This window comes from Xenopus laevis, chromosome 2S, assembly GCF_017654675.1.
Source record: "Xenopus laevis strain J_2021 chromosome 2S, Xenopus_laevis_v10.1, whole genome shotgun sequence".
NCBI classification, from domain to species: domain Eukaryota; kingdom Metazoa; phylum Chordata; class Amphibia; order Anura; family Pipidae; genus Xenopus; species Xenopus laevis.
Genome location: NC_054374.1, coordinates 107,749,245 through 107,816,536, shown reverse-complemented (window position 1 = coordinate 107,816,536; position 67,292 = coordinate 107,749,245). Strand labels below are relative to the sequence as shown.

At 39.8% G+C, this 67,292-nt stretch overlaps 2 protein-coding genes and 1 long non-coding RNA gene across 6 annotated transcripts; 1 reads left to right on the top strand and 2 right to left on the bottom strand.

Moving 5' to 3' along the window:
• Positions 1–11,881: 11,881 nt before the first annotated feature.
• On the bottom strand, positions 11,882–14,519 carry LOC121400658. The gene is made up of 2 exons (XR_005965885.1): positions 12,988–14,519; positions 11,882–12,725 (listed from the first exon to the last, which is right to left on the bottom strand). It is a non-coding gene; the product is annotated as an uncharacterized LOC121400658 (long non-coding RNA).
• A 1,986-nt stretch (positions 14,520–16,505) lies between these two features.
• On the top strand, positions 16,506–29,747 carry ing1.S (inhibitor of growth family member 1 S homeolog; the record flags this gene model as incomplete). Its single annotated transcript, NM_001096708.1, is given in 2 exon segments — positions 16,506–16,924; positions 28,173–29,747. Coding segments are annotated over 2 exon segments (840 nt in total). The 3' UTR covers positions 28,877–29,747.
• Positions 29,748–41,792: 12,045 nt separating this feature from the next.
• On the bottom strand, positions 41,793–64,488 carry ankrd10.S (ankyrin repeat domain 10 S homeolog). Of its 4 annotated transcripts, none has more exons than XM_041584252.1 (7): positions 64,086–64,488; positions 62,344–62,520; positions 60,359–60,450; positions 48,428–48,663; positions 47,693–47,791; positions 43,769–44,284; positions 41,793–43,248 (listed from the first exon to the last, which is right to left on the bottom strand). In XM_041584252.1, exons 1-6 carry the CDS (start codon positions 64,287–64,289, stop codon positions 43,845–43,847), a joined length of 1,248 nt encoding a protein of 415 aa, XP_041440186.1. In that variant the 5' UTR covers positions 64,290–64,488; the 3' UTR covers positions 41,793–43,248; positions 43,769–43,844. The 4 variants fall into 4 exon arrangements, with proteins under 4 accessions (XP_041440186.1, XP_041440187.1, XP_041440188.1 ...); XM_041584253.1 differs by having other exon boundaries at positions 62,368–62,520; positions 64,086–64,486; XM_041584254.1 differs by lacking the exon at positions 62,344–62,520.
• Between the last annotated feature and the right edge of the window lie 2,804 nt (positions 64,489–67,292).

Genomic DNA, 67,292 nt, shown 5'->3' with positions numbered 1-67,292 from the left:
CGTGTAGTTCCAGCCTAAAATACTTTTGAAAAAGTCCTACTTGTAGGTTTTTTTTGCTAGACAGCTCTTCACATCATCTAGGCAAAGATCAAAGGTATATTAGAACTAAGGGGGTTATTTACTAAAGTCAGTTTTTTTCTGGATGGAGTTTTAAAGGGGAAAACAATTTTTTGTGGAAAAAAAAGATTAATTATACCCCAAAGCTGCTAAAAGTCTGAATAAAAATGTACCCTACCTGCCGGGGTCATGTAGAAGTCAATGGTAGATCTGAGGCATCAAATCTGAAAGTCTTTTCCCACAGTAGATTTTTTCGAGTTCATAAGGTAAAAATGTGAATGGCAGTTTGGTTGAAGTTGTTTTACTAAAATAATGAGAGATTTTCAGATTTTAGTAAATAACCCCCTCATTGTCCATAAAAAAAAAACTAAGAATACATGTAAAGTAACAGATTGCTACAAGAATAGTAATAAAGAGTAATTTGATTATTTCACAAATGAATTGATTATATAGTTTATCATTTTCAAAATATGAAACTTTTATTACATTTTTTTCTGCAAGGGAGCAGGTTGGTTTCCAATCAGCCACAGGTCTGCAACGCCTCTCTTAAATCTGTCACTTTCTAGTGACAAAGCATAATCAAGCTCTCTTATTGCCAAGACTGAAATTCCCACAATGCATTGCATGTTCTGTAACAGACTTGGAAAAAGACATGCAGTGCATTGTGGGAATTGTAGTCTTGGCTGACATTTGCTATTTTGTTGTAAAACATATTCTCTTAGCAATTTATGAGTCTGTGTTTAGTAAGATTAAGAAGTAGTTATTTTGACTCTCCTTGAAATTACTATCCATTAATTATGAATTTTATTATATAAAGGGTTATTTCAACAACTTTACAATACAGTGTCATGTGATTTGCATTTATTTGCATGGTACTTACCAGTATGAAGGAAATAGTTTCCCCACTGTGTGCTCTGGTGTTATGCCTCACGATGAGCAATTTTATTTTCACGATGAGGGAAAAGCAAGATCAATCCCACCAGTGTGAATGTCTAGATGTTTGCCAAATACAGAACTAGAGGAAGAATACAAAAAAAGTGGTAGCTCTTTAAAAGCGATAATTGTAATAATGCCAAGATACCAAAAAGCCCAGCATTTTGCTTAGACAGGAAACATGATGGCAATGGTGGTGATGGTGATCGTTATGGCAATCTTTAATTGATAAACTATAACATCATGACATCTGAAAACCTGAACGAAAGGCAAATTACACTTGGAGGTGCCAAAAGTTAGGGATTCCCAAGTGATTATATTTACTTACCGACACCCTGGGCCAGTGCTCCTATCAGCAGAAATCTGCACCAGCCTGGGGTTCTTCCAGTGAGCACCACAGAGCGATTCTCTTCCTGCTTCCTCGGTCTTCTCACTGCTGCGCATGCACAGTAGAGCAAAAAGCTGAACTTAAACGAAAAAGCCGGCTATTTCGTTCTACTGTACATGCTTCTACCCCAGTAAATTTCAAAACCAAAGTAGAAGGAAGAGGATTGTTCCGTGGTGTTCAGTGGAAGAACCCCAGGCCAGTGCAGATTTCTGCTGATAAGAGCACCGGTCTGGGGTGTCAGCTAAGTAAATATAATCTCTTTGGTGTGCCTAAATTTTGGCACCCGCAATGTAAATTGCCTTTTCTGCCCAGCGACAAATCTCCTCTTCTTCGGGGCGACTAATCTCCTTGAACTGCCTCCCACCGGCAATTCGTTTTTCTGCAGTAGCCCGAAGTTGCCCAACGAGGAAACTTCGGCGACTTCGGAAAACGAAGTGCTTTGCTCATAATGTATCATCATAATTAACCCAGTATTCAAGAATGATTAAATATAGTAAATGCAAATTTTTAGTTATACATGTCTTTAATATAAATGTTATCATCATATGCACACTATAGTCACTCCACACTCCAGTATAGAGGGTTCTCTCCCTGTCTTGGACATTGACAATATTGCAATAGATTATGCACTATATACTATACTACTTTTTCTCCTTTCGTAGTTACTATAACACAGTTGTGCATAGGCCTGTTCTGTATTATTTTTACGCATGAATTGGCTTTAAACGGTTATTGCATTGTCAAATAAATTTTTACACTGAATTCCACAGATTAATAAGATCATTTAAAAGCATTCTTCACAATAGTATTCCTGTAACTAAAGTGACTAACCATTAAATATAAGTAATACTCATAGCTATAATAGCCTGAGCATGAGACAAGGCATATCTATATTCTCCCTCTGCCTACATCTTTTTAGTTCTCCCATCTCTTTCAAGTTAACTACATAAAGAAGTTGCAGTCTACAAATTTTCAAAAGGATTTGAGGGTGAAAATGCACATTGGCATGGAGGCATAGAGGTATTCGGCCCTCTCCTCGTCCGCGTGTTTGAGTGGCAAGGTGAAAGATCAGCTTTGGGAGTAGCAGAACCGCTAATGTAAGCATTCACAGCAGTACTAAAGAGAGTGGTAAAGTATGGGGGTAACATTCTAAAAGAGGAAAGTGCAACAACTGTGTGTAATGTAAGCCGGAGTACAAAGCCTGGCAAAAGACTACACAAAAACTGCTTTTTGCTTCCCAAACCAATATGCCATTATCATTTTCTTATAAAATAACAGAACCGCCTCACCTTTATGCCCTCAAAAAAATGTTATTAACTGGTTTCAAAGATTAAAATGGATTCCAGAACCTGAGTCACATAACATCACAACTGTGTCCCTTTCCCAATTATACAATGATCCATACACTGGTTTAAAGTGGTTTCTTTTTCTAACACCATGGATTTAGACTGGGCCAATATCCATGTGGTTTTTAACAGAACTAATTTGGACATGTCAATGAATTTTTATGGGACCCTATATAATCGATGAACGCAACTGATGAATTGATAATGAGTTTTAGATGTATTTAATGTCAATGTAATTTCATATGAATTCGATAATGAATTTCTAGATGAATTTTATGCTAATGAAATTCCAAGCGATTTTGTATATAAACATATGCACTTTACAACATATTAGAGATATTTAATGTGCAAATTTAGTAAGAGAATTAATAAATTGCTAATTGTAAATATGCATTAATTCATGTGAACTCTTGAGTAATTGGTGGACTGTGTGATCTCAAATTAATTTAAATAAAGATTAAAATATTGAAGTAAAATTACCGAGTGCAGACTAAGAGATACTTTTGTCTATAGTCTAAATTTGAAACATATCTCCCGCACCACCCCAAAATGTTGGTAGAGTAACTATTCAAATTTATTAGTACAGTGCACCGCCACTTGTTTAAAATCTGATTTTAGGGGCTTTGTTAACTCTATTATAGTCGATCAATTCAAGCTAGCCTTGAAGAACTAACCTTTGATCAGAGCCCTACTTAGCTCTTAAGCTGGCCATAGATGTAAAGATTTTTAAAAGATCCAATCGTTATCGTGAGACCACGCTTATCTCGAAATGATCGTTTAAATGTTCGATGTGTCCATCAACTAAAAAGACCATTTCAGGCGATATTGCCAGCAAAACTGAAGGGTAGCTGCCTGCTTGGCCCTGCAAACATAGATAGATTGCACTGGGACTGATAAAGATTTTTAAACCTGGCCAATCAATTTTCTGACATATGTCGGACGAAAAATCGTAAGATGTACAATCGTTCGAATCCCACTAACCGCTTGATAATTTGACAGATTGGTCGGACTGCACTGAAATCCGTCGTTCATCAAAGAAGAATCTTTGCATCTATGGGGACCTTTACAATGGTAACATATATAGGAAAAATAGTTCCAAGAAATCTAGATAGCAAAGTGAGATTTAGGGTAAAAACATAACTTGACCTTTAAGCTGGGCCTATTGCTGTATCCACAAAAGAATATAGGCATTCTTTCCCAATTTTACAGTAACTGTCATTCAGGTTTAGCCCCCCTGTACCTTTTCAAGGCTTAAACCCCCATTTTAAAATAAATCCAAACTGCTTCTCGAGCAATTTTTCACAAGCTCCAATATGAGGATTGTGAAAAAGGTTTGTATTAATCTAATTAGAGCATGCAATTTTTGTTCCAGAGCCTTCTTGTTTCAATAAGAGGCTTTCCAATTAAACTTGCAGCCAGGCTTGTGCCATTGTAATTGTTCTTTGCTGCCATAATCCCTATTCATTCATTCTGATTTCAGAGTAGAATAAATCACAGAGGTAGCCTAGCAACATGGCCTGTTGTATGGGGGAGTGTCCTGGTTAGGGTGGAAAGTTGAAAAATATACAGAATATAGAATTCCTAGAAAGGGATTTTGTGTTCTGAACAGTGACAAAGCCCTGAATAGCTTCAATTCTATGACATTTAATACACATCCAAAAAATTAGGGATGCACCGAATCCAGGATTCAGTTCGGTATTCGGCCAGGATTCGGCCAAATCCTTGAGCCTGGCCGAACCGAATCCGAATCCGAATCCTTGAAATCATGTGACTTTTCGTCACAAAACATAGAAGTAAATTTTTTTTTACTATTTTTCCCTTCCCCTCGCTGATTTGCATATGCAAATTAGGGTTTGGATTCGGTCCGGTATTCGGCCGAATCTTTCACGAAGGATTCGGGGTTCGGCCTAATCCAAAAAAGTGGATTCGGTGCATTCCTAAAACAAATATAAATTAAGAATAAATTCATGACAGGGAGTGCTCTTCCGAGGCCCTAATGTCCAGTGAAAATTTAACCTTTACAGTCAATTATCGCTTCATAAGCAAGGAATTGCCAGAAGAAACACAAAAGTGCTCTGGCAGGGGTTTAGTAATTGGAATCTGCTTTTTTTGTCCTTCATACAGGATGTCAGCTATTAAAATGGCTTCTGTTCTTTTATCAAGCAGCAAGAAATTATTTTTTTGTTGGTCAGCTTTAACTATTGAAAGGATTCTACTTTCCTGAGTGATACAATAGACCTGGCCTTTGCTTGCCCTTTCCATTTTTTAAAAGTTGGCTTGTTAAGATCACCCCAGGACACCTTGGCTTTGAGATTTGCCTAGTTTAGTTCGACCCACTTCAGTACAAAAAATATGTGCCATAAAAACATTAGCATACACTTTCTAACGAATAATACAATGTAATTTAATGAGACTGTGTACTTTTGTCTGGGTATCTGTTTGAAACAGATGTTAGCTAGAGCTAGAGAAAAAGTCAGTAACCTTGCAAAGTTTTGGCATGCAATATAGTAATTACTGAAAGAGAATTTGTTATGTTAAGATTAAAATATAAAAAAATAAGAAAACAAAAGGTTTTAGAGAGGCAGGGGTATTAGTTCTATTGTCATTGTCTATAAGCCTTTTACACAGAAAGCTGTAAAATATGCCATTGCCATTTCCTTGTTGTTCAGTTTAGGCACACAAATAAAGTTTTTCTTTTTAATAATAAGTAATTGATGATAAATCAAGCCAGCATTATCCTACAATAAAGGAAAACAATAAAATGTTTTTTAGTAGTCCTAAGGCACAATATCTGTACTTTCTTTGTTCACTAGTAACTTAATAGACTATTTCTTTGCAACCTGGCCTTGTTGCCGTATGAGGATGCTTATCTGTTTTTTTTTTAAAGTATAAGGTAGAATCAATAATGTTTAACCAATTGTAAATACAGGAGTGTACAATGACATGTATATGTAAACTGCCCAATATACCAGAGCTAGGAAGCAATGCCACTTTAGGAACTTACCAATACTTCCATCTATCTACCTATCTGTTGAGAAATACACATACAGTATTCAAAAGTAAAATATTGGTATATCATACCACATTAGAATGTAGAGCTCCCATTTCCCATCCTCCGTAATAACCTGAGTAGGATGCACCCAATGTGTAAAATACAGAATTATCGAGTAAGTAAAGGACACACATTTTAATGAGCACTCAATAGTATGTATATTGTATACAGTTAACCGACACTTATTAGGACTGCAAGTTGGAGAAATGATCACATAAGTAAACAGTTTAAGTGATTTTACTTCATTACTGTTCATCAACATAGAAAACCAAAAATGTTATACTGAGATCAAAGAATACACCAGCTACTATTGCCCATAGGAATGTTATCCTATTTAAGGAATAAATAATAATAAAATGGAAACTGCACCAGGTGCTCTATGAATGGTTCAAAAAAAGAACACATATTTAATAATAAATTCCATTTATCCACTGCTTAGATGTTCAATCTGCCTATGAAATACTTATTACAGGCTACTTGTAAATTCACTGTGCCCCTATCAGTGCTGCTCAAAGAGCCCAAATAATATTGGTAGTGAGTCAGGCACTAATCCATTGGTCCAAAATATTGCTGCTGTGTCCCCAAGAACGTGTCCACTACCAAAACTTAGTACGTTCCATTGAATGTTACCAGAAGCATATTGCTTTGTCACCAAAACACGAATAACAGAATGTGCAGAGTCATGTAGTAGGCACTTTTCAGAGAAACAGTAGCAAAACCTGGGGTACCCATGATAAAGGAGCATATTTATCCTTTATAAGTATGTGAAAAATAGAGACCAAATACACCACACACTGCTGTCTGATCACCAGGCGTCACTGGGTAAAAACTGAATAATTATTAAGCTTTTTAGGCCATATCTTTCATAAAGGATTATGCCAAATCCTGAACTGAAGGGAGAAAAAAAAGCATGTGTTTTGGTTCAACCGCAGTAAAAAGCCACGGCATAAAGGTGAAGGATGTTTGGAAAAGTTGCATACTGCGCTGAGCACTAACATTTAAAAATAAATGATTTGACTGCTGAAAGAAGTTGATAAATTTCAGACAAACGAACAAATTCATCAGCTTGATGAATGTTTCGACTGGCACAGGAAAGTGCTGAGAAATGGGGGAGAAATGATCCATGCACGAGATTTGAACCTATGCTTCAAGATATTAATATGCAAGATATTAATATGCTTAAAAGGTTTTATAATAATCTGACCCTTATTTGTGATGTTGACGTGACAGGGTGTATTCACAGCACAAATAAAATAAACCGGTAACCCTGACTTTACCTGTACTTTATATGACCACAGAAATCCTTGACCAGCCTGAAAGAATCTATGGTAATATTTATAGGGGTTGTTCACCTTTAAGTTAACTTTTAGTACGATGTAGAAAGTGATATTCTAAGACAATGTGCAATTGGTTTTTATTTCATTATTTGTGATTTTTGAGTTATTAAGCTTTTTATTCAGCAGCTCTCAGATTGCAATTTCAGCAATCTGGTTGCTATAGTCCAAATTAGCCTAACAACCATGCATTGATTTGAAAGAGACTGGAATGCATCTAGGAGAAGCCTGAATAGAAAGATGAGCAATAAAAAGTAGCAATAACAATATATTTGTAGCCTTGCAGAGCATTTACTTTTAGATAGGGTCAGTGAGCCACATTTGAAAGCTGGAAAAGAATCGGAAGAAGGCAGTAAATAATTAAAGGGATCCTGTCATCGGAAAACATGTTTTTTTCAAAACATACTGTATCAGTTAATAGTGCTACTCCAGCAGACTGAAATCCATTTCTCAAAAGAGCAAACAGATTTTTTTATATTCAATTTTGAAATCTGACATGGGGCTAGACATATTGTCAATTTCCCAGCTGCCCCTGGTCATGTGACTTGTGCCTGCACATTAGGAGAGAAATGCTTTCTGGCAGGCTGCTGTTTTTCCTTCTCAATGTAACTGAATGTGTCTCAGTGAGACATGGGATTTTACTATTGAGTGTTGTTCTTCTGCAGCTGTTATCTTGTGTTAGGGAGCTGCTATCTGGTTACCTTCCCATTGTTCTTTTGTTTGGCTGCTGGGGGGGGAGGGAGGGGTGATATCACTCCAACTTGCAGTACAGCAGTAAAGAGTGATTGAAGTTTATCAGAGCACAGTCACATGACTTGGGACAGCTGGGAAATTGACAATTTGTCTAGCCCCATGTCAGATTTCAAAATTGAATATAAAAAATCTGTTTGCTCTTTTGAAAAATGGATTTCACTGCAGAATTCTGCTGGAGCAGCACTATTAACTGATGCGTTTTGAATAAAAAAAAATTTCCCATGACAGTATCACTTTAATGTTTTTTACATCTCACGACTGCATTGTAGGAAGTAAACCACTTTACTAATGCTGTATGTGGTAAACGCACATAGGTAAATCACTTTGTCAGTATTGTAATCATTACATTTTTAACAATATGTTATACACTGACAGAATTCATATTATCAGTATACAATTTATATATGGTGTTTGCCTGTCAGTTCTCAACCAATCGTTTAGCTGGGGAAACCACAGAATTAACACCACCCCATGGCTGGCAGTAGTATTAATTAGCATCAATGTGCACAAATGAAAGCAGACAGAAAGGACAAAAGGGGCAACCCTAGCATGAGAGTAGGCAGAATGGGCACATTGGCACTCAACCCAAGTTGATGGAAACTAGTATTTTCACAGAACCTCTGTAAGTGCATGTATTTGTATTATTAAGGGGTGGTTCAACATTTAAGTTAACATTTAGTATGTTATAGAATGGCCAATTCTAAGGACTATTTCAGTTGGTCTTCATTATTTATTTTTTTAGTTTTTAAATTGTTTGTCTTCTTTTTTTACTCTTTCCAGCTTTCAAATGTGGGTCAATGACCCCATCTAAAAAAAAAAAAATGCTCTGTAAGGCTACAAATGTATTGTTATTGCTACTTTTTATTACTCATTTGTATATTCAGACCCTCTCCAATTCATATTTCAGTCTCTTATGCAAATCAATCTATAATTGCTAGGGTATTTTGGACCATAGCAACCAAATTGCTGAAATTGCAAACTGGAGAGCTGCTGAATAGAATGCTTAAACAAAAAGTTTAAAAACCACAAATAATAAAAAATGAAAACAGAAAATGAAAAGAATTGTATCAGAATATCACCCTTTACATCATACTAAAAGTTAACTCAAAGGTGAACAACCCCTTTAAGCACAAATGGTATATTGTGCACAAGCTATGAGCCCTTTATTTGGTGAGGCACACTATTGCAATTGAATTGTGGTAAACGAATGCACTGTGGGTAAAAACATGGTGATTTCTGTACATTTACAACACACTGCACTTGTGTTCATAAAATATAGGTAAATTAAGCAAATGTGAGATAACCTTGAATGAGAACTATGAAAATGAAACGCACACGTGCAAATACTAGTACGTGGGGTTTTCCGGATAAGGGGTCTTTCCATAATTTGGATTTTCATACTTTGTCTTCTAAAAAACATGTAAACATTTAATAAACCCAGCAGGGTCGTTTTGCTACCAATTTGGATTTATGCAGCTTAGTTACAGGCAAGAACAAGGTATAAATGAGCCCATAGTAATGTACCCATAGTGCCCTGGTGCTACTTATCCGTATCTAAAATAAGAACATTAAAGTGAAGAGATTTCAACCCCTGTAAAATTTCCAATCAATGTGTCCATGTTGCGTTTGTATGTTTATATATTGGGCTGTTGGCACATGACTGTTTAGGATTGCTGCAGTCATCTCTGGGAGAACCACTGAGATCAAAGGACCTTACTGCATTGGCGAAGGTGCTTCATATCATGAATGAGAAACACTTCTCCTTGTGGAGTTAACTGCCTATTGGTTTGGAACATGGAAATCAGTGCGGCCCATGACATGCCACATACTGTTAGGGTCTATTTAAGGCAGCAGGTTTCAGGGGCTGCCAGTCGGTGTGGGCACTGTATTTAATTTGGTAATGCAGCAATCACAAACAGCTTTCTATTATGGTAAAGTCCAAAGGAGGTCACTAATTTTAAAAAGAAATATGGCACTTGATAAATTATTGTAAATGTTGGGGGGGGGCGCGTGACTTTTTTCAGATTAAGATAAAATTCATTTTAGTATTTTTCTGCTTTTTAGTTACCAGAACTCAAATCCCTTTTCCATTAGTATTTCCTACTTTTGCATCTATAGAATGCAACTGTTTATAGGATGTTCCATTTATAATGAAATACGTATGCATTAAAGGGCATCAGGAGGCCAATTCACTGGGAAGTGGGAGGGGGTCCAATTGGTTATGCTAACCATATTCCCAGTGTTTTCTTGCACTACCTTGGGTTAGTGCATGCACAATATAGTGATTTTGCTAATTTTACCTTACTGCACTAGAACAAGTCCAAGGCAGTGCAAGGAAACAATGGGATTATAGACAAATATGGAAGTTTTGCTCTACTACAAAGTATCCTGAGATGGATAGAATGCCAGGCCAGGGTCCAAGATTCCTAAAGGTGAGTAACAAGTTGGCACCCTAATTATGTGGCTTAGGAAAAAGGAAAGCATTTCTAAAACTATCTAAGTGCTGAACTAACATTTTCCTTTCCATTTTCCCTAGTGTTCCAGGTGTCCAAAGCGCAGTCATAATCTCACAAACCAGAAGTTCTACTCTACTGCCCATATGTGTGTGCCCAAGGGAGGGTGAATAGAAGTTAAGTTAATGTCACCTCATAACTTTGTTTTTCTCCTCTAGTACATTTCTTAGAGAACCAGCCTGGGGTTAAAATTTACCAATTTATTTCCCTAGGGGGAACCCCCCCCCCCAAAAAAATTAAATAGACTAGCGATTCACCAAATCTTTAATTTAATAAACATATACTAAATCGTACAGCTGTCATTTGCACATGCAAATTTGAGAAAATGTATTAAAAATGCATTTTGAACAAAGAAATTGTATAGATCATTTGTCTAGAGCTGTTCTTAATAATTCACTTGAATTCAGGAAAAAAGTGCTCTGATCTGGCAGGATCCCATGTTTGGTGCATCACAATTTAGTGCCTATAAATTGCATTTTAGAAATGAAAATAAGAATTGTTTTCTACACATGCAAAGACTATTCCTTTGACCATATACCTCTGCTCTCCCCCCCCAGCAGCATTGTACCTTTCCCTCTGCTCCCCCCAGCAGCCCTGTATCTATCCCTCTGCTTTCCCCCAATAGCCCTGTACCTGTCCTTCTGCTTCCCTCCAGTAGCCCTGTACCTAACCCTCTGCTCTCCCCCAGTAGCCCTGTACCTATCCCTCTTCCCCCCCAGCAGCCCATTACTTATCCCTCTGCACTCCCCCCAAAAGCCATGTACCTATCCCTCTGCTCTCTTCCAGCAGCCCTGAACCTATCCCTCTGCTCTACCCCCAGAAGCCCTGTACCTATCCCTCTGCTCCCCCAGCAGCCCTTTATATATCCCTCTGCTCCCCCCAGCAGCCCTGTACCTATCCCTCTGTTCCCCCTCAGCAGCCCTGTACCAGTCCATCTGCTCCCCCATTAGGGTTGCCACCTTTTCTGGAAAAAAATACCGGCCTTCCTATATATTTCTCGTTTTCCCTATTAATAACATTAGAATCAGCCATCATTTTTACCAGCCAGGTGGCAACCCTATCCCCCAGCAGCCCTTTATATATCCCTCTGTTCCCCCCTCAGCAGCCGTTTACTTATCCCTCTGCTCTCCCCCAGTAGCCCTGTACCTGTCCCTCTGCTTCAAATGGATAAGTATGCACTTCCCCCAGATACCTCACCACTAGCATTGTACATTTTGGTTTTCCCCTTCCTCTCCTTTCTCCCCCTAAGCCCTTTATTGTCCAGTTGTGCCATTAGATTTTCCCTTCTGCCTTGTCTCTTTTTACTTCAGTTACTTCTTGTTCTACTCCTGCAGATTAAGTTTTCTCTTTAACGTTCCCCATAAAATCCTGCCCATTACTTTTCAAAAATGAAGATGGCCAGGCAATAGTGTTCTAACATCAGCCTTGGGACCCCAACAGTATAATGAAATTAAGAACTGTACCCGCAGTCCCCTTAACCCCAGAAAAATGTCAAAAACAACTGGTTTAGCTTAACCTGTGAATCACAAGTTTATTAATAAGATACATTAGATGGAAAGTAGATGGATTCCCTCCCACCTGTGGATCCCAGATAAACTCCTGGTGGAGGGGCTGCACAAAGGCAGAGCTTAGGATGGGAGAGGGGCCTCTATGCCACTTCCCTGAGAGCCGCAGCTGGGTAGTGAGCCCTTTGATCCTGAGGGAGGCAAAAAAAAACCTCTGAGAAACTCGGCCCAATCTGCTTTACTAGAGGGAAAAATTCCTTCCTGACCGCTTAATGGTGATCGGATTTGCTCCCAGGATCAATGCCCCAGATCTTGCTGGACAAGAATATGGCTGCATACACATGAGCTTTCCAGCCACTTGGTGTCCTCTGCATTCCTCTCCGTTCCATTTGCCTCCCCGGTGGCCTGCAGACCCCCACACCTGCAGCCCGACAGATGGATGAGAGAGGAATACAGAGGCCTCCTAGTGGCTGTAAGGCTCATGTACATATGCCATCTGAAGGTAAATGTAGCTGCACTGGTGGAAAAGAAGTCTGTCAGGTTATGTCAGTCACAGTAGTCCTATGTCTGTGTGTCTGCTTAAGAAGTCAGTCTGTCTGTCTCTCTATAGTCCTGTGTCAGGATATGAATGTATGTCTGTGTGTGCATCTGTCAGCCTGTATGATGTAATGTGTGTAGTGCTGTGAGTGTGGCTGTATGTGAAGTGTGTGTAGCACCTTGTCATATCATCCTGCCAGTTGGAAAACATTCTGGGTGCTCTGTAGATGGTACATTGGGAAGATGTTGTTCCACTGGGTGATGTTCTTCCTCTGTTGATCTTGCTGGCTGATATCCAGACAAATATCTGTAACAAATAGAGAAAATGGGAATTATTGGGGTTATGTGGCAGAATTTCTGGGTGCATCTCTGACATCAGCCACTGCATTTCCAGTCTGCACTTGTTTCCTCTTCGGAGTGAATATAGGAACTGGTTTTACAGTGAGGGTCTAATGTACCAGAAGTGAGCCAGTACTGTATGAGACTGTGTGCATGTTGATATATATAATATATAACTACCACTATTGTTAGTGTATTTAAGGGTAAATGTAACATCACAATACTCTCACCTGCTACATCCTGAGCATGACCAGATCTCAAAGCTGCCGCCTGCAAGCACCATGAGCTGCTTCTTCTCTATGTTACTGGCACTGATCTCCTGCCTTCTGATGACTTTTGGGAAGAGCCTCTTTCTTAGATGTTTTCTTTGCTGGGGTTCTTGTTTGGTGGTGGAACCAAGTCTGGAAAAGTTTCTGGAAACACTCCTGGCATAAACTTGCACAAGAAGATGTTGTTGGATGATACCAGGTAGGTGATTTTACCCATGCACTCCTGCCATAAGGTTTCTGAACAGTCTCTACGGTCCACTCTATTCCAGATGTCACATTGCAATATTTAGTCTGCAGCTCTAAGGCTGGAGAGGTGTCTCATGGACAGAGCTTGAAGTGAAACTCTCTCACTCAACCCAATTATTCACCTTTAACTGCAGTTCTAGTTCCTGGTTTTATGCCCCAATCTTAAATTAGGTTTTGGGTATCTGACTTACAATTGGGGGAGATGAATACAAGTTTTTTGAATATGAAATACTTCCATTCAACCATGGCCCCTATCACTCTATATATCTGTATAGATAGAAATATCTACAATAATATAATATATATTATTGTACCTCACCCCTCTCTTGCTCCTGTCCTTTATCCACCTCATTGTTTCTTTTTGGATTACTTTTAACCCTTCTCTGGGAATAATGCAGCTTTCCCTTAGACTGAAATAGAATGTATAAACATAGATTCTAATCTCGTGACATTTTGCACAACCTCTTCCTGCTGTTGTTACTCTATTTTTGTACAGTAGAACCCCCATTTTACATTTTTCAGGGGACCAGAAAAAATGGGTGTAACGTCAGGGAAATGTATTATGCATTATATATTGGCGGGACCACAAAAAAGGGTATAACATGGAACAAGCAGTTTGTGTCACTAACAGAATGGCAATGCTATACATGTGCAACAGTTACTACTTTATATATTTATAGAAAAGCTGTTGTTAGGTTTGTGTGAAAACCAAAAAAGTCATTTGTATAACATGTTTTCTTCCTTGGCTACAACATACTGTATATAGTATGCAAGCATTTTGGGTAAAAGGATATTTAAGCTTAGCACCTTTGAATACCCTTAGGTATATGCTTTGTTCTTTGACAAACTGTTCTTATGAGTAGTTGTAATGATACTATAAATGATACTATGAAGCTCAGTACCTTTGGAAACCATTGGGTAAGTTTTGTTGCACTGTCATACCTTTTTGAATGCTAAAATTTGATTAAGTAGATCTAACTGGGCCAAGACAACAGGGCATCCTAGGCAACCTGGCTGGCCACCTCGCTCCCATGTTGTGTGTCTGCTCATCCATGTGCTGTGACATCTCACAGGGGATGCCATGGTGACAGATGAATGGGCATGGGTGGGGACAGCTACAGATGAGGAGGGCAGGGTAGGGCGACAGAGAGGTAGGCAGAAGCAGGGCCGGATTGACATAGAGGGCGCCCCTAGGCCCACTGCCGTTCGTTGCCCCTGTCCCCTCCCTTTTATTCGTGCAAATTTTCATCATCAATGGGGAAATTTAAAAAATTATTGTATCTCCTGTGCATCCCCAGTGTTTTTGAACCAATGTGGGTGTGGTTGGGCAGCATTCCGTCCCCCTAAAATCCTGTCGCCCTAGGCCAGGGCCTAGGTGGCCTTTCCACAAATCTGGGCCTGGGCAGAAGACCCTTTAACAGGTACCTGTCCACCATCCCCCTTTGTGCCGTAGGCAGGCGCCTCTTCTGCCTACCCCTAGTTCCACCCATGAGGCAGATAGATTGAGGGGACTGTAAGCAGAGAAAGTTTCAGGGTGATTAGTCAGCACTTATCAACTTCACAGACTTTCTCTGACTCTGGTAACCTCTGTGTCCACTCAGCAACTGGATTATAGTATCATAGTAAACAACACAGCACCATCCAGGAAACAGGTTTAAAAAGCCTTTATTTTTAACATGTGGCTTTGATCTGTGACAAATTGCAAGTAGCACATCAACGCCATATGTTGAAAATAACGTTTTTAAACCTGTTTCATGGATGGTGCTGTGTTGTATACCGTGATAGAAGAGAACATTTCCCATGTTGAAATGAATGCAATAACACAGAGATGTGGTGCCAAGACATTGCATGTAAATAGTGCCTGGTGACATTGAGAGGATGGTCTAATACTTTTGTCACATTCAGTAACAGTGTGTCTGAACACATAAATAACACACAAACAAGCCACAACCTTTTTATTTAGAAATAAGAGATGGTCCAACTGGCACGTATAGCCACTATCTCCCCTCCCCTTATCCCCAGGCAGCCGTGGTACTGTACAACTTGCTCTTCTATACTTCGCCGCAGTACGTATCAATTGGAAGTGAAGCGGATTCACTGATTGCTATACTTTCTCCGATAGATCTGCCTCCCACACAATCCACCACATGGCAGACATGCGGGCCCTAGGGTTGGCGTTGTTGTCATAACTACTGTAGAACCCGCCCATCTCCACTATGCGCCTACAGTCCAGCTCCTTCCAGGCCCTCAACGGCTAACTCCGCCCACTTTGTACGTCATGCTATCGCGCGCGCTCCTGGGAAACCTGACTGAAAAGAACGCGCCTCACGATGTTCCTATGTGTGGGCGCGCTCGTCACTTATTGGTTGATTTCAAGTCTTCAGGGTCGTGCTGGGATTTGTAGTTCGCTGACTGAATGCAAAGGCATTTTTGTAGCCTTACGTAAACGGGATGTGGTGTGTCGGCTCAATGAGGGTAGGGTTCCAAAGAGCTGGGAAATCGATGCTTTGTCCCTCCAGCCATTAAAAAACTGCAGCTGTAATCATAGGCACAGCTGGCAGTAACAGCAGCGCTGTCAACGTGGTTAAAGGGACAGCACAGACGTGGCTGAAGTATAGTAAGGGCACAATTGTCTCTATGTCTCACTGCAGCACTCTGGCCTTGTTACACATTTAACGCCTGCACCATGAGCAGTATCGGTGTCCATGACAATCATTCCCTCTATATTAGTATGTAAATAGTGACGGCCGCACGTCGGACCTGCCTCTTTCCTCCAGAGGCGGAGCTTCTGTTGATAGCAACACAACTCTGCGCACGCGCAATGCCAGCTATTTAAAGGGGAGGCGAATGTTTCTTAAGTGTTTCAAACTGCTCTCCCTACTTTGTATGTAGCGTATGTGGGAATGAAAGGTCGCATGGCCGCTCCGGGAGGCTAGCGAATGTGACACGGTAATAAGGGACAAATAGCAAAGAGAAGTGAGAGTGTGAAACGGTCGCCATTAGCAGCAGTGCCCACTGTAGCCAATCCTGCCATTATTATAGTGTGTCTCTGAGCCACCTCCATTCACTGCCAAACATCACTTCATCCTTCCTGCCCGCTGCTGCCACTACTGCTGCATTTCTACCCTCTGGCCCCCACCTTTTCCCCACCCCTTCACACACAAACACACCCCACTACCTCCTTCTACTGTCTTCTTCCAGACTTGTCCAGATACACAGCCATTCAATCAGCTGCTGCACTTCTTTTCCTTGTGCCACACAGCAGAAGCCTCCTGCTCTCCCTCCTCACATGTCCATGCACCTCCGCGCCGGCAGCCTCATGCCAGGCTCACCCTGTCGCCTTTCCCTTCCTCGAACAGGCGCTTTTCTTTGTGTTTCGTCCCCTGTGTGTTACTAGTCGGCGAGGAGACGATTTGTTGCAGGAGTGGGGTTGGCAAGTGCTTTGCAGAGGGGTAAGATCCTGGAGCAGACAGGAGCCAGTCGGTGTGTTAGTGCTGGAGACTGCGGCTGCACAAGATGCTGAGCCCGGCAAACGGAGAGCACATTCACATGGTGAACTATGTGGTGGATTATCTGGACTCCATCGAGTCTCTGCCTTTCGACCTGCAAAGAAATGTCTCTCTCATGAGAGAAATCGACGCCAAATACCAAGGTAAGAACGTCTTGTGCCTTCGTGTTTTCACCTCCATGCCCTGAAAGTGGGGTGAACTTTGTCACCCACCCTTCATTCGAGTGTTACTCAAGCATAAGCCTGGCACCCTTTTACCCCTGTGTGCCAACTCTTTAACCTTTTGTCAACGAACTAATGGAAGAGTTAGTAAATACGTGTCGGTGCACTGTCCATATTGAGAGAAGAGTACGGTGTGTACACTCTCCAGCTGCCTGTCATAGGGTGGAACAAAAGGTCCTCTACTCGCTCTCATGAGCACTCACTCTCTCCTCACAGCAACTCGACACTGCCCACGGTTCCCTGTCTGAAAGTCACCTGACCCGGCCTTTTATTATCGCCTCCAATGCGCTAAAATTGTTCTGTGAGCGATTGAGACGTGTGTCGTTTGTGTGTGTGAGAAGTGACTGTTGTGTGGCACTGGAGCAGCCTCAGAGATTACAGCAGAACAACACTGAGGAATGTACAGTCACTAGCAGCAGCAGCAGGATGGCTGTAGTAGTAGTAATGCTAGTAAGGAAAAAGGGCTAGTGATGGGCAGGGTTTCCTCTGCTTCATTTTGTCATTATCGCGGCGCAGAAATGAGAAGCTCGCACTGTGCGTGAACTAAATAGACTTTACGTGAACTAAATAGAATAGGCGCCCACCGCAATGGCTTTCTAGTCTGCTGCCGTCGTGTTCTCTGCGCGTTCCAGCGGCGACTCTGAATACTGTGCAGGTTTTGTTCGGGGGGTTTCAGCTATTGCTGCACTTCACTCGCAGTTGGAAATGTCTGCATTGTCCTACATAAAGCCAGCCCCTCTGTGTATAATATACTCGCACTATACACTCTGCCGCGCCACAGCCTTCAGTGGCAAACATAGCCCATGTCAGCTATAGCAGCTTGTCCTACACAAAGGGACGCGGCTGTACTACTTGCAAACCCTCGCCTTGCTTTACGGCTGTTTAACCAGCCTTTCCCCGATTAAAAATCACTGTAACTAATGACAACAAATGTTGCGGGGTTATAGGGAGTTTCAGTGTGAATAACAACAGCAAGCTGGACGTCTTCTTTGATCCAACATTTTGGAGTTATCGGGCAAATGCGTCACAGGAAGGGCCGCGCTACATTCTTGTGTCTGGGAAACTGTGCAACTGGCAGCCGGTCTGAGGCTCGTTCTCCTCTGCTCGACGTTTTATTTGATAGCTTTAATTTAATCATGACTAGCGCGAGGGCGGCGAATAGTGAGAATAAATGGAATACGTTGTTACAATATTTCCCTTGTATCTATACTGGCTACTGCGTACTTATACCGAAACAATGTGTTACTCAAGAACGTTTCCAGTCAGCGCCAACCGCGCTTTAACCTAGCTGTATCACACACTACTCTTTTTATATGACGGGCCTTGTCAACGTAGTTTAGATAACCCCGCCCCTTTTAATTCATTGGCATTCGCTTTTCGGGTTTGGAAGGTCCCGGGCCGCGTCTGTCATAGTCATTGGTTGTTTTCTTGAAATGACCGGCCCTTTATCGTAACGCCTCATGTTTGACGTATTCTCCACCCTCAAACATCATTTAAATGTGTCCGTCCGCCCTTCGGACTTTTATTGGTTGTGGGAGTAGACTGGCTACTTCCATTCTGGTAGAATCGATTTGCACCAACGCACGAACTAGCCAATGTTTGCTGCGTGACCTAGCGTCAAGTGTTTTGCGGCCATCTTTGTTTTGGGCCAGTGTATTTTAGGGAACCTGGCGAAGAGCTGCATTTGTTATGTCCTGCGTTAAAGGGGAAATCCGACTTCCAAACCAAACTTTGATAAAGAGGCCCACATAACAGAGAAACCCCTAATATACTCATCACAGTTAGTTAGTTCTTTTTCAGCATCTTTTGAAATCCTGGCAGGGAAGAAGGGACTAAAACACTGATGTTACAAATTGTAACAACTTCTCCACAGTTAACAGACAACATGCAGGAACTACATAACCCACAATGCATTGCACTCTAATGTTCTGTTCCTTATTGAAATTACCTGTTCATGGAATTGTGGGGTTTGGAGGATACAGGCTAAGGACAGATGGCTGTTGATACAAAGTAACAGTACCGTAGTTAGCCAGCTCAGCAAAGTAGTCAGAAAGATCAGCAAAAGAGCAGGGGGCTAGGCTTAGGAAACTGTCAGAAACCATTACAAATCATGAAAAGTCTGCATATTTTTTAATTGATGTATATTGCAAAGTTGCTTGAAATTATGTTTACTTTTCAAAAAGCTTAAAGCTGGCCATAGATGCAAAGATCCGATCGTACAAATCATCGTACGATCGGACTTTCCCATCTCCCGACCCGCCACTAACCATTCAGATCAAAGTCTTACCAGTCAGATTAGTTAAAGAACAGATCAGCAATGTTCTGCCCCTGATAGCAATCGTACGATATCTATGTCCAACCAAAGCTGGTGACAGTCTCCCACTGAAAATCGTACGATCGGCAATACACGCAGAGATATTATTGGCAGCCAACAGAAATTTTGTAACCTGTCCAATCGACCAAACGACCGATCTCCGCCGGACGAAAAATGTTGGGACTCTCCACACACGGTTCGAAAATCGTACGAATCCTCGATTCGTACGATCAGATCTTTGGCCAGTCTATGGCCAGCTTAAGTTATGTTTTTGTGGAGTTCCCCTTTAAGTATTCTCTGTACTTATCAAACACCTTTTCCCATTTTGCTTTTGCTGCACCATTGCTGTAAGTGCCACTCTCCACTCTTTATTAAATGAAAAGTGTTTGTTGCAGGACTTGTGTGATATTGCAGCAACTGTGTAAGAGCTCAAAGAATTGTCTTTCAAAACAAAACTTGTCCGTAAGTGGGAGTGTTTACTAGGGCAGCATGTTTGTACTGCTAATTTGCATTGCTGAGGTCTTAGGTTGGATTCCTAGGTTAACATTGCAAAACACTATTTCACCATGCTTTAATTCATTCTACCTTTTGAAAAAAGCACTCCAAGCTCTTTGTTTTTTTTAAATTTAATTATCATTTTATTCTGGAGATAGCACTTTGTAAAAATCACTATAGCACTTTAGAACATACAATAAAAATCTGTACATAGACTTTCTATGGTTCAACACACACATTTGTGTTGCAACACACTGGTAACTGAATATTAACAATATTGTGCTAGATTCTGTATTTGTTTTTCTCCAAAGCCTGTGGCGCTGATCTATAATTTTATGTTGATTAAGGTTCCTAGGTTGTGTGTGGGAGAGAGAAATAAAATATGCTTTGTGGCTTCAGTAATATTTCAAGAACACTGATTATATAGGAAACAAGCCCAGGTTTCTTTTCCATAACACCATGCCCATTTTCTCTTGCCTAAATTGGGGGACACAGGCACCATAGGGGATGAAGATCCTGCAGCTGGAGATTGGACACTAAACAGTTAAACCTTTGACTCCTCCTCCTGCTCTGGGCTTCATCCCCTGCCTCCTCCTACTAACTCCAGTTTCGTTTAGTGTCCTCAGAAGGAGAAGACATAACTTTTGGTGGCTGGAGCAACTGATCACAACTACTTGTTAAGATCACGCCACACTAAGGGGCCATTGATACTTTTCAGGTGCCTCTCCAGCCTTACTTCTTTTTTCCTATGCCCTACAGCCTTCCCGCTCTACGGAGGTCTGCAGGCTTGCTCCTCTCTCCCTGCGCTGCTTCCCGCTCTTCGGAGGCCTGCAGCAGCGCTATACACCCTACTGGATGTATTTTCTAATACAGATACAGATATATGTGGTTCATTCATATATATTTTTATTTGTGTTTGTACAGGGAGAATTTACAAACGGGCTTGGATTAGCTGGCATCGGATGGTGAGTACTATCACCTTTACCCCCTTCCAACTTGCTTCCCTGCTATGCATTCCTTCAACTACCCTCTCTGCATACGCACCGGATTAGGCCTCCCCTCCTACCGCCGCCTTATTGCGCACCTAAATAACCGCGATCTCTCCTTCGCGCCCCAACCTGCGTCTCACGCTGACACGCACTTCCGCATCCGCCCTTCCTCTCTCCGCAGCAGGGATTCCCGCGCTACCTAGGGGAAGCAGACGGCTCCGGTCCCTTGCCTCATCCACCTCGCGCTCCTGCTGCACACAGACGGCTCTCACCAGCTTATTGCTCTCAGGGGGAGTATCTTCCCTATCGGAACGCACTCACCTCCACTACACATAGCGGTCAGGCAAGTAATGCGTTCTCTCAATCTCTGCCTGTTCTTTTTAGTGCATAGGCCAGGACATAGGTTTCCTTACCTCCTTGTGCCTATCTTGTCTCTACAGGTTCTCATACCACAGAGACAACAGCTGCCATCTACCCTGCTTCGGCGGGGGTCCCCTGCCTCCTTCTTTTAAATTAATAAACAAATTAAAAAAAAAAAAAAAAAAAAAAAAAAAAAAAGATTTTTTATTCTCAAGTAAGGAGCATTATGGCAGACAAAACGGAAGAGCCCAGGACATCCAAGTCCTCAGCTCATACCCGTTCACATACCCAGGTTTCTTTTCTGGCTTGCACAAATTGTAAGACAAAATTCAGTTCGGCCTCGACTGATTCTGTGTGTGTGGCCTGTAGACCATCAGATACCTCGCCACCCCCTCTGGCTAGCACTTCTGATTCTGAATTGGTTAAGGCCTTATCCCTCTCACTTGCAGGCATCCAACATCTAGCCCGCATCCCTGAGACTTTAGACAAGGTACTTGAACGCTTATCTCAACCTTCCAGGTTAGACGATCGCCCCACGGGCACCAAACGCCTTGCACCTCCACCCCCTGACTCCCCAGAGGAACAATTTACCCCCTCTGACGAGGAAGGTCTAGCCCTTTCCGAAGAGGACTCTGACCAGGAACACATTGATCCAGATCTAGACACTCCTAGAACCCAAAAGGAAGTTGAAGGTCTCATACAGGCGGTCCTCAGTACTCTTAATATCGAAGATACCGTTACTGAAGTGGAACCTGCTAAAAATATCTTCAAGAGACACAAGAAGTGCTCCTATGTGTTCCCAGCATACGATCAGCTTGACGAACTCATCAAAGCCCAATGGAAACACCCGGACCATAGAGTGCAGGTTTCAAGGCGATTCTCACAGACTTATCCCTTTCCACAAGAGTGCACTGAACTCTGGACCTCACCCCCGGCAGTAGACCCACCTGTCTCCAGACTATCCAGAAATACCACTATCCCAGTGGCGGACGCTGCAGCTTTCAAAGACCCTATAGACAAACGACTTGAGGGGTTTTGCAAATCTGCCTTCACTGCATCGGGTTCAGCCTTTCGACCTATCTTCGCTATCGCTTGGGTAGCTAAGGCCATGGAGGTATGGGTGGAACAAGCAGCTCAGCTTATTGGATCGGAGGAGCCTACTACAGACAACCTCCTTTCCCAGATCGCGGACGCAACCTCTTATATTGGCGATGCAGCAATGGATGCAGCGAAGATGGTGGCTCGGGCTTCAGCACAATCTGTGGCCGCCCGGAGGTTCCTGTGGCTAAAAACTTGGTCCGCCGACCTTATGTCAAAAAGATCTTTAGTTAGCCTACCTTTTCAGGGCAAACTACTTTTTGGAGCCGAACTTGACAAAATAATCTCCCAGGCAACGGGTGGCAAAAGCACCCTTCTTCCACAGACGAGATCCAAGAGACCACCTTTCAAACGACGCCCATTTTTTCGTCCCTTTCGGCAGACCCAACGGTCAAAGCCGCAAGCGGATAAAACCAGCTCCAGCTTTCGTTCCCGCTACCAAAACAAGCAGAGATCTTCTTGGTCATCCTCTAAAGCCCCAACAAAGCCTACTCCTGACAAGTCCAATTCTGCATGAAGGGGTGCCCACCCCCGAGGGGATTCCTTTAGGAGGCCGCCTCAAATCCTTTCGGGAGGTGTGGACCAGAAAAATACGGGACCAATGGGTACTTCGGGTCGTCTCACAAGGACTATTGATAGACTTTACCCAACTCCCCCCCCACCGATTCTTCATCTCACGTCTCACATCTCGCACTCACAGCAGAACTCTGTTCCTCTCGGTCCTCCAGGACCTAGCCAAGGCCGGCACGATTCAACCAGTTCCACCGGCGGACAGAGGAAGAGGATACTATTCCAACCTCTTTATGGTACCCAAAAAGGACGGGTCTCTCAGGCCGGTCCTAGACCTCAAGGACCTCAATCCCTTCGTAAAAAAGCTCCACTTCAAGATGGAATCAATTCAATCAGTTTTGGCGTCCATGGAAGAAGGCGAGTTTATGTCTGTCATCGACATCAAAGACGCCTACCTCCACATACCCATTCACCCAGCCCACCACCGGTTCCTCAGATTCTTTGTCAACGGTCAACATTGGCAGTTTGTGGCGCTCCCCTTCGGACTATCGTCTGCCCCTCGCACATTCACCAAGGTGATGGCGGCAGCATTGGAGGAGTTACGTCTCCAGGGAATTCCCGTCATCCCCTATTTGGACGATCTTCTCGTCAAAGGTCCATCCGAAGCCGTTGCACAGCATCATACAACCTTGGTGCTGCAGGCATTGACCGACTTGGGGTGGTTGATCAACTTCAAGAAGTCCACTCTATCTCCTCTGCAAAGGACGGAATACCTGGGACTCATACTAGACTCCAGGAACGGGAAAGCCTTTCTCCCGCGAGACAAGTCAACCACCCTACAACACAGGGTGAGAACCCTCCTTCACGCACCTACCGTGACCCTTCGGACGGCTATGCAAACCCTGGGAACGATGGTGGCATCCTTTCCTGCGATTCCCTATGCTCAGTTTCATACCAGACCTCTCCAACACGCCATCCTGCGTCAACAACGCAAGGATCGGCACGATCTCGATCGCCCGATTGTCCTCCAACACCAAGTGAAGCTGTCCCTCGGCTGGTGGCTGCAGCCTCTCCGCACCGCCGCAGGCAGACCCTTCCCTCCCCACCACTGGCTAGTCCTCACAACAGACGCCAGTCTCAGGGGGTGGGGAGGCGTCCTAGAACAAACCACAATCCAAGGACTTTGGGACCAGGAGGAGAGACAGCTACCCATCAATCTCCTGGAACTGAGAGCGATTCGTTACTCTCTAGAACATCTGACGTCCCTGCTCCACGGCCGAGCGGTTCGGGTCCAGTCCGACAACGTTACAGCAGTGGCGTACATCAACCACCAGGGCGGCACCAGAAGCCTGGCGGCCCTTCGGGAAGCAGACAGCATCCTCCAGTGGGCAGAGAACAACGTACCGGCCATCTCGGCGGTCCACATACCTGGGATAGACAACTGGATGGCGGACTACCTGAGCAGGGAAACCCTAGATCAGGGGGAGTGGAGCCTTCACCAGGACGTTTTTCAACTTCTCGTGGCCAAATGGGGCCTACCTGCAATCGATCTGATGGCGTCCCGGAACAACAGAAAGGTTCAAAGATTCGTGGCACGAAGTCTAGATCCACTCGCACACGCAGTGGACGCTCTGGTGATCCCGTGGCCGTTCCCCTTGGCCTACATCTTTCCTCCACTGGCGCTTCTGCCAAAGGTCGTCAAGAAGGTCAAACGGGAAGGAGCTCCAACCATCCTGGTAGCACCATACTGGCCCAGGAGGGCTTGGTTTGCGGACATAGTAGCGTTGGCCGCAGACGCTCCCTTCCACCTTCCACAGCGGAAGGACCTCCTCACTCAGGGGCCCATTCCTCACCCGAATTCTCATCAGGTGGCTTTAACGGCGTGGCTCTTGAAGCCCTAGTCCTCCGAAGAGCGGGCGCTCCTTCGACGGCCTTGCCCACCATGCTCAGGGCACGGAAACCTGTTTCTGCCAAGATATACCACAGGGTGTGGAAGACATTCATCGCTTGGTGCGAACATTTGGGCAAGGACCCTCAGCGGGCAAAGGAGAGGGAGGTCCTCTCCTTCTTACAGGATGGCCTATCTAAGGGTCTGGCAGTTAGCTCTTTGAAGGTTCAAGTCTCGGCGTTGTCCGTTCTACTCCAACAAAAGCTGGCCTTGAGGAGTAACATCAAGACGTTCATTCAGGGAGCGACTCGTCTGCATCCTCCGTATCGTTATCCGGTACCACCATGGGACCTTAACCTGGTCCTTTCCGTCCTACAGGAGGATCCTTACGAACCTATTGACAACCTTCCTTTGTCCACACTTACTGAAAAGGTGGTCTTCCTCTTGGCCATCACTTCCGCCAGGAGGGTTTCGGAACTTGCTGCTTTGTCGTGCAGGTCACCATTCACCATCATACACGCGGACAAGGTGGTTCTCCGACCTACTCCGGACTTTCTCCCTAAGGTCGTTTCCGAATTTCACCTTAACCAGGACATTGTGGTCCCTTCCTTGTGCCCATCTCCCAAGAATCCAGCAGAGTGCAAGCTACACAACCTTGATGTGGTTCGAGCTATCACGTCTTACTTAGCAGCTACTCAGACAGTCCGGAAGACGGATGCACTGTTTATTATTCCGCATGGACCCAGACGTGGCTCTAAGGCAGCCAAGACGACATTGGCTAAGTGGATTCGTGCCACCATCATCAGAGCATATGCGGTTAGGGGGAAGCCGCCCCCTCTCACTGTGAGAGCCCATTCTACTCGTTCCCTCAGCACATCTTGGGCGATTCGACACCAAGCTTCAGCAGAACAAGTTTGCAGAGCGGCGACCTGGGCATCCCTTCACACTTTCACGCGCTTCTACAGGCTTCACACACAGGCCTCAGCCGAAGCGGTGTTCGGGAGGAAGGTGTTGCAAACTGTTGTTGGTTGAACACCTTAGGGGATCACCAGTGTCCCACCCTCATGGTTGCTTTGGGACGTCCCCATGGTGCCTGTGTCCCCCAATTTAGGCAAGAGAAAGAGAGATTTTTGTACTTACCGTTAAATCTTTTTCTCTTGTCCTATATTGGGGGACACAGGCCTTCCCTCCCTAATTGACACTGTTTTTTCATTGCTGATTTCATCAGTTTTGGTTGGAAGTTTAATCTTCTATGGTTCATGTTTTTGGATTGTTAGTATTCACCTATGTTAGGGGGTTTGCGGTACTCCTCTTCTGTTTTGTGGGTCATTCTGCTCCTTCTTCGGTCGAAACTGGAGTTAGTAGGAGGAGGCAGGGGATGAAGCCCAGAGCAGGAGGAGGAGTCAAAGGTTTAACTGTTTAGTGTCCAATCTCCAGCTGCAGGATCTTCATCCCCTATGGTGCCTGTGTCCCCCAATATAGGACAAGAGAAAAAGATTTAACGGTAAGTACAAAAATCTCTCTTTCATCCGTGAAATAAATTGCCTTGGTTTATTTTTTTCCTGGGTTGCTACTCCTCATTACTTACCCATTTCTCCATGTCCCAGGTGTTCCCCATGCAGATTCACATTTGCATTGCATTGTATAGTTTCCAGTGTTATACATGCTTATGATTATCAATGTGTCTGCAAACATATTCTGCTGTACTGCACAATAAATTGGTCTGTACTTTGAACATACAGAATAACATACAAAGCAACCAAAAAAAGAGGGCCCTGCCCAAAATAACTTGTGATGATGCTTTTTACTTTTATCTTTTTCATACTTGGCTACATCAAGAATGTGCAACATGCTTGTGGCCATTGTAACACTGCTGTTTTAAATTGGATATTAAAAGTCCTTATTAGAATTACTTGTTTTAAAACATAAAATGTTACAAATAGTACAGTGTAAATAATAAATAAAAATAAGCGGCACATATTTGACTTCTTATTGATCTTAGCACATTCGTTTGCTGTAATTTTTTATCCTTTTCTTTCTCAATGATTGTCTGTGCCTTTATGACTAATGTAAAAAAAAAACTGTTGTTTTTGTTAATTAAAAGTTCAATTAAAAATAAATCCACTTATTTTTGCAGGAACTAAGCCAATACACGTACTTCTTGCAATAACCCTCAAATGCCAAATAGTCTAAAAGGGCAACACGATTTTTATTTAGTGTTTAGGATACATATGTATAATTATTTCTCTTGTTTTTCCTTAAGCTTCTGTGAAGGTGTTTCTGATTCAGCTTGCAGATTTAATCTTGCTTATGTAGCCACTGTCTGACCATAATCTTTATCAGCTCCCATTAGCCAATTGTATTATTATTATTATTATCCCCTTAGAAGATGCCAGTAGGATTGGGGCACGATCAAGTGGCCTGGGATTTGTACTATGATTCTAGTAGAAAAAAAATAGAATCCTCCAGATTAGCCTTTGCTGGAACCTTGTAGTTTTTCGTATAGATAGTACTCTGTGTTCAGACAGTACTGTCTTATCAAAAATTATTAGGACATTCATTTTTAGGTTGAAGAACACACTATTTGAATAATATATAAATTCAGATGATCTTGCATATTGTCCCACCTTATATATATATATATATATATATATATATATATAATTATCTCTATAGTTCAGAGTACAAAATACATAGAGAGAGAGATGCGACATGCAAAGGGGTTATTCACCTTTAAATTAACGTTTAGTATGATGTAGAGAATGTTGTTCTGAGACAACTTGCTATTGTTTTTTTTTTTAGTTCTGTAGCTTTTTTTATTCAACAGCTCTCCAGTTTGCAATTTCAGTAATTTGGTTGTTAGGGTCTATATTACCCTAGCAACCATTCATTGATTTGAATAAGACACTGGAATATGAATCAGAAAGGCCTGACTAGAAAGATGAGTAATAAAAAGTAGCAATAACAATACCTTTGTAGCCTTACAGAGCATTTGTTCTTAGATGGGGTCAGTGACCCCCTCTTGAAAGCTGGAAAGAGCTAGAAGAAAAAGTCAAATATATGAAAAACTATAAAAAAAAGAAAAAAATTAAGGTTAGTTGAAAAGTTGCTTAGAATTATCCATTATTTAACATACTAAAGTTTAATTCAAAGGTGAACCATCTCATTAACTTTCTCTTGTATGGTATCGACACAAGCATAGTAATTGTTTCATTTTAAAACATCATGTGTAAAATAATGTTTTTAAGCTACATAAGAGTAATTGGAAGTAATGGAAATGTAAACTTTGATGTCACGCATGTACATGTTCTGTTTTCGCCTTTTGTGGCCCCTAGGGGCGTTTTTTTTGTTTGCTTGATTTCATTATTTTTTTTAAATAATTCTCTGTCTCAGTTCATTTGGAAGGGTTTCATTTGATGGACTTTTTCAAACTTAATTAACTATGCAATATACTGAACATGTTTATGTGTCCATGTTAATATAATTTGCAAATATAATTTTTATCTATTGTTGCAGACATCCTAAAAGAATTGGATGAGTATTATGAAAAATTGAAGCGTGAATCTGATGCAATCCAAAAAAAGCGACTTTTGCAGTTTATCCAGCGAGCTCTTATTCGTAGTCAAGAACTTGGCGATGACAAAATCCAGATAGTGAGCCAAATGGTGGAGTTGGTTGAGAACAAGACCAGGCAAATAGACAGCCATGTGGAACTGTTTGAGACTTGCCAGGATTTAAATGACAGTACAAGCAACAGCAGCAAAAACAACCAGGAAAAATCCAAAAATGAGGCCATTGCCCAGACTGAAAAGACCAGCAATAAAAGATCCAGGAGACAGCGGAACAATGAAAATAGGGAAAATTCAACGATCAACCATGACCACGATGACCTCACTTCAGGAACGCCCAAGGAAAAAAAGACAAAACCATCTAAGAAGAAAAAGAGATCCAAAGCCAAAGCTGAACGAGAGGCCTCCCCTGCTGATCTTCCAATCGATCCCAATGAACCCACATACTGTCTGTGCAATCAAGTTTCTTACGGAGAAATGATTGGCTGTGATAATGAAGAATGCCCCATCGAGTGGTTTCACTTTTCTTGTGTTGGACTCAATCACAAACCAAAAGGAAAATGGTACTGTCCTGAATGTAGAGGAGAGAATGAGAAAACCATGGGGAAAGCACTTGAGAAATCTAAAAAAGAAAGGACATATAACAGGTAGTTCACAAAAAAAGACTGTATTTAGGAAAGGGAGTAAGGCAAAGAATTATATTTATTGTCCTTAGCACCTTGTGAAGGTTAAAGGATTGCAAATGGTATATTTTTATTTTAAGGAAAGGGGCAACCCATTTCTGTGGACAGCAATAACATTACCCTTCTGTTGAAGAGCTCCCAGAAGGAAAGATTTCATGAGCCAAATTACCACAGTGGCCTGTAAGAGACATGCTCTCGGCCTTTATATATGGAAATAGTTCATACAACAACTGTGTGGCATGATGGGTTATATTAGAACTCTAAAAAACAAACATGCAAAGTACTGTGTCGTCCATTTATTTTACATATGTAGTGAGTTGGTATTAATATGCGTGTGTATGCCATAGCAAAAGGACTAACTGTTTGTTGGGTTTTATTATCACTTGTCCTTTGTCATTTCATTATACTGTGGGTTTATGGAACTGATCTAGAACTGGAAAGAACAATGTTCTTTGTAAAATATAATGCTGGATAGTCCAACAGTGGAAGTAGCTTAAATATAAGAGGGTTTATATTAAACAGCAATGCCATGGTTACAATTTACATGGTACACCTTTTATACTGAACACTGGTCTGTTATCCAGAAAAGGCCATTTTAAAATAATTGATTGAATTTTTTTATTGAACCACACAGTGGTTTCACACAGATCAAGCTTTATACTGACTGGTAATGGGGAAGCAATCCTTCTTTGTATAAATGTACATTTTAAATGGAATTGCACTTGATGTATTATAACTGGAAATGCAGCCAAATGCCATGGTGTAACCAATGTGCATTTTCCTTCGGTATGTGTGAAGATTGTACAGCTGTGATAATGAAAATAAATGACAGATATATGGTACATTTTTCATTTGTGGTATATTTAAAGTCATATGCAGGCAGACAGCAATGCACTTTGCAATTCTTGAACAGCTGTAGTAAAGGACTCTCATGTCTGCAAAGTAGTCTTTTCTATGACTAGTCGGTGTATAGGAAGTGTCTAGACCAGGGGTCCCTAACCGTTTTTATCTGTGAGCAACATTCAGATGTAGAGAGAGTTGGGGAGCAACGCAAGCATGAAAAATGTTCACGGGTGGTGGAATAAAGGCTGAGATTGGTCATTTGGTAGCCCCTATGTGAACTGGCAGCCTACGAGAAGTTCTGTTTGGCAGGACATCTGTTTTTTATGCAACTAAAGCTTGCCTCCAAAGTAGGGATGCACCAAATCCAGGATTCGGTTCGGGATTCGGCCTTTTTCAGCAGGATTCAGATTCGGCTGAATCCTTGTGCCTGGCTGAACCAAATCCTAATTTGCTTTTGTAAATTAGGGGCGGGTAGGGAAATCAAGTGATTTTTCTTCACAAAAGAAGGATTTTTTCCACTTTTTTTCTTTCCTGCCCCTAATTTGCATATGCAAATTAGGATTGGGTTTGGTATTTGGCCAAATCTTTCACCAAGGATTCGGGGATTCGGCCGAATCCCAAATAGTGGATTTGGTGCATCCCTACTCCAAAGCACAAATTCCAAAAAAAGCACCTGCTTTGAGGCTACTGGGAGCAAAATGCAAGGCATTGGTGAGCAACATGTTGCTCCAGAGCCACTGCTTGGGAATCACTGTTCTAGACCTATCCTGTGTTTAGTAACCAAATTCTGCATTGCACAGGCCAGCTGAGGACTGGTAGCCTGCCAGATGTCCTAGCGTTATTTGACAAAAAGTGTCTTCAGACATATCTCAGCTCATTTAGGGCTCTTACACACTGCTGTTCTTTTCTGCATTTTTAAATGCATGCTGAGTGTGAAAAACACATGTATTGCATTTAGATGCATGTTTAAAGGAAAAGGAAAGGTTAAAACTAAGTAAGCCTTATCAGAAAAACCTAAATATACCAGTACACCCCCAAAGTAATGCTGCTCTGAGTCCCCTGTCAAAAGAAACACTACATTTCTCTCCTTCTATTGTGTACACATGGGCTTCTGTATCAGACTTCCTGTTTTCATCTTAAACCTCCTTGCTCACTTTGCTCCTCCCCCCCTTCCTTCTCTGCTGTAATCTGAGCCCAGAGCTATGAGTGAGCAGGGAGAGACTCAGGCAGGAAATGATGTCACACCAAGCTAATACTGCAGCTGCTATCCTAAACAGAGAGCTTCTAGAGCTTTTTACTCGGGTATGGTACAACATTCTACAAATAAATATAGCATTTTAGCTTGCACTAATGCAGCTAATTTATTGGCAATAAAATGCCTCAGTAGCTTTCCTTCTCCTTTAACGGAACTAAGTGCATTTTTTTCCAAATTCAATTTCCTCTGTTCCGTTCATAGATGCAACATGCAGAGTCTAAACAAATGCACTTGAACATGGAGTAAAACTAAACTCGGAATGCTCATAAGTACAACCAGGCAGTATATAATGGAGTCAATTAGTGAATGTGTTTAATTGTGCTCAAACTTGTGTAAAATGCAGAAAAAACACCAGTGTGTAAGAGTTAGAATATTTATTAGCAGTGTCAAACAACTCATTTAAAAAAATAATTTAGAAGTAAATTGGAAAAGTCCTCTGAAGAACACATTGAGCAATTTTACATAATTGTTTTCAGTGAGGGCATTTATATTCAAATATTCTAGTTATAAATTCTATATTATTTTGCAGCACATAACATTTTCACAGACAACACAAAGACAAAGGAGGTATGATAATAAAAATGTTTTCACCAGGTGTAATTACCTAGACTAGAACATACCTCCCAACTGTCCCTTTTTTGGAGGGACAGTCCCTCTTTTGACAGCTCAACCTGCAGTCCCTCATTTGTACTGGAAATTCTGTATTTTCTCTACACTGAACAGCCAGAAAAAGAAACAAAGTTTCTAACTTAATTGGCTTTTAGCAGAGAGCAGAGAACAGCTAACAGGTGCAAAAAAGATACGTTGTAACAATTTTGAGACACAAATAAACAGGTTAGATAAGGAGAATTATTTTCAAACTTTCATAACCGGCCAAATTTTGTAAAATGAACATGGTAATTAGGGGGTGTGGCCACCGAAAGGGGCGTGGTCAAAATTGCTTCGCTACATGTGAAAAATGTTTTTTTCTTCCAAAATGTTGGGAGGTATGCTAAAGTCAGTGTCGACTGGCCCACAGGGATACCAGGAAAACTCCCGTTGGGCCCAGGTGTCAGTGGCCCTCATGCTGCTAAACATTTGGTCTATTTCATGGTCATTCTTTATTTCTATGAGAACAAAAAGACTAAATAGATGGAATAATAGATGATAGTATTATATTATGTAAAGAAAAGAGACTAGGAGAATAGCGGTTGAGCGAGGAGAGGAAGAATAATAGTACTGAGAGTGGGACCCTGGTCTAAGGTTTTTGGGTGGGCCCCAAGTGGCGGGGTAAGTGCCTTCTCCTTCAGGGTCCCGGGCTGTGCCATTACAGATGCACATGGGCAAGATAAGCATGAAGTACAAGTCCAGGGGGGGCAGTGCCCCCCTTGCCCCTATATGTGGACGCCCATGACAAGCCATATTGTGTGTTACATATACGTGTTCTTTCACCCCTGTAATTACCACAGTAATCCCTCCTTTCTGTTTTCTGATTGTTACATCAGTGCACAAGATCTTGTTCTAGGGGGGAACCTCATAACACAAACCGGAATCTTCTTTTTTATATAAATTAGGCAGTGATAATAAATGAGTGATTAGAGCCTTAGTACACATTTGGGATGAAGACACTGCACCTTTGGCACCTAACATAATTGTACTTGAAAAAGCACTGGGCGATGTACATTAAGGGGCAGGTTTATCAACGTGTGAGATTAGAACTCACCACAGAAAAACTTGCTCACTTTCGAATCATTCCTATGGGATTTTTATAATCGTATTTATCAATGGAGTTCGCCATTTGATAAATATGCTTTTAAAAATCCCATAGGAATGAATCGAAAGTGAGCGAGTTTTTCTGTGGTGAGTTCTAATCTCACACGTTGATAAACCTGCCTCTTAGAGGCCCATTTATCAAAGGCAGAATTTAGAATTCATGTGAATATTTTTTTTTTTACTCTAATAAAATTGAATATACTCGAAATTCGATTAAAGCTGGCCATAGATGTTGAGATTTTTAAAAGATCAGATCCTGATCGTGAGACCACGATCTTCGAATTGACCATCAACTAAAAAGACCAATTTGCCAGGAAAACAAAGGGGAGCTGCCTGCTTGGCCCTGCAAACATAGATAGATTGCACTGGGGCCGACAAAGATTTTTTGACCTGGCCGATCAATTTCCTGACAGATGTCGGCCGAAAAATCGTAAGATGTACGATCGTTCGAATCCCACTAACAGCACGATAATTTCGAAGGATTGGTTAGACTTCCCTAAAATCGGTAGTTCGGCAAGAAGAATCGTCGCGTCTATGGGGAGCTTTTGAGGTTAAGAAAAAATGAGAACATCTAAAACTCAAACTAATATTTGCGACTGGGACTCAGGATTGCTATTAACATCTTCAAATGGGTCACTGGACCTCTCCCATTGACTTCTACATGAACTCGGCAGGTTTTAGGTGTCAAATTCAAATTATTCCCAGGGTAAATGTTTGATAAATCTCGATTTTAAAACTGGAATCGTTTAGATTATTCTCAATTCGAATTTGTGAGTTTTGACCTAAAAAAAACTATTGATAAATCCTTGATAAATCTGCCCCTTTATGTACATCACCCAGTGCTTTTTTTACCTCAATTATGTTAGGTGCCAAAGGTTTAGGGCAGGGCAGGACAGACCGTGGTGTCTGCAGGGAGTTCTAGTCTAATACTTTGCTAAATCTGCCCTTCGCATTCTGAAGAGTTCTTAATCACAGTAATTCCAGTTAACCTCAGTTTGTCCAGAGATTAACAGAGCTGCTTTTTGCTCACACGCAAGTGAGTAAAACAAAATATACTGTACACCTGGCTCGTCTTGCAACAGAATTTTATAAAAGAAATTCTGCCTTGCATATATATACCGTGAATATTGTACCCTTTATTATAATAAGGATATTAGAAGTCGCCTAAGAGTTCCATGACTGTATAGAAACATGTAGCTGCAGGCCGTGTGCTTTTTTACAGTTTATGGAATTCCAAGGTTACATAGTTATATCTGGTTGAAAAAAGACCAAAGTCCATCAAGTTTAACCCCTCCAAATAAAACCCAATGTCCATACACACACCCCTCCATACACTCTAGTCTATAACTATAGAATTTAGTATCACAATAGCCTGTGATATTATGTCTGTCCAAAAAATCATCCAAGCCATTCTTAAAGGCATTAACTGAATCAGCCATCACAACATCACCCGGCAGTGCATTCCACAACCTCACTGTCCTGACTGTGAAGAACCCCCTACGTTGCTTCAAATGAAAGTTCTTTTCTTCTAGTCTAAAGGGGTGGCCTCTGGTACGGTGATCCACTTTATGGGTAAAAAGGTCCCCTGCTATTTGTCTATAATGTCCTCTAATGTACTTGTAAAGTGTAATCATGTCCCCTCACAAGCACCTTTTTTCCAGAGAAAATAACCCCAACCTTGACAGTCTACCCTCATAATTTGTCTTCCATCCCTCTAACCAATTTAGTTGCACGTCTCTGCACTCTCTCCAGCTCATTTATATCCCTCTTAAGGACTGGAGTCCAAAACTGCACTGCATACTCCAGATGAGGCCTCACCAGGGACCTATAAAGAGGCATAATTATGTTTTCATCCCTTGAGTTAATGCCCTTTTTTATGCAAGACAGAACTTTATTTGCTTTAGTAGCCACAGAAGGACACTGCCCAGAATTAGACAACTTTTTATCTACAAAAACCCCTAGATCCTTCTCATTTAAGGAAACAGCCAACACATCCCGGGTTATTTATCAAAGTCCGAATTTATCTCAATATTTTCTGAAAAAAACTCAGACCAAATCCGCACTGTTTTTTTTGCCTTATTTATTAATACACTTTACCCAAAAAATATTAATCAGACAAATTTTTCGGATTTTCCACCCGAAAACTTTGGATTTTTGTCCAAAAAAACGAAATCTTTGGGTTATTGCACGAAACCCACTGAATATCAAAAAATCTTTGGGACTTCTCCCATTGACTTATATGCAACCTCGACAGGTCTGAGATGCCAGATTTCAGATACAGACTTTTTCCATCCTCAGAGTATAATAAATCCCTACTTTTTTTTCCCCCACTAAAAATTCAGATTTTATACTAAAAAAAACATGATTTTTTGGGGGGTTTTGGCATTTGGAGTTTAGTAAATAAACCCCTTAGTGTATGTATAACTTGCATTTATATTATTTTTGCCAAAGGGCATAACCTTGCATTTATCAACATTGAACCTCATTTTCCAGTTTGCTGCCCAGTTTTTCAATTTAGACAAATCACTTTGCAAAGTGGCAGCATCCTGCATGGAACCTATAGTTCTGCACAATTTAGTATCATCTGCAAAAATACACTTTCATATGCTGACATGTTACACACCTGCGACTACCACATTTATAACTAACAATAAAGGATAGAATAGAAAATAAATTATTTTTTTTATGGTAATTCTCAGTTTATAGGATATTTATTTTGATTATTGTGCCCTTGGAACTGGGGTCTGTATTCCAGAGACTATGGCCCTTTGACTGGCCAAATATATATCCCAGTATACAAAATAATGTTTGTAATTGTAACTTGACACAAAATTCCTCTTTCCTGTGGATATAGAAAAAAAAATAAAAATGATCTTTGCATTCTAGAGGCACAATATGCACCCATTACATAAACAAATGGCTAGTTATTCATCTTATCATGGAGAGTGCAACATTTAGTTTTGTGTCACAAGATGGCAGTAGATACCCCAGCTTTTCATGAATGGATTTCATGGCTGGCCCAGTGTATTCCAATAGTTAACGATCCATTTAGCCTGTAGCTCATTCGTCTCTCTATAGTAACTTCTTCAAGGTTAGTTTGTGCCAATGTACAAATGTATATCACACGACTTACCATAAACGGTGATAAATGATATGCTTCCTTCAAGTAGGTCTTCGAATTTTAATGACATATGCAACTAATATTGTGATAACAGGGCCAGATTTGAGTGGCGGGCGCCCCTAGGCCACACGGTCCTAGCATCGGGCCGTGCGGTCTTCCGCAGCACTCTAGTGAGCGCAGGTACACCGGAGCTGCACATCCTCGGTGCTCCATATAGAGCGGGGACGCCGCCCCTAGGAATTTGCCACCCTAGGCCAGGGCCTTTATGGCCTCACCACAAATCTGGGCCTGGATAATAAAAGGAGCTCCCCAGGCCACAAAACCTTGTGTGTTATGCAGTCTTCTCCTCAACAAGTGTGTGTGGCCTTTACATCATTAAAGGTGGCCACTGATGCACCGATAATATTGTACAAAACTAATTTATGTATGCTATTCGGTGCGTGTATGGTGGGAGACGAGCCGACTGATATCAGCAGAAGACTTGGATATCGGTCGGCTCGACATTTGGGCTGGCTGGAAAATTTTGATCAGGCACCAGAGCATCGGCCATTGTTACTGCTGAATCGTCCGATACAGTTAGAATTCCATTGTTTCTACCTGAATATCTGACGATTCAGCTCTACACGTGTTTTGAAACGAACAATATTTCCTGGAAAGATCGCAATTGTAACATCTATGGCCACCTTTAGTAATTCATTTGTATAAGAACATCTTTACAATTAACCGTTAGAATTAATTATGTCACTTGCTAGAAGTGGAGTCCCATGATTGCCCCATCTACCTAAGAAGGATATTACTCAGTAGAACTACAAAATAATGTTACCAAATTCATTTGTGTATCACTTTGCTAAAAAATGTTAACTTGTATACAAAACCAATGTGTCAAGATGCTGTTGAACGTTTGGTTACTTTTTTTTTTATACTTCAGTAACTGAGTTATGTCCCCCCCCAACCTTAACGTTAAAGGCTTCAGTCAGTTATAGTATTATGCTTCATTTTCTTTTCATATAGAACATGGCCAAGTATCCATCAGGGCCTGTGGCCTCACTAGTTTTTAAAGGCTTGATCACCTCCTCTACCTCTTCTGCACCTACTGTATATGTAATCTACCTTGTGGCACCAGCTTGAGCCGCTACAGATCCCCACACTATATAGTCATGCAGCTGCTGATGAAAGGACGTAAGGCATAAGCAACTTTTTAATGAAGGTTGAGTGCACCTGGCTGGAGCCCTCTCACAGAGATCTTAATTTAAAGGAGAAATCAACCTGTAGGGAAAATCCCCTGTACCCCCCACCCCAGGTAGACCTCCCTCCCTCCTCCCCACAGGCGAACTACCTCCCCGGGGAAATGACCCATACTCCATACTTACTCCTCGACGCAGATTTTTCCAGCGAAGTTCCACGCGTCCATCTTCCGCGTCCTCTAGAGATCGGTATTTCTGAGCATGCGCAGTTGGAGCAGTTTACCGGTTTGCGACAACTTCGTATGTGCGCAATTACACGGAAATTGCCCATCTCTCAGTCAGCTTACCGAGGAGTCGGAAGATGGACGCGTGGAACTTCGCTGGAATAATCTGCGCCGAGGGGTAAGTATGGAGTATGGGGCATTTCCCGGGGGGGGGGGTAGTTAGCCTGTGGGGAGGAGGGAGGTCTACCTGGGGTGGGGGGGTACGGGTTTTTTTCTAGGGATGCACCGAATCCACTATTTTGGATTCGGCCGAATACCGAACCGAATCCTAATTTGCATATGCAAATTAGAGATGGGAAGGGGAAAACATTTTTTACTTCCTTGCTGTGTGACAAAAAGTCAAGTGATTTCCCTCTCCGCCCCTAATTTGCATATGCAAATTAGGATTCGGTTTGGCCGGACAGAAGGATTTGGCCGAATCCGAACCCTGCTGAAAAAGGCCGAATCCTGGATTCAGTGAATCCCCAGTTTTTTCCCTACAGGTTGATTTCTCCTTTAAGGCAAGGCCACCAGCCCACCTACATTACATCAGGCAGTATATCCCCAGAACACATTACAGGATTTCTATAACCCAAGAGCATACAGTATAAGGCAAAATACATGAAACAAAATAAATAACAAACAATCTCCTTGCACTAAGAAAATCCTAATCAGGTAACTGGCTGCTGCAGCTCAGACTGTACAGATCCTTTATGCAGTAGCCATCTTGGGATGTACCACGTGCCCTACAGGGCCTCACTTTAAACTTCAGCTAATCTGAAAGTTGCTGCACAACACATGCTGACTGCATATACTGTATAACTTATTGAAAAAGAAAAATGAACTTTTAGAACAGAACATGACACGTTTTCATGAACAGTGTCAGAGCTGTCCTCTCTCCCATGTGCTGGGGATGGACTAGACCATTAGGCAGTATTTATAAGGGGTTTAGGGAGAGCCCATTACAAAGATACAGTCTGGTAAATATTCTCCACAATTTAGTCTATGATATTAAAGAGGTTTAACTTCTGACAAGTTTGTGTGCATAACAATAAATTGCATTTGTGTGGGTTTAGGGGATAAATGGACACGCACTCCTGACTGATTGTCTGTAATGGTGGGATAGTATTGGGTGCAGGTTGTGTTACAGTCAACCCTCGATTTTACGTTTTCCAGAGGGCCACAAAAAAAGAAAAAAATCCGGGAGTTGACTGTATTTACTAATATGCTCACTCACATTTTCCGCTCTCCCGCTGAATTTTAATTTGATCTCTCAATTTCCAATAACATACCTTTAAGAACTAGTGGTTGTGTGTACAGGTACAGCATCTACAGTTAGGAGACTGGCAGTGCTATTCACTCTCCACTCCTCTCTTGCAGTTACTTCAATGGGACTATTCGTTTATTAATTATCCGGAATATTAGAATACATTTTTAATACCTTGGCTTCATTACTTCACCCCATTAGAGTAAATCACAAATGTAGTTTCAGCTTACTCTGGAGATCGGCATCATTAATATTATAGTGTCATTTCTCACACCGTCTCGCTGAAATGGGAATGTGTGCAGAAATGTTGCTAAAATATTAATGATGCATATCCCCTGAAACTATAGTTTCAAAATGATTACAACACTGTGGCTCTTGTAGTGCCAAAAAATGATCTTGTTTGGCTCAAGGAAAGTGTTTATACACAAAAGGATAAATTGGATGCCATTTGCACCCACTCTGAAACTGCAGCCAGCCTTACCTTTTAAAAAATAAGTTGCACTTTTATAATAGAAATAATTGGCAATGCAGTTTTAACTGTGTTCGGAAATCACAAAGTAGTACCAGTACTAAAAAGGAATTCATATTTTAAAGGGATCCTGTCATGATTTTTATGGTGTTGTTTTTATTTTTAAATGACACTGTTTACACTGCAAATAATTCACTCTGCCCTGTAAAATTTCATTCCTAACCCAATAAGTGTATTTTTAGATGTAAAACTGGTGTGTAGGCCTAGCCATCTCAGGTCATTTTGCCTGGACATGTGCTTTCAGAAAGAGCTGGATGGAACTGCTTTCTGACAGGCTATTGTTTCTCCTACTCAATGTAGGAGTCACAGTGGGACATGGATTTTTACTACGGAGTGCTGTTCTTATAGCTACAAGGGAGCTGTTATCTCGTTACCTTCCCATTGTTATGATGATGGGCTGCTGGGGGGGTGATATCACTCCAACTTCCAGTGCAGCAGTAAAGAGTAACTGAAGTTTCAGACTGGGGTCACCTGGGAAACTGAAAATATGTCTAGCCCCATGTCAAATTTCAAAATTAAATATTAAAAAATCCATTTGCTCTTTTGAAAAATGGATTTCAGTGCAGAATTCTGCTGGAGCAGCACTATTAACTGATGCATTTTGAAAAAAAAAAAACATGTTTTCCCATGACAGTATCCAGGCTCGGACTGGCAATCTGTGGGTTCTGGCAAATGCCAGAGGGGCTGCTATAAGGTCTCATAGAAAGTCAGTATTTAGTGGGCTGGTGGGGGCTGTTTGGGCCTCTATGTGGGCTGATTGGGCCTCTGTGTACCTGAAATGCCAGGGCCTATTTTAATTCTCAGTCCGGACCTGACAGTATCCCTTTAAGATATCTATTTGCTGGAATTTATACATTGCTGACATGTTTACGCAGTGTTTGTGATTATAATTTATTCACATCAGACTACTTATAGAATAATCAGTCCATAGTCAGATGTCTATGGATGAGTATTTAGAACAGCTTGAGTACTGCAGTTATATTTCGCTATGGAGTAATCACCTTAAAGGGATTATGTCATGTTTTTATGGTTTACTTTATTTCTAAATTACGTAGTTTCACTATGGACGCGCACTCCACAGACTTCTCATCGGCGGTTTTTTATTTCACAGAGTCTAACAGAAACCTAACGTGTTTCGTGTTTGACCACACGTAAGAAGTCTGTGGAGTGCGCGTCCATAGTGGAATATTGGTGCAATGTTTTCTCCCCTTGCTACAGGTTTGGGAGGCAGCACCCAGACCATGACCGGAGAGTGGCGAGTGAACTTGCATATAAGATAGAAGGGGCGGGTTCAAGGCGGATGCACCTAAACCATCCAACTAACGATTGTGAGTGACGCCCGAGGGAATAACTAATTAAGTATGCAGCACATGAAATTACCTGTAACTAGTTTTCACTAAATTACACAGTTTACAATGCAAATAATTCACTCTACTATTTAAAGTTTTATTCTTGAACTGAAATATATTTTTTAGCTTTAATATTGTTGTGTAAGCAGCCATCTCAGTGCATTTTGCCTGATTCTAAGCTTTGAGAAGGAGCCAGCACTTCACAATGGAACTGCTCTGTGGAAGCTATTGTTTCTCGCCTTCCCATAATACTTCAATACAACCCAGGTAGTGCAATAGCAAAGCAGGGGTTTTCTTGCTTGGGTGCTATTCTCTTGTCTACCACTAGGGAGCAAAGCAAACAAATCCTTCAGCAGAGGTGTCAGAAAGCTGCTATCTGGTTAGCTGTTCATTGTTCTGCCCATAAGCTTCTGGGGGTAGAGGGGAGGGGGGGTGATATAACTCCAACTTGCAGTGTAGCAGTTGATATTTATCAACGCACGACTCACATGGTTGGGGCACTTGGGAAATGGACAGCAGGTCTAGCCCCATGTCAGATTTCAAAATCTCTAGTTTCAGCTGGTTGCTAGGGTCCAAATTACCCTAGAGGCCATGTTCATTTGAATAAGAGACTGGAATACGGAGAGGATCTCAATTTAAGACCCTCTGAGATAAGAGTGAAAATGAATGGACTAGAAATGCTATATTCCATATACTGAATATTAAGGACCAACAGAGAGGTTCAGCAGTAAGGTTTCAGTAACAATAATGATGCATACTTTGTTCACATCAGCTTGCCATCTTGGATGTTGCAAACAAGGCGAGTTGTGTTACACTTCTGACAGTAGAAAAGTTACTTGGGGCCATATCTTTGAGTTTAGCATCTCATCATGTTATATAAACACAGGTGTCCAGCTGAAAGTCAGTCCTGTGGTCCTTGATCATATTGGATTACAGCTTTTCTGACTGAAATATACGTCAAAGGATCAACCCAGTCTATGGCCAGCTTTTTTGGAGACTGTGTCCACTTATCAGTGTTTCAGGTTTTGCCAATTTATAGCAACATAAAGCTCTCCGTTGTTGCCACTGTATTCAATATACCAGCAAGAACATACTTAGCTTTTAAACGAGAGAGGCTATTGAAAACCTGTGAATGGCTTCTATGACAAATTAATAAACCGTTTCTGTTCAAACCTGAGCTAAATAATTCAGATTTTCAAATGACTGTCTTCATGTGTGTAACATCTTGCTGCAGCAATGACACGTTTAATGGCTGATAATGATTAGCTGAATAGATCAGCTCCACCAGGTTGCTCAAAACTGACCATGTAATACAAACTGCACTGGTGCAATAACTAGGATTTTATTCAAAATATTAGGGTCCTGCTTTCCATTTGCAAAATACAAGAAAAAGAAAAAAAGACAACATTTATATTAAAGAAAAGAAACAATTCTGCCAATATTCAACAAAAAATAAATGCAGTAGAACGTTATACACCATAGGTTAAAGCTTTTTTCTGAAAACAATTACCAGATAAGATTTTTAAATTTTAGGAAAACTAACATTTGTCAATGATGTGCAAAAGTGAATCTCGACAAATATACAAAATATACAAAAAAGCAAAAACACATTTATACAAAAAGGCTTCTGTTTGTATAAGAATATCAACACTACAATAGTGACAGGCAGCACAACTGCCACATCAAAAAGTAGTAAAAAACCCCCCAAAAAACAATGGAACATTAAATGATGCTTACAAGTAAAAAACATGCTGATGCCAAGGACACCACCATTATGTCTAGAATGGGACTGATATTTTAGATGGAAGCATTATTACCTATTGCTTGCAAAATTACAATAAAAAAAAATCCCCATTCTTTTCTGCAACAAGTGAAGTTTACTTATACGGTGGAGCAGATTAATTAAGGGTCGAATTGAAAATTCAAATTCTCTATTTTTTTTTTGGTCAAAACGGTCAAATTTGACTAGGGAATTATCCAAATGATTCGTTTTTTTTAAAAAAATTTGAATTCGAATTTGAGATTTATCATACTGTGGCCCCTTAAGAATTCAAATTAGACTGTCATCTAAAACCTGCCAAATTACTGTAGAAGTCAATGGGAGAGGTCCAGGGATCGATTTGGTGATGTTTGTAGCCTTCCTGACATTCGAAAAAACTCAAATCGAGTTTGGCCGCATTCGACTCAAGTTTCAGAGTCTGTAAAATTCATCCGAGTTTTACATATTTGATCTTATTACTAAATAGTCGAATATTTGAATTTCGAGTATAATCAAATTCATGCGAAAAAACACAAGAATTTGAAATTCGACCCTTGATAAATGTGCCTTGGTGTGTCTTTCTAAATGAACATGTTTTCAAAGCAAAAATGCAGCCATTTCCATCACATAAAATAGAAAATAAAGGATATGCAGGTGATTATGATACTAGAATGCAGTACATGCAACTTGGCAAGGCAGAACTAACGCAAGTAAATATCTATGTAGAGAATAATTCAAAATTAGAAAACACGTTGCTACAAAAATAATTACCGGAATATCTTTTTTTTTTTTTTAATCACCACTTGCATAGTACTGGGGAAAAAAAATTAAAAAGTTTTATCTAAACAAAATACTCTTTCAAAGAGTTGCCAATCTTATTCTAGACTGTACTTTTTGTCCAGAACTACTTTGAGGCAAAATATCTCATCTGCTTCCAAGAGAAAAGAACTTGCATGATGGAATCTTTGTTTGAAATGTCATTTACAAGGTGCAACCTAATGTCATAGTAAAACTACATTTTAAAGGGGACCCGTCACCCAAAAAAATGATTCAAAATCCTATTTTATCACATTAGTCAAGCAAAATGAACTTTAATTACACAATATAAATTATTTGAATGTTGTTTCCTTTAGTCTGGGAATTCATAATTATAAGAAGCAGACAGCAGCCATTTTGTGGACACTGTTATTAAGACAAGTCTTGTATCATCTCAGAATCTTGTTTGTGCACCAGAATGGGGGACCTGATGTCCATCCCCATGTCCTGGCTACACAATTAAATGGTGAAGAGAACTGGGGGAATGTGGGGAGAGCAGTGACATGTAGGAAGTGCTGAATGGAAAGTGAAAGTAATTGTCTGCCCCGCCTCTATGCCACGGGCATAGAGGAGAGGCAGACAATATTTGATTGACAGCTGAGATTTTTAAATGAGCTTACAGCTGCTATGAATGCTTTGATAAAAAATAGAAATTGGATTTCATGTTTAATTTGAAAAGGACTTTTATTATACAGATTTTTGTGTCTGGGTGACGGGTCCACTTTAAGGGAATTCTGTAGTTTTTAGGAATAACAGTTGTTTAAAAAAAAAATGTAAGTTTAGCAGGTATATTGCTTCTTAGAATCCTTGGTACTGATGGAGCGTGCTTATAAATGTGCTGTTGTATTTATGCTCAACTTGGACTGTATTGGAATGTTCTTCAACACTGCTGAGATCAGGAAAGCTTTCAGCTGTGTCCCCAAATCCATGGTAATGTCCAAAATGTAAGCTCTCCCCGAGACCATTAGCCCAGGATGGTTTTTGAGAAACCCAACTAGTAGGACTTCCATTTGTATGCAAAGATCGGCACATTGAAGAATTCACAAGCTGCTCTTTGTTCTCAGTAAGATTGCCATGTTGGTCCAGGTGTTCTCTGTTCCCATTTATTATGGTGACACTGCTGAATCCATTGGGAGAAGAAAGGAATTTGCCTGGGCTAGATTTGCGGAGATTTGCGGTGTCTCCATTGGTCGCTTGTCCATTTGTAAGTGTGCTGAAGAGTGCGCTACTGTTGACATCTGTATTAACAAAATAAACCTGTCACTAATCATTAGGAATAGAAATAACAAAGGATTCTAAAGTCATGCTTCAGGCCCAGCAGATTTATTAAAAATGTGTTTGTTTTTTTTTTACAACCATTTTGCCATTCCCACAGAACCCGGAAATGTAGAATATATGGGGCAGATTCACTAAAGGGCGAAGTGACTAACGCTGGCGCAAATTCGCCAGCATGGCGTCATTTTGTAACTTTGCCAATTCACTGGCATAAATTCGCTAGCGAAGACCTACTCTAGCGCTACTTCGCACCCTTACGCCAGGCGAAGTTGCGCTATGGCGAATGGGACGTAACTACGCTAATTCACTAACTTGCGCATTTTACTGAACGTTACCTCTTGCGCCAGACTTGTTCGCCACCTCAGAACAGGCGAAGTGATAGCTTCAAAAATAGTTGAAATTTTTTTTAAGTCCCAAAAAACGCTGGCGTTTTTTCCTTTTTTAAGGGTGATAGGCTGAAAAAGATCGTAAATTTTTTTGGGGGTACCCTCCTTCCCCCCTACATTTCCTAACATATGGCACCTAAACTATACAGTGGGCACATGTATAGGACAAAATAACAACTCTATTTTATGAAGCTTTCCCAGGCTTGTGTAGTGTAATGTATTTGCTGCTACATAAACGTCCATTGTACTTTAAACTGGCGCCGTATGCTAATTAGGCATCGCTAGCGTAACTTCGCTCTGCTTGAAGAATTAACGCTTGTGCAAATTCGCTACCGTTCGCCTCCCTGAGCGCAACTTCGGATTTTAGAGAATTAGCGGCGCCCTGGCGAAGTGCGGCGAAGGCGTCGCTAGCGCATTTTCGCTACTTAGTGAATTTGCCCCCATGGCACTTGGCAGTCAGGTATTTGGTTATTTACTAAAACTCAACATTTTCTCATTATTAAACAAAAAAAAAAAAAATTCAAACTCCCATCCCCAACTTAAGGACGTAAGGCATGAAGACCCAAATTACGGAAAGATCCATTATCTGGAAAACCCCAGGTCCCGAGCATTCTGGATATCATGTCCCATACCTGTACTCATTTTTCAAATTATCACCCAAAAACCACAAATTCTTTGGAGTATTGTATGAAACCCAGTGCAGATCATGATATCTTCCAGTTGTAAAAGGGACATCTGACAGACTTCTATATGACCTCGACAGGTTTGAGATGGAGTATTTTCAGATTGTGACTTTTAGCATATAGTACATTTCGAAAAAAAAATTGGGTTTTTTTTCCACAAAAAATGTTTTTAAAAAAAGCATTTAAGATTTAAGGCAGGTTACCAGGCACAGAGAATTTAGCCTGAAGATGGGCAATTTCTGTTGCGTATAATTATAAAATTTTAAACAATTAAAAAATGGAGCCTTGTACTAAATGTGTCTTTTGCAATAAATCGCCAAAAGTTTTGAATGCTAAGACTGAAAATATCTAGTTTTTAAAGAAACCTACCTAATACTTAATGGGAAGTTAACTCAATTAATAAAATGTAAAAAAAACAAACAAAAAATGCTAAAGTAATAGGTGCATCATATCACCTCAGTAATAACTGGATGCCTATGTAAACTTTGTAGCTAAAGACTTGGTACTATAACTGCCAATATCCCTTACTCAAGTCTAACACCGGAGAATATTGTGACCACACAGTAGAAAGGGCTAGAATTTTAATACACAAAAATGATAGGTATGTTATCATTAAAAATTCAGTGGCCAAACATCAAATCAGTCTATATTGTCCCTTATGAGAATCTCCTGAAAGTGCTAGCACTAGTGCTGGCAGCTGACAAGAGCAAGGGACAGATTTATTAAGGTTCGAATTGTAAATTTGAATTTTAAAGTTGTTTTTTTTGTTCAAAACTCAAATTGGGAATAATCCAAACTTGAATTCGAAGTTTATCATACCTTGACCCTGGGAACAACTCAAATTCGACCAATAGCCACCTAAAATCTGACGAGTTCATGTAGAAGTCAATGAAAGAGGTCCAGTGACCCATTTGAAGATGTTAATAGCCTTCTTGACATTCAAGTTTTTTTCAGAGAAAAAAAACTTGATTTGCGTTTAGTTGAATACGAATTGAATTTTCGGATCATTCCAATTCGATCGAATATTAGACGTTTGAATAACTTCCCATTTGAGTTTTAAGTATATACGAATTTATTATAGTAAAGATAAAAAAAAAATTTAAAAAAATCGAAAAACTAGTGGCACTAGTAGTTGCAAAAAGTGAAAAAATGTATTAAGCCCTCCAAAATTCAAGGCAGGCAACGTTTCTGACCCCTCTGGGCCCTTTTTCAAGCCCAGTGCCTGCCTTGCATTTTGGAGGGCTTCGTTTTTTTCCCTTTTTACAACTACTAGTGTGCCGCAATTTTTTCAGTTTGTCTACAAATATGTCTCCAGTTGCAGGCTTGAGACCTACACAAGCGAGCACCTACCATCACAACGGATGATCAAACCTACATGGGTGAGAGCACTCTAATTTTGAGTTACAATGAATTTGAAATTCGACCTTTGATAAATTTGCCCTGTTAGCTATTTAAGGCAATTCAGATAGGGTACAATAAAATTCATTTCAGGTGTTTTGACCACTAGTGTATGCACCTTTTCTGGCATCCTACTGGTGCTATGGTTTTCAGTATTCATACAGGATAATGTAGGTCAATTTCAGGTTTCTCTGAGTGTTTGAGATAAACAATGTAGCAATCAAAATAGCTCAGTGTACTATAATACTATGCATGTATCATAAAATGCCTATCCTCTACACTGGTTTACGCAACTCCTTAAAGAGTGTAAGAGATCTGGGGGAAAACATATGTAATTAAAGCTCAGTAAAGTGTACTTTTTAAAATAATTTCCTGCTATTTTAAACTAAAGCAAACGCAGTCTGATTTCACGTATTATGAACAAATTGTTTATAATTTTCCCATTATGGAACATAAAATTTAATTTTCATTCAATATTAAAATTTATTTAAAAATACAAGTAAATATATACTTAAGTGTGCTCAATGGAGAAGAATATGAAGGCATACACCATAACATTTTACACTGCATATAATAATGGAAGTGTGAATTGAGATGTTTTTATCAAGCTTTTCATAGCAAAAAAATGTAGATGGAATACCAGGTTTCTCTTTACAAGTAAAGCAGATTTTTACCAAAGTCTTTATATACTTGTAGAACAATGATAAAGTAGAAGAAAGCACACCAATCTGATGACTATTTTAAAAATAAGCATATTGACTGATGCAGCGAAAGGGAGTTTGTACGGCAGATACAGTATAAATATCAGAACCAGCTGGTCTAACAGATTCGCCCTCCTGGGGTTTCAGATCTTCAAGAATTCGAGAGCTGCTGCAGCAGTTGCCATTAAATTGCCCAATCCCACCTGATATCTCCATGCATTGAGTTTCAACGTGCATATTCTCATCATCTTCCTCCAAGCCTCCAGTCATAAACTCAGGATTAGCAGCTACAAACCCATTCACTGCATTCAACAGAAAGAAAAAATGTAAGTAAAATGAGCTTCTCATAAGTACTTTTCATAACATAATATTTTTCTGCACAACTGGGAAAGAGACCAGGACAGCCTGAAAAAAGCATGTCTGGTAGTGTTAACAAGACATTATCTCAAGCTTAGCAGAACCCAAAACTATAACCAGTGACCCTTGAATTATAAATGTACAAACACAAATCTCTTTCCTTGGTCCTGCCAGCAGAAAAAAAGCAAACAGAGCCTTTAGTCAGTTTCCACTGAATGCCCCCCTCAAAGCCGCCCCAGCCCCACAAACCTTTGTGAAGTCGATGCTCTGACACTGCTAACGGATATTCTAGATTGCTGGGCTGGAGGCGGAGCAATCCTTCCATAGGCTAATTACAAATGAAAACAGGACTGCAGCCTATGGAAGGATCACTCCGCCCCAGACCAGCGTCACTGAAACAACGCAGAAGATCATTTAGCAGTGTCAGAGGGTCGGCTTAATAAAGCTTTGTGGGGTTGGGGGCGGCTTTTAGAGGAAACTATTCGGCATGCAGCAGCTCCTTGATATGGACACAATTCTATGATTTTTATAGGAATGTGTCGGTTTCACTGTAATAATTGACAAACTGCATTAAAAATTACCTTCTGTTCTAGGTTTCTTGAATGCGGAAGCCTCAAAGTCATTGAAGGACCTTTTGCGGTTAGCAATCCCATTGAGGTGATTAGATGGGGTGCTCTCGTGAACACCATTTAAGGAGCTGCTACAATAGAAACCGTTGAGCCGACTGTTCTGGAAGTTTAGGAGGAACTGGGCGCAATCTCTGAACCCTTGTGAGTGTGCAAGGTCGGCAGCAGTCAAACCACTGGCATTCCTGATGCTGTTTAAAAAAATGTACAATTAGACCACAGATATAAAAGGAAGCCTTCAGTAACTTACTGAAGACAAAACAAAGCTTACAGTAAAATCTGAACTGTTCTTTCTTACTAGAGAGGCCTCTAAATTATTTTGAGATTTAACTCTAAATGCCTCTAGAGAAGGAAGAATACTTTTCAGATTTTTAAATGTAGAAATGAATCTGAACTAACACTAGCCCCTGAACCAAAATTATTTAATAAACATTATATAAAGGACTCATTAAAATACAAAATAAAAAACCCTCTCCTAAAGTTAACTTCCTGGTCAAATATATAAAGAAATCTGCCTAGGAGTTCAACAGTTTATTTCAGAGCACAGATGCCTAATTTGCCATGTTAATGCTAACTTAAAACACTACTGAACAGGGCATTATATTATTTTTTATGTAGATTATTAATTGTCTATGGCATTTTAGCATCTTGTGTATATTTATGGTATTATACGCTTTCTGTGCATCATAAATGAGGCTTTTTCATTCCAGATCTCAATCAAAATACTTAATTTACAGAACCTGCTGGCTACAAGTAAAGACAACCTCTGCTCTAGATAAAGAGCTATTGACTAGGTTTCTTCATGTTTGGATACCTGGACTGTGAAGTACAAAACAGCAGCAATAGTTGATCTTCACAAGAACACAGAGATGGCAATAAGTCCAAACAGCAACAGCACAAACTAGATATCCAAAGTAACAGCAATTTTATCTTGTAGGATTAAGGATTTCTTAAAAAAAAAAAAAAAAGTCTTCTACAAGCAGCGTTTGAAAGAAATGCTTAAAAGATTACAAACGTAGATGATGTTTTAGAAGATATTTTCCATGGCAACAAGGAAAATGGAACAAAAAAAAATATGAATTATATTTAATTGCAGAGGCGTGATGCACAAGAACAGTAAAAATAAAGAACTATCTGGAGAAAAGCCAATGTAGTACCGTTATTTAGAAGAACAATATATCATAACCACATCATTTTAGTCTAATAATCTTTATTCGTTTTGTTGGGGAACTTTGTGAACACATTTAGAGAGACAATATTCAAGGAGAATGTTAAATATACTAAATAGGTTGAGTCTGCATGGTTTAAGAAAGTAATACTGTGCCACATTAGGCTTATTCATTTCAATTATGAGTGGATTGCAATTTTGCTGATATGAAGATTTTAATATAGCTTTCTGCAATCTAATTTTAACAGATGACAACAAAAAACCGCAGGTCCAGGATAACACGACTGATTTGCAATTTTTGTGATACATTGGAATAGTAGGATAGAGCATTGGACTATGTTCACCATTTACTGGTGAGCCCAGTTCTTTTGTATAAATGGCAGTCTAGTCTAAAAGTGAAGGCATCTATTTTGCACTTTATATTGTACTGGTCAAGGTTAATTGATAATCGCTTGATCACTGAAGGACACCATGAAGAGGGATGAATACACATGCAACCTTTTAGAGGATTGCTTAAGATTTACGCAGTCTAGGCCTGCCAGCATAAAAAGTGTTTCTTTACTGCAGGGAAGTCAGGAAATTATTTTCAAAAAGATCAGTGAGTAGATCATATTCAGTTAAAAAAAATTAAGTACATTTTAAATATTACTAAATAAAATAGGAGCCGATGCAACTTATGCCACACTTGCAGTTGAGATTTCAAATAAAGGAGCATGTCCAGAGACCAAAGAGAGGAGGGAATAGAGAAAGAATCCTATTGCAACATGAAGCCAGATGGGCCTTCAGACTAAACACTGTGACACTAAACGGTTTAAACGAACATAATGAGTACCACTGGTTCCTCTAAGCAACAATAATAATCTTGTGGTTATAAATAGTATGCATTTAATGCAAATAAATATAAAGTTTCTCATGTAAGGGACTCCCCATTTCTGGTGAGTATCAGCCTTGTCAGTTGACTAGTAGTTCTAGTAGAATTTTGTGTGACGTAGGCAGCTTGGAGTGCAGCACCTCTAATGACTTTTCTGTGGTAAATTACTGTTCTTAGCTTTTTTCTTTTTTGAAGGTTGACTCTTATCTTCATGCAATGTGTTACATTTTGTAAAGGTCATAATTACACAAGAATAACGGATCACAATATACGGTATACGTTTATTGACTGTAAAAAAGGTTGGATACATATCAATTGTGAAACTTTTTTAATACTTAAAATGTATTCATTCAAAAAAAATTTTTGATTTATGCAAGATTTTGGTGAGGGTGACTATGGGCACTAGATGTGAGTCACAGGACCAATAACGTCCTGCTGAACTTCTGACACTGGAGAACCTCAATAAGGAAGGACAACACTGGATGCTCTATGGGATTGCAGAGAATGTCAACGTAAAGGATGCTCAGTGGGACTGTGAAGTTATAGGAGCGGTTGGCAAGATGGCAGACACAAGTGTTGAGTGGTTGGCAAAGCAGTGATGTAAACTGAATGGTGCCTGTGCGTCACACGCACACTTCTCACGTGATTTTGGAAACGGAGGACAAGTTAGGGGAGATGGAGATTGTGGGGTATTTAAACACTAGCGGGCTAAATGTATGTGTGTGTATTTGATCACTGAAGAAGGGGCGAGAAGCCCCAGAAACGTTTGATTTTTCAGCACCAATAAAGGTTTTGAGGTACTTTCAGTACACTGTCTTGAATTGGATGAGTGCATCTTCTTCATTATTGCCAATTCCCACACAGAGCCACACGATTTGAAGGTGGAATTTACAAATCTCAACGAACCGCGAGTGTATTGAACCCTATGTACATTGACTTATGCCACATAAAGGGCCGAATATGTGAAATGCGAGGCAGTTATGAAGGTTCCCACCAGAACTCCTTTTTACTCAATTCTCTTTTCCCCGGATGTTTGGCTTAACATCACAATATAGTATAATCGTAAAAAGATAAGAACAGCACTCATATATTGTTTAGGCCAGCCAGTTTGATGTAGGTAATCCAAGGATGGGTTCTTCTAGATTTATTCTGACAAAATGGTTTTAGACAATTAAAATAAAAATTATAATCCCATTCCGACAAGTGAGGCCCCCGTAAAAAAAGAAAAGAATACAATTATCGCACAGAATGTAAAGGACAAAGAGCATGAGGAGAACATTTACTACTATGAATACACAATATTTTCAGCAATTTTATGAAGTTTCCTCAACTGGATCAGTTATAAATAGGGAGAATAATCTGGCTACAATTGGTATAGGTCAACTTGTCTGTCTTTGTTTAGTTGGGCTGATTCGGTCCATAAAAATACTCAAGTTACAGCTCAAACAAGACACTGCCATCGTCTGCCAAGACAATACAGGTTGTTGTGAATGAAGCCACATAAAAATTGAGACTATATTCTCTCCTGAGAGATGTAGCAGGCTTCAAGGTTTTCTTGTGATTTAATCCAGCCTTTGTAGAAGCAATGTCATCTAAAATCTTCAGTATAGTATGCCAAAAATATGAAAGTATGAAAAAAAATAATGAATGAAACAAACAAGTCCAATGTACAGAAGGAGAAATACTTTGCTGCACTATTAACGTAAGCTATTATTAATTCATCCAATCCGAACATGTAAAATTAAGACCCCAAGTATATTATTGTATTAAATGTTTGAGGGCAAGTATTCTTACATTTCCGTTTTGTTTGTGAATTTGCTTGAGTTGCTGATTTTATACCAAATAATGTTCTCCATAAAAAATAAATGAATACATCTCCTGGTTATCTTCCAGCTCCATACATAAAAATTGAGGCTATATTCTCTCCTGAGAGACGAGGCAGGCTTCAAGATTTTTTTATGATTTAATCCAGCCTTTGTAGGAGCAATTCTTCTTAAACAGATTGCTAAAATCTTCAGTTTGTCCTCAAGAATTAAAAAAAAAAAAAAAAGTATAGTATGCCAAAAATATGAAAGTATTAAAAAAAGTACAGAAGGAGAAATACTTTTCTGCACTATTAACCTAACCCATTATCAGTTAATCCATCAGAACATGTAAAATGAAGACATCATGGATATTATGGTTTTAAATGTTTGAGGGTAAGTATTCTTACGTTTCCTTTTTGTTTTCTTTGTGAATTTGCTTAAGTTGCTGATTTGATATCAAATAATGTTCTCCACAATAAATAAATAAAACTCCTGGTTATCTTCCATCTGCATTAAATTGAGTTAGAACATTTTTCCCCCAAAATGTGAAAACTGTAGTGTTCCTTTACATAGTTTCCCAGAGTGTGTAGAGTTCCACAATGGCTTGTAAGTAGATGTATTAATAGGCAGCTGCTTGGAGATTATACTGAGCTTTAGCCAGCAGGACTGTTATATTCTATGCACTGTATTGTGCCTTTATTGGTAGCCCCATGTTATGATGCCATACTCACGCCTGCAAGATTAACAGCTTTGTACCTAAATTTGTATGTTAAAATCAGAAAAAGACTGTGTCCCTTTCAAATGAACCACATAAGATGTATAATTAAAACATTTTAATCAGTCGATACATAGCTATACATACGCAGATCTGCGGTAAGAAGAAATTTGTTATGCAGCAAATTGATTCCTGTAACCAATAAAAGGGGCAAAGCAAAGGTTACATTAGAAGAATAAAAGAACCATTATAAAACAATTACTTAAATGTCAAAACGTTAAAAAAAATGCCATGAGACAATTTAAATTGGGGGGCGGATGTCGTTTAAATATCAGTATCTTTCACCTATGAAAACAAATTAAAACAATGCTAGCCTCCTCTGATCTGGTTAGTTTAATAAATACAGTAGTGAATGAATAGTAGATTAAAATATGCATGCAAATCTATAAAGTCTATAACTGAATACCTATATTAGCATTAAAACCAATCACCGCAACAAATACCTCAACAGTATGCCTTGTGTGCAGAAAGGAAGCGATACTGAACACTCAATGCCACAACTGTAAGGTTTTCGCAGAAGCGCCTGTGGCAGTTTCAGCAGTTTCTATTTGGGATGCTCCCCTTTCTAGGATTACTTGAAAAAATCAAGTCAAATAGAATTACGTAGCTGTAAAACATTGACACGTGTAGTTTTTTTCTTCTTTTTTTACAGTTTCAAAAACGTCTAATTGATTTCAAGAGGGAAATGGCAAATTACAGAAAAATTCAAACAGGAAAAGTACCATTTAAGGGATCAAGATACATCTTTATATGAAATAGATAACCAAAGTGATTATGCACATGTAACCACTGGTGTATCATATGTATTGGACATCTTAAAAATGATGTATTTCTATAATTTAGCATTAAAGTTGTTTTGTTTTCGGCTTTTTTTTTATTATATATATTTTAGAAAAAGAGTTAAACAGGATTTGATAGCTTCTGCAGATTACAGACTGTAGGAAATAGGTTTGCTTTCAGTTGCCAGTATATGCAAAAACATGTTTTGATCCAATAATTAAATGCTGCAGACACACTACATAAGCCGTTCAATATTAAAATCAGCCACAACACATTTTTGAATCACTTACCTGTATGCTATTTAATACAACCACATCTTACAGAATAAAGAGCAGGGTGGAAGAGTCAAGCACACTAGATTACTGTACATTTATACATAAAAATATCTTCATAAATTGTAGACATGTGGCAATTTTTGGACCACATAAAAATATGTAGGATTTATTTTTACTAAAGGTGTTCAAAATTACTTTGTTAATCCCAAAATTCAAACCAATCCAAAAGTTACAGATGCCATTCCTTTACAATCTCAGACTGTTAAAGGAGAAGGAAAGGCTAAAACTAAGTAAGCTTCATCAGAAAGGTCTATATAAATACACCAGTAAACCTTCAAAGTAATGCTGCTCTGACTTCTCCGACTTCCTGTTTTCATCTTAAACCTCCGGGCTAGGGCTTGAGCATGCTCAGTTTGCTCCCCTCTTCCTTCCTCCCCCCTGCTGTAATCTGAGCCCAGAGCTATGAGTGAGCAGGGAGAGACTCAAGCAGGAAGTGATGTCACACCAAGCTAATATGGCAGCTGCTATCCTAAACAAAAAGAAAGAATCTAGAGCTATTTACTCAGGGATGATAAAGCATTCTGCAGAATAAATAGTCTTATATCTTGCACTATTGTGGCTAATCTATTGGCAATAAAATGCCTCAGTAGCTTTCCATCGCCTTTAAAGATCTCGATATAAAGCTCTGAGCATACATGAAACAGAGTAAATGAAAAAGGCTCTGTATATACCAGATATGGTAATAAATCTCAAACCACAAGTTATCACAGTTAATGGTATACACAAGTTACTTTTCAGATCTATGCCACAACAGGTGAACAAAATAAACTGACTGTAAAATTGTATTCCATGAGAATAAAGGAATGAAGTAAAACACATGGGATTAAGGATTAAGTAAATTCTTGTTTGGAACAAAGCAAACAAAAGTGGAAAGAAAAACCCAACAGTTTTAGGTGCATAAGATAAAAGACGATTTTTTTTGTGCAGCAACATTTGCTCAACCCCTTTGGGGAAAGTATACTAAGGGGTAGTCAGAACTGCAAATATGGAATCTCAAATTTCACCTCAGCAATTGTTAATTCTGACCCCTGGTTCAGAAACAGACCCTAGTATTTAAACCAGAATCCAAAATGCTCCTAATATGTAGCCTTTATGAGATGATGTGACAAAGGCTATGCATTGAAATTGTTTTCAAGTACAGACCACCAGTGATATTTCTAGGGTTTAAACAGCTCGTTATTATAAAAATGTTTTTATTTCCTGAATTTTATAGGGCCAAAACATTTCCACACTGCTTTACAAAGATTACATTTACTAAATTATTAAGATAATAATTCTTAGGCCAGAGTGAAACCGGCACCAGATATTATTCTTCATTTCCTACAAGAATTGCTACCCGTCACCCAAAAAAATTATTCAAAATCCTATTTTATCACATTAGTCAACTTTAATTACACTATATCAATTATTTGAATCTTGATTCCTTCAGTCTGGGAATTAATAATTATAGCAAGCAGACAGGAGCCATTTTGTGGACACTGTTATTAATTCAAGCCTTGCATCATCTTAATCTTGTTTGTGCACCAGAATGGGGGACCTGATGTCCAACCCAATCACTGGTTACATAATGAAATGGTTAAGTGAGCGGGGGGAATGTGGGGAGAGCAGTGACATCTATTAAGTGCCAAATGGAAAATTAAAGTAATTGTTTGGAAGTGTGCAGGCAAAATTTGATTGACAGCTGGGATTTTTAAAGGAGTTTACAACAGCTATGAATGCTTTAATAAAAATATAAATTTCATATTTAATTTGAAAAGGACTTTTTATTATACAGATTTGTGTGTCTGGGTGACAGGTCAACTTTAAGGTTTAATATAACATTTAAAAATACAATTAACAGGAGCCTTTAGTGTACATTTGCAAACCTATTTTAAATGCCTATCTCCAGATTTCACTAAATGCATTTAAAGGATTTCAAGCAATGATGTCTGATTATAGCATCAATTCTTGTCAAACAAATGCAAACATGTCAAATACAGTTTACCTTATAAAATTACTACAAATATTTAAGTTGAGAGAGTTAGTATTAATACAGGGGCAATAAAATATTGTGTGTTATTTCACAAGTCCATACAGAAATATATCCTTTATTTACATAGTACCATACTTTAATAGCATTATACAGGCAGTCCCCGGGTTATGTACGAGATATAATCAGTAGGTTTGTTCTTAAATTGAATCTGTATGTAAGTTGAATGATTTTGAATGTGTAGTTTTTATTTCTAAATTACACTGTTTACACTGCAAATAATTCCATGTAACACCATGTAAAATGTTATTCCTAACCCAACAAGTAGTAATATTGGTGTGTATGCGCCATCTTCGCTAATTTTGCCTGGTCATGTGCTTTTAAAATGAGCCAGTGCTTTCTGACAGGCTATTGTTTCTCCTACTCAATGTAACTGAAGGAGTCACAGTGGGACATGGATTTTTACTATTAAGTGCTATTCATTTATCTACCAGGGAGCTCTTATCTGGCTACCTTCCCATTGTTCTGATGATATGGGGGGGGGGGTGGATGGGGCAGATATCACTCCAACTTGCAGTACAGCAGTAAAGAGAGTGTCTGAAGTTTATCAGAGCACAAGTCACATGACTGGAGGCATCTGGGTAACTGACAATATGTCTAGTCCCATGTGAGATTTCAAAATTAAATATAAAAATCAGTTTGCTCTTTTGAAAAACATATTTTAGTGCAAAGTCTGCTGGAGCAGTACTATTAACTGATGCATTATGAAAAAAACATGTTTTCCCATGACAGTATCCCTTTATTTTTTCCCATATAAAGAGTCTCTCTGTAAAGCTGGATAAATATTTGTTTAAAAAAGCAAATAGGCTTGTTTTTTTAGTATTTATGCTAGGTAATTTATACTCTAATACAAGATATAACCCTTTTCAATACAAATTTTAAATAAATTAGTCTTTCAAAAAAAACCTGAAAATTGTTTCTGGAGGCTTTATGGGGGGGGGATAGGCAAATCAAACAATAAGGTGAAATCTGGTCACAAATCTCAATTTATTGTATTAAAACAGAAGCAAAATAATCTTGTGTTGCTCTTTAGTACAGCAGACAATATCATGCATATCTTCCAAAAGGCTGCAACTATCAGCAGTGTTTAGCAAACGAATATGGACTGTAATGTTTATTTTGCATAATTTTACCTAGCAGTACAAAAGAAGTGTTTTGTTCTGTACCATGCACTATAATACATAGATATTATATTTATCTATGTAGTACATATATGGAACTAACTACTGTGTAACATATTCAATATTTTACTGTAGCCAATGGAAACTGAAAAGTAATTTCTATCAATGTAGCATGCTCTGCAGTGATAGAAACACCTACTTAGTTTCCCTTGGCTGCCAAACTGCTCTAGTAGGCAGGAATGCTGCCAGCCATCACTAGCAAGAGGATCAGAGCTTTCTTTTTTAACCTGTGAGGAAAAGAACAAGCCATTTTATATGTTATACAGTATAGAAGATATAATATATAGTACAAAATGGCTCATTTCACTTTGAATTACAACTAGTAAGGATTCCCTTTAAAGTGCAACTTTGGTCTAGAAATAACTAAACATTAGCGTTGGAGCACTGAACACAGCTTCAACAGCAATCCATGAAAATTATGACCTTTTTATTTCCTCTTTTGTTATGCAATACAGATATAGGATCAGTTATCCGGAAACCCATTATCCAGAAAGCTTGGAATTATGGGATGGTCATCTCCCATAGACTCTATATTAATGAAATAATTCAAAATTAATATTTATTATTACTTTTAGCAGGTTTGGAGATCCAAATTTCAGAAAGACCCCTTTATACGGAAAACCCCAGGTCCTGTGCATTCTTTATAACAGGTCCCATACCTGTATAAGTAGCCACCTCCTCGTGTAGCTGGCAGTTTTTGTTTACATTCCTCATGGTGGAGGATAAACCCAATGTGCACATGTGAAACGCTTTAGGAAAGAGCACCAGGCATAAATGCTACAGGAGATAAATGTGTATTTTCCTTCCGACAGTCCTTTTTGCTTTTACTTACTGAAGCTTTAATTAGGGCTAAGGCACACAGATATATTCTTTGCTGGCATTTTTCTGCTTCTAAAGAAGCACCCAACACAGACACCTGGCATTCACTCCAATGAAAAAAGGGTTTAAGTGCTGGAATTATTCAGCTCAAAAACTTAATGGATTTGGTCATATTAGTGCCAGTTCTGCAGTTGTCACACTTCCAATTCAAATAAATAGAAAGCAGCAATAGACAATGTGCCATTAGCTACTAAATTTTGCCTTCCCTAGAAGTACGGTAACTGTCTTGCTTGACAGTCTTACCACAAGCTCTCACCTCCAACTGGCCTCTTGTGTTTTAATTACATTACAGGAAGACAGAAAATGATGTGACCCCGCAGTCTAGAGGCAGAACATCTTATGAGGGCTGGCCTGTCAAACAGAGTCAGAAATTACACCCTCCATAGTTCTAACAACTGCCTATTTTGCAATAACAAGTAGAAATATAGGCAAGATGCTATTGTAAGCACAATTTAGCAAGAACATGTTAATCTTGCAGTAACCTTTTTAATAAAGGATAGGGGGACCTGAACTTAGCTTCCTAGGGATACTGTTTATTTTAAATGTATGGTGTTCTATAAAATGCCCCGTCACAAAAAAAGCCTTACTTATTTGATTAGCTTATATGAATAGTACCATTATTGGGAACAAGCTGCTCTATGACACACCATTATGCCTTTAGGAAAGTTCCACCCATTATTTTGTGCATACAGTATTTTAAATTGTTACTTAAAAGGCTTTTTGTGCCACTAAAAAGTCGTCTTTATCCTTCAAGACAAAGGAAAGCTGACAGCAACGAGCAGCCTAGTTCATACCATGGAAAAACATGATAGATCACTGGCTATCACACAACTATCTTGTGTGTGCACACTATACATTTTTACAATGGAAGGATACATACTTTTTTTAGGTGGGAATTACTAACCCTCTTGCAACAGTGTAAAAAACAACAAAGAAATATATAAAATAAAATGTAGTTGGTTTGCAGCATTTAACTAAAGCAAAACATGTTCTGCAGTCATGATTTCAAAATCTTAATGGTTCATATCATTGCTATTTTTATTGTATAATCAGAATACCAGGACATGCATATTATCTTCTCTTTTTAACTTAAACCTTTAAAGATAAAAGTGGTTAATTACAATATAAATTAGTGTTACAGTGCTGTTTGTAGTTTTTGTAATCTGTACGTTTTTTACTTGTACTATAAGTTAAATTGATACTGGCACGTTCCTATAAAAATCATAGGAGCGTGTCAGTATGTATGTATATTTTTATTTGTAAAGCACTCCTCGACGGCAAAGCACTGTACAACAAAACAATAAATTAGTAGTAACAAACAAGGGGTCATTGGAATGAAAAGTAACAATAAGTGCATTATTAGAAATACAATTCACGTAAATATAAAAAATTATAATTACAATACAGATTAAGTGCTGAGTGTCAAGGAAACAAAAGGCTAGAGGACCCTACCCCGTAGGTCTTACAGTCTAAATGACTGTATGAAGTAGTTGCTGCACCTGGAATAGTTTCCCTGAAAGCCCCCCAGCCCCACGAACCTTTGCGTAGCCGACCCACTGACACAGCTAACTGATCTTCTGCCTTGCTTCCGTGACGCTGGGCTGAGGGCGGAGTGATCCTTCCATAAGCTGAAGTTCTGTTTTCATCCGTAATTAGCCTATGGAAGATCGCAGCACACCCAGCCCAGTGTCACAGAAACAGCACAGAAGATCTTTTAGCAGTGTCAGGTCAACGCAGGTTCTCAGGGCGGTTTTGAGGGGGCTTTCAGGGGAATTATTGCGGGTGCAGCAACTACTTGATACTGACACATTCCTATGATTTTTATAGGAACGTGTCTGTATCTCTTTAATATAAATCTTAATTAAAAATCATAACATGCTCTCTTATCTGGGTAGTATAGGTTATTACTATAATTATAAAATGTAAGTAAATCAACAAATTAGTGATACAGCATGTATTAGTGAGTTTACTCACTTATTACTGGTTTTGGGAAAAGTGTTCTGACTAGCCTACTCCAAGTGATATAAAAGGATAAAGCAAAGAAATATAGTAAAATAACATACTCTATTTGCGCTCCATTGGATATTAGGGCCTTTAGGCAGTCCATGCTACCAGCCCTTGCTGCCTTATGGACAGGGGTTTCACCAACATAATCCTAAAAAAAAAAAAAGACAAAATAAAGTGGTAAACATCAGAAAAAATTAGCAATGCAGTTGACAATCACACAGTCTTTCAGCGACATACTGACTTCAACTTAGATTTTTTTATTATCAATCTTGCCTTGAAAGAGACAATATACGTCTGCATTTAACACAAGCTTATTAAGGTGTTTGGTCAGGTGTTTGGTGTTCGTCCAATGTTTTCATTATAAAAAAATCCAAAAGCAAAAGTGAAACTTAAGATCAGTTTCTGGTTACTCTTAGGGCTCATACAGATAAGCTGCTGGAAAATAAAGTTCCACCTGTGTACAGCGCTACTTGCATCATCATGAGGACGGGCACATAGAGAAGAATTGAATGCATCTGGGCCTGTACTCCCCTGCGGCTGAAGTGACAAACGTAACGCAGCCCAAAACACTCATCTGTATGAGCCCCTGGTTCTTTGGAGCTCATGCTCTCGACACCAGTGATTTTAAATAACTTGTACAAAGCAACAGGCACTTTTTTAAAATACAAATCCTAATTAACGTTATTATTACCCTCTTCAATTATATAGTACCGACATATTCCGCAGCGCATTAATATACAAGACATTAGGCTCTGCAAACCACTAGGAAATAAACCTGTGACAGAATAACTGTGGCTAAACTTTTTATTTTCCCAATTCACTTGAGAAATAATGCGCACTCCTCGGATACTCATGCAGAGGTGAAATTCAAAAGCAGCTTTATTTCACAGACATCTTTCCTAGGAAAGAGGTCCGTCAAATAAATATGCTTTTTAATTTCACCGCTGCCCGAGTGACCTTGGATTGCACGTAATTTCTCAAGTGATTTGTTTGAAGTCTCCCCTTGCTGAGGGTTCAGGGCACTGCACCTGGACCACAGACCTGTGACCTTAGAATATACAACGTATTGAACAATGAGTGCATATTACGCATTGTCATAATTGTGAATACTTCTAAGAGTTGTCGGGTTTGAGCATATCCAGTTTTGTTTGTATTGTAAACTTTATTTTCCAGCAACATAAAATTTAATAAAAGTGTAGCCTGACATTCCAATGGGTAATAAAAGACAATGCAACCATGGCAAACCAAATTCTAATGGCAGGCCACATTTAAATGCTTATCAATCAAATGCCTTTAAAATGAATGACATCTAAAGCATGATATTAATTCAAATGGGATGCTGTTGGAGCTTAATATAAATTCATTGTGTATCTGCACTCTTCTGCTTGTGAAGGGCTAAAAGCAACAAGTATCATATCTTGTGTGCTTTGACTTGAACAAACATGAATAAAGTTTACTATATTAAAAATATAAAATGCCTTTAAAAAAATATTTAGTTCCCAGTATAATGCACTAAATGTGTACAGAGAAGCAGAAAAGGGGCATATAAGAGCAAAATGGGGATTAATAAAATTCCACCAACTATCAAAAAATTTGAAATATCTAATAACCATATCATATGTATTGTTTTGAACCATGTTAACACACGCTAATTTATACTTGTTTAAGTGTTAATTTATTTATATTTTAGACTTTCTTGCATTTACTTTTACAGTATTAGGCCAAAGCTTGCTGGTGTTTGTACAGCAGCAGCAGATGAATCATTGGCTGCCCCACAACTACGACGAAGGAAGAGGTGAAATTTGTTTATCTATCAATATCAGCTTGGACCATAAAGCTACGTCTGTTAAGCATATGGTGTTGCAGCAACACTGAAAATATTGCATGTGTACTGGTGTGGATATTTAGGAAACTAGTTCCCTGTCTGGGGGAACTAATTCATTCATAATAAAAACAGAATTATGAAAAAACAGCAAAAACACTAAGTAGAAGTTAAACAACAAAGTAAGTTTATGTTTGGTTTAAAAAAAAGTAGTCTGACCCTGCTAAATTTTGAACAGTTCACCTGTTTGTTTATTTGTGCACCTGCTTGAATCAACCACATCAAACACTGGGGATGACCCCCGAAAGCCGCAATATGAACTGGAGTTTGTGCAAACCGAGTTGTAGAGGCATTCACTGAGCATCCTGCTCCAACCAGCTGAATAAGACACTCCAGCTACACCGCAGAGGGGAAAAAAAAAGGAAGGTATTAGGATCTAATTTCCTAGTTGCAACACACATTACAGTTCTGGCTGAGCAACATGTTCTGCACAAGTTATTAAAAAAAAGAAGAAAAAAAAAGAAAAACAAATACATACATTTTTGGTTTAGTAAATCTTGCAACTACAGTCAACTTATGTGCAAAGAAATATTGCTTCCTGCACACACACACACACAACACACTGATTCTGTGATCATCTCTATTCCTTTTATTTGAACACCTGACACAGAGAGCTCATTTGCATAAAGTAATGACCTTTGCAATGTTTTTGCCTTAAGCTGTCCATAGACGTGCAGATAAAGCCTAAGTGTTGAACAATCGTCCATGCCAATCTTTGGACCTGCCAAGAACCATTCACATTAAATAAAGTAGTAATCAGACGATGTTCTGCCCCAGACAGCAATCGTAAAAAAAAGGTATGTCTGACAAATAGTAGTCACAGTCTCCTGGTAGTAAATCTTTCAACCTGTCTGATCGACTGAACAGCCGATCGCCATAGCATGAAAACGTCCGGACACTCCACACTTGGGCCGGACATCGTACGAATCTTCCTTTCGTTAGATAGTCTCTTTGCCTTAGTAGGCTGCCTGAAAGAGCCAGTCTATATGCATATGGTATAGTGCTGCTAACTTGCTGAGCTTGAGTCCTAGGTTCATTTCCAGACAGGGAACTATTTGCAAGCAGTCTGTACACTCATCGATTGTCTGCGAGTGATTTCTTAGTAGTACTAGAGTTTTATGCAAAAAAAAAAAAAAAACCCACAGAGGCTGCTTAACTGTCTCCTGATCAACTTGTCCTTAAAAAGTGTGAATGTTTTATATTTTGAGTTTCACTGGGGCAGGGACTGTGAATGATGTATAGCCTCTACAAAGTGTTGCTGAATAAATCAGCAGTACAAAAAGGATAATAATAGCATATGCCAGCAGGTCACTATTTGTAATTTGCAATAAGTCTTAATGTGTATGCAGCTATGGGATGTACAGCCTGTAGCAGCTGAAATCCCCAGAGCTGTTTATAGGGGGATGTAAGGAGAGGCAGCTTGTACACCTGTAGCTCGTGAGCAACTATTTGCACACACACAGGCCTCAGTGCATAATAAAGCAACGCATTGTGCTGGCACTTGGTGTTGGGGAGGTCACCTGCCAGAGAGGCATGACGGGAAGTGGCTGAAGTGAAACAAAGAGTACAGAGAATACAGAAGCGCCGCAAATAAAAGTCCCTCGTACACATTCAAACATCTTCCCCGCCCTTGTTTGTTTTCTCAAACCCCTCCCTGAGCTCAGTCTCCTGCCAAAAACCACAACCACTGACATGACCCCTCCCACGCCATAACATTCCCGCCCCTCCGCCATCTCTCCGAGTTCCCTCCTCCTTTCTTTGTCCCATTCCATGTCACGCCCCCTTTCCATTAGCAGCTTTACAAGTATCAGAAAATGGCGCCAACCCCGCCTCCCCATTGTCTTGGCACTGACATTTCGACTTAGCGGTGCTATTTCTTCCCCGGCTAAAGAATGAATCACCTTGCCGAAGTGCGCGGCCCAATGTATGGGGGTCCAGCCGTAGCAGGAGTCCTCCTTGCCGAGCTGCAGCGCGGTGTTTCCCGGAGGGCCCTGCAGTAGTGAGCGGAGGCAGCTTAGGTCTCCATCTCGGCAGGCGCGATGTAAAGGGAAACGCAGACTGAGCACCTCCTCGCTGGAGAAGCCGGATTCTGAGCACACAGACATGACTGACCACACACTGCTTTCACACGCGCGCACTCACACTTCCCACTCACTCAGCGAGCCTGGAGGAGGGACGTTCAGGGCAGCGCCCATTACTGAATCATATCCAGCCAATCAGAGCTGGAGCACGCCTAGAGGGTGGGATGAGTATGTATACACTGGCTCAGCATGGCTACAGGAACACTAACACGCACTATACGGTGGGCAGTGCACTGAAGTCTCCTCATAAAAAAGAAGTGCCGGCCGGTACCACAAATTTGGATGGAGTAAAGAGAACAAACTTGTATTACTCTTTGAAGCTGAACAGACAATAGACTGACTAAATAGCAATATAGTGGAAAAAAAGTGAAATTAACTACAGGCCAGGCAAATAATAAAATATACAGCCTCCCTAACCATTTGTTTTAGGTCTTTAATGATATGGTGATTTTTCTGCAGCAGCGCTACACTCATTCACTAAACCACAGGCAAAAGCATTTGTGTGATTATAATGTCCCTCGTACTGCATTTAGCTAATGTTTATTTCTGGTTAACACTGCTACTATTCTGCAATAGTAGATAAAAAAAACAGTGTTAATTAATGTTTCCCACCTACATTGGAACATCGACATAGGAAAATGGCTACCTGCCCTCTGCTGGCTGGAGACAGAAGAGACAGGGAATTAAATCTGAAAAATGTCATTGAATGTAGCACATAATAAAGGTAAGTAGATCGGGAAGCATACCCAACACTTGTATACATTCATCGTGAATGCCAGGGTTCTCAATTAAAAGGACACTTATACAAATCCTGTGGGTCCGTTGATTTTAACCCAGCTCTTGGCTATGTATCTTTTTTAAATTGTCCCCTTTAAACAGGAATGTTGGCGACTTGGCATACATGTTGTACACAAAAGCATGGATTTAGTCACAGTATGGCAAGAGTAGTAATAGAGACCTATTTGGCCTAAGACTGCCTGTCATTTTCTGTTAAATGATAGCAAAACATAAATATTTGACATGTTATGCAAGTTAATGAAAATTGTATTTCCAGCATTCAAACAAGCACTAGTTGTGAGTAATCATTTTGCTTTAAAATGTATGGAAAGTTTGAAATTTTTCAGAAAACGAATCGCCGCATGTGATTAGTGCCGGCAATTTTTCATAGTTTATGAAAATGGCTGCCTCTGTGGTTATACAGCAGCATGTTTATATAAACTGTAGTAAAGTTTCTGAAGAAACCACAGAACGTTTCCCAGTGCTGGGCAACAGTACATTATATTGTAATTAGCTTGATACACTTTCATTTTTTGGCGTAACTCTTCCTTTAATTTTCAACACATTTCATTAATTTTTTACTTCATAGAAAACTATCTCCCTTCAAAACCTCTGGACCTCATAAACTATTAATAGACACAGCTCTAAGTTCCAATTTTCACACAAACTTACATCCAAAACAGCATCAATAAAGTGCTTGCAAATTTGCTTGTTGCACCTCTTACTGTGATTGGCATGCAAGGCACAGTGCACCACATAGAGATGCAAGGGAACATTAAAGGAGCTCCAATTGAATACTGTGCAATACTAGGGTTGCCACCTTTTCTAGGAAAAAATACCGGCCTTCCTATATATCTTATATCCTATATCTTCTTTCCCTATTAATAACATTGGGATCAACCATAATTTTTACCGGCCAGGTGGCAACCATATGCACAACTGAGGGGCATGTAAGTAAATGTCCATGATGGCCATAATGTCACCAGTGCAACTCGTATACAATGCAGATTGTACCATGAACCTATTCATGTGGCTACTTATACAATTTTGCTAAGATACAAGGAAAACATTGCATAGTGTGTAAGAAAACATGGTAAACTTCACTATTATTTTCCATTATGCACTTTACCATCATGAGGAAAGATGCTGTACTTTTCGGGGGTTAGGTTTTTGATGCTGAGTTCTGTGTTTCAATTTGAGTTTGCCTTGTAATATATGGGCACTATTTAAGTAGTTAAATTTTTCACCATTTTGTGAAACAATTTTTATGAGATTTGTATGACGTGTTTGAAGCTGTAACTTCTACCATTTCCTGAATTTTGCCTTTCCTGTCTGGCAATTTAATTGACTTGCCAGTTACTCTGTGAAGTGGGTAAGATGTCTCCTTATGAATCAAGCATTACTCCCCTTGACATTTTTACTTCCAGGTGATATGAATACAAATTGCCATTAGTTGAAGTGCCTGTATTTCCACCTCCCTCTACTCTAGTATCATTGAAATGATCTTGCTCTTTACTGAAATTGTTCTGCAACTTACCTCTAGAAGTAAGGGCATTTATTTAAACACTTTAAGAAGAGAAAGTTGTTGGTGCAGATTAAGTATAACCTGGAGTGCTTTCGCTTCACTAGTCTTCCTTAACTTTAAAATTAAAATGATTAAAATATAATTTACTGTTTCCCTGCACTGATACAACTGGTGTGTTTACTAGAAAGACTACTATAATTATATAAACAAGCTGAAGTGTAACCATGGGGGTAGACATTCAAAGCACAGGTTATGTAGAAAATAACAGATGCACTCTGTAGATTGCCATTGTATTACAGAGCTTATGTTATCTATTAAGTAACCTGTGCATTTTTTCCTTTTTTAGCTTGAACGGCTGCCCCCATGGCTACACAGTAGCCTATGTATATGAACTATAGTGTTTCTAAAGCAAACACATAACGTTTACCAATGCATAGCAACAGTATATTATATGCGGTAGAGTGACCAAAACAATGTGGGAAAATGTGTGTTTTCCCTTTACGTTCTCCTTAGTGGGAGAGGTAGGCACCAGGAAGGGTGTTTATAAAGAGAGAATAGGTTCTCTGTTTAAAGGATTTGGTGGCCAGGTCCTGGAAGCTGGAGTATTCTGGAAAGAACAGGCAAGACAGGTACTCCGATCTAGAAGTCCAGCTCGTGGATTAGAGCTCACCTTCCACAGGAAGGCTGTCCTGTGGAAAGGTATTTAGTTCTAGTGAGGCTGTTAG

Coding starts and splice junctions, on each gene's coding strand:
- ankrd10.S (XM_041584252.1), bottom strand. CDS start 64,289: ATGTCTGTGTGCTCAGAATCCGGCTTCTCCAGCGAGGAGGTGCTCAGT. Junction 48,664..60,358: donor TCCAATGGAGCGCAAATAGA/GTATGTTATTTT, acceptor TTTTTTAAACAG/CATCAGGAATGCCAGTGGTT. Junction 47,792..48,427: donor CAAGAAACCTAGAACAGAAG/GTAATTTTTAAT, acceptor TGTTGAATGCAG/TGAATGGGTTTGTAGCTGCT.